General features: G+C 38.2%; 3 protein-coding genes across 5 annotated transcripts in view; 2 read left to right on the forward strand and 1 right to left on the reverse strand.

The window, feature by feature from the left end:
* Positions 1–762: 762 nt before the first annotated feature.
* pgghg (protein-glucosylgalactosylhydroxylysine glucosidase) lies at positions 763–12,776 on the forward strand. 3 transcript variants are annotated; one of them, XM_079808737.1, is made up of 14 exons: positions 763–809; positions 1,282–1,565; positions 1,792–2,002; positions 3,648–4,092; positions 5,049–5,168; positions 5,253–5,384; positions 5,463–5,574; positions 6,292–6,364; positions 6,614–6,750; positions 9,229–9,362; positions 10,110–10,205; positions 11,661–11,758; positions 11,854–12,062; positions 12,164–12,776. In XM_079808737.1, exons 2-14 carry the CDS (start codon positions 1,319–1,321, stop codon positions 12,265–12,267), a joined length of 2,118 nt encoding a protein of 705 aa, XP_079664863.1. In that variant the 5' UTR covers positions 763–809; positions 1,282–1,318; the 3' UTR covers positions 12,268–12,776. The 3 variants fall into 3 exon arrangements, with proteins under 3 accessions (XP_079664863.1, XP_079664864.1, XP_079664865.1); XM_079808738.1 differs by having other exon boundaries at positions 801–935; positions 12,164–12,726; XM_079808739.1 differs by having other exon boundaries at positions 801–883; positions 12,164–12,726.
* Positions 12,777–12,960: 184 nt separating this feature from the next.
* On the forward strand, positions 12,961–45,673 carry deaf1 (DEAF1 transcription factor). The gene is given in 14 exon segments (XM_079808740.1): positions 12,961–13,366; positions 14,134–14,231; positions 16,600–16,729; positions 16,818–16,964; positions 23,632–23,771; positions 23,907–23,972; positions 25,792–25,833; positions 25,912–26,035; positions 30,020–30,148; positions 39,294–39,337; positions 39,339–39,536; positions 41,010–41,075; positions 44,749–44,832; positions 44,909–45,673. Coding segments are annotated over 14 exon segments (1,563 nt in total). The 5' UTR covers positions 12,961–13,170; the 3' UTR covers positions 45,008–45,673.
* A 10,929-nt stretch (positions 45,674–56,602) lies between these two features.
* drd4a (dopamine receptor D4a) overlaps positions 56,603–72,089 on the reverse strand; it is a 26,285-nt gene continuing 10,798 nt past the window's right edge. The window contains exons 3-4 of the mRNA XM_079808741.1: positions 71,900–72,089; positions 56,603–59,623 (exon numbers count right to left, since the gene is read on the reverse strand). The exon at positions 71,900–72,089 is cut by the window's right edge and continues 400 nt beyond it. Coding sequence (XP_079664867.1) covers positions 59,412–59,623; positions 71,900–72,089 — 402 coding nt within the window. The 3' untranslated portion in view covers positions 56,603–59,411. The remainder of the gene's footprint in view (positions 59,624–71,899) is intronic.

Below are 72,089 nucleotides of genomic sequence, written 5' to 3' on the forward strand. Positions count from 1 at the left end.
GAAAAACGTCCGTTGCCAGGGTGATCCATCCCTCAAGCATTAACATTTACTTTACTTAATTTATTACTTACCTTATTTACATTTTAATTTACTCTGACAACTTGCCAAGCGTGAACGCATCCTTGAAGCAACTTTCACGTTTTGTTCTACAACATAAATAACGAAAATAACTTATGAATTTTGTCGGGGGTCCATGGAAAAGTCTAGAGAGAAGTGTAAGAGAGAAAAGTAATAAGAATAAAGTATGTAAATAAATAAATTAAATTGAAATAAATGAATAAAAGTGTTAGTTAAAAATATTAGTTCGTTATTAATCTATGAAATACATTAAATTATATTAAAATCAAGAAATTTACATTTGGAATAAAATATATAAATTAGATTAAAATAAAATATATACATGTAACAGTGCATTACTATAGTGAATACAAAATTATATAATAATGTAACGTAATAGAAACTAATATTCGATGTTTTTTTCTGCCATTATTCAGACAACAGCTCTGATTTTAGTACAAGGTGACTAACACTAAAATAACCTCAGCAAAAAATAAAGAAAACATTTATCACAAAACTATGATATGACCCATTTTAAAGCAAATCACATTAGAAATGTGGTCTTTATATTATAACGAAGGATTCTTTGGAGGCATTTGTTCACTTTTTTTTATTTTAAAAAGGGAGCCAAGTACTTGACCAATCAGAGACGCTGTTCGAGCGCAATCCCGCCCTTTCCAATCACGTGTCTGTTGCTCCGCCTCTTTTTTCACGTCCGACGAGGGGACGCACAACAGATGTTTGATACACCAGTAAGTACTGAAGTTTTATCACGAAGCTTGTTTCTGTTAAATGAGTAACTTCATTGTTTTGATCGTTAGTCAAAGTGAGTCATTTGAAAGGATATAGTGGGATCTCAGCTGTGTTTGTTTGCATTGGTAAAGCTTTTATTTTGGTTACGGTGATCAAAGTGCAGTTGTCACGGGTTTAAAAGGCACCTACAGTAAAAGTATAGGAGTAAAGCGCACAAAAACATGTAAATAATAATAATAATAATAATTTTGAAAGAATATTAATGCATTTTGCATAGTTTTTATGCATCATTTTCATAATTATGACTATATGTTAAGTAAAAATTAACATAATAATGAGATTTGCTGACCGTAGTTATGAGGTTTTACAGGGTTCTGTCTGTGGTTATGATTTTCAGTTTAACTGTTATATATATTTTTTGTCACATGATCTCAAATGGCTCAAAATCCCATCTCTCCTCATCTTTTCCAGATGTTTTTCTTTTGAAAAACGGCAGAACTGCCCAAAAATGACCTCTGACCCTGTCGACCCGTACATCTTCACCTCCGACACTCTGCCCTCTGACCCTCGCTTCATGCCACCGCTGGTCAACGGGCTGCTGGGATGGAGAGTGTTTGATTCAATTATGCATATGGGCGGGGTTTATAACGGTGAAGGCGGGACTTGTCACCGCGGCAACATTCCATGTCCATTAGCAGTTCAAGTGATGACGGCAGAAGTGGGACGACACGTGTACAAGTTAGACATGCACACGGGTTAGAACACACACACACACACACACCCACACACACACACACACACACACACACACACACACACACACACACACACACACACACACACACACACACACACACACACACACACACACACACACACACACACACACACACACACACACACACACACATGATACTGCATTCAAACACATACTACAAGACTCTCTCTCTCTCTCTCTCTCTCTCTCTCTCTGTGTATCAGGTATTTTCTCTCATACCGTGGTCACGCCTCGTTTCGAGGCCGCTCAGGTTTTGTACGCTCACCGGCATCAATCAAACCTTCTGGTCATGGAAGTTCTCCTCAAGCGCTCGGAAACCAGTGCCGAACCAATCACGGTTCAGCTAGAGAGCTCTTTCAAACCCCACAGTGATGACATTGATTTCCAGAATGCACCAGACTACAAGGGTGGGAGGTACATCCACTTTATAATATTTGCATACTGAATTGCAATTGGTGTGTTCGTCTTCAGCCATGGCTGGATTTAGCCGCTTGCAGTCTTGGAAAAGTTTGTGTAATTTACCTCAGATAAAGTGGAGTCAGTGTTTCAGCAACAGAAAAACGTTTCATTCAGTACTTTATGTGCTACTTAAAGGGGTGGTAAAACACGATTTCACTTTTCTAACTTTAGCTAGTGTGTAATGTTGCTGTTTGAGCATAAACAACATCTGCAAAGTTACAACGTTCAAAGTTTAAAGCAAAGGGAGATATTTGCTTTTAAAGAAATCCGTTTCTAAGGACTACAGCAAACGGCCGGTAGGGACTACAGACATTCCTCCAGGATCTCTGACATCACCAGCCCCAATATTTACATAAACCCCTCCTCCGAGAATATTAAATAAGGGGGGCGAGGCCATTTTGTATCGCTGTGGGGAAGAGTTGTTGTGGTAAAGTTAGTAGGCTTGAGTGTTGTTGCCGCAATGCCGACGAAACGCTGTTATTTTCATCCGGATTGCAGGTCAACTTTGTTCAGCCTTCCTAGGGACGGGGGAGTTAGGGATCAATGGTTAAAGTTTATTTTTAACTCGTTTCTTCATAATTATTACCCAGATCTCGCTCCCTGTGCTGCACATTTCACGGAGGAAAGCTTCCACAATCTTCGCAAGTTCAATGCAGGATTCGCACAACGGCTTGTCCTGAAAGATGGATTTAAAAACAGAAGCTTTTTACGGGCCACAACCTGTAAGTCGGATTTGTTTTTCGTCGATGTGTTTTCCTGTAATAGTTCGTATTATTAATTGTACGTTGTAGCAAAGAAGTAAACAAATGACAACGCTTGTTAAATGCTCATTCATACTTAACGTTATCCGACAAACACCTAAAGTTACAAACTTTTTTTAAAATCTCAACAGTGAACTTGGCATTAGTGTAAATGATTCTTTGATTAGAGCTTTTATGTATTGTTTATCTACAGGCATGCTAAACATGGTTCTGTGTGTGATTTGGCTACTAGTAAAGCCAATGTTTAGTGTTCGTTTTGGGTTAATAGTTCATGCGACAGATATTTGGCTATAATCGTTCTAAAAATACAAAAGTAACAGTGCCGATCACTATAGATCCGCAGTCTTTACTCTTGAGGAATGAACAGGTTCTGCTCGATCATCTTCACTAAAATGTTCTGGGTCCAATTCGGGCTCAAATTGGTATGGTTTTATTGACGCCATTGTTTCTAATACTACCAAAGCACAGTCTACAGTAAAGGGAAGGGGTGTGACGTTTCCGATAAACGTGCACTAGGCGGTTAGCGAATCACAACACACTGGGCCAGCTAACCAATCTGAGCCCATTGCGTACTTTTGAGGGACCGGCTTCATAGAACCCGGAAACCATCAGACCGTTTTTACAAGGAGGGACAGAGCAGTGTAGAATAAAGGTCAAATATATGAAAAATATGCAATTTTTTAAAAACGAAGCATGAACACATGTTACAGTGCACCCCACAAACACAATCAAGCCTTCGAAAGAATGTGTTTTACCACCCCTTTAATACAGGGCCTGTACAATAACAATCAAACACACATAAACACTTCATGTGTCAGCAGACCCTTTCTTCTCTTCAGGCATATTTTTGGACAGACCGTCTCTTCAGAGACTCCTGGAGGAATCCGTCCATTTGTGCACCTGCTCTGGACGCCCATCCCATCTACTCTTACCCTCCCGCCCGACCAGAGCCAGTCCAGCTGGGTTTTCCTGGTTGCCCTTGCTGAGAGTGACATGAGCGCCAAATCATGTTTTGATACTGGTTTGGGGCTTATTGATACTGGTGACTTACGCCCCTCCCACCTGAGGAGTTGGGCGGAGCTTTGGAAGGGGAGCAGCATTGAGGTGGTGGGAGCAGAGACCCTGAACCGTGCTCTGATTGGCTGCATGTTTTATCTTCTCAGTTCTTTCCCATCTTCAATTAAGGAGGCAAACGGAGCGTTTGTGTTTGGAGGGGTCAGTCCTGGGGGTTTGTCCAACGGGAGCAAAGATGAGGATTACCTTGGGCATGTGTTCTGGGACCAGGTGAGTTTAAAGTCAGCATGAAATCGAATTTTACAATTCGTATTTTTATATTTAATATTGTAGTGTTTACTATAACTGATTTATCTGTGCACTTCATTCATTTTTAAAAATTAATTTACCCATATAATCTTTAATCAAATACGTTAACTTTCCCTCCCCCATCGAAACGACTTCTCTTCTCTCCCGGTCATGTGCTATTTCTCGGTGTACACAATACCTTCTTCAGGAAGGACTTGAGGCAAAAAGAGAGAAATATATGAGAAATAAAAGCTTTTTTTTTGTAAAAAGTACTCAATATAGTCAGACAAACAGCTTGTTGTGACTGCTCGCACTGAGGAATGCAGTGTGTGTGAATGCGCTTACGGCGCGCCCCCTTATAAGGGAGAGCTGAGAAAAAACTTTGACAGAAATAAAGCCATAAAAGGCTTAAAATAAGTTAAATCTGTAGCATAAACCAGCGAAAAGTGAGGAAATATGCTCAGTAACATGTAGAAAAGATTTAGAGAGATAATACATTTATTTAAGAGATAGATCAAGTTTTTCTCCACAACTGAGTGCAAACTGGCATTCAAATATGCCTCCATTTTGTTAGCAACGCCCAACTTCCAACGATCCAATCAATTCCCAATGAACAAAATCAAGCCCCGCCCTACATTTGTTCTTGTTTGAGAAGCCGTTTCACTCGGATATACGTCACAATAAGGAGAAAAAGACGATCTCAACTTCCGTTTCACGCCAACTTTAAAGTAGAGATAGACTTTTCTTCCATATTGTGACGTATTTCCAAGTGAAACGGCTTCTCAAACAAGAACAAATGTAGGGCGGGGCTTGATTTTGTTCACCGGGAATTGATTGGATGGTTGGGGATTGCTATTGGTGGATGTCATTCAAGAGAAGAGATGAAGATGGAGGGGAAGTTATTTTAACATTAAACATCTCTCTGGCTCCCCCTGCAGGACACATGGATGTACCCCAGTGTTGCGCTCTTTTATCCCAGTCTGGCCAGGGCTGTACTGGAATACCGTGTGGGAACAGTAGAAGGTGCCCGAGCAAACGCCCAGCAGATGGGCTACAAGGTGCAGTGGGTAATCGGGTGTTGTTTTTGAATTATATGTATCTTTATATACTCTTATATTCCGTTTTCCTTCCCATTTAATCAGGGATTGAAGTTTGCGTGGGAGAGTGCGGTAACGGGCCGTGACGTTTGTCCAGAGGACATTTATTCCCAGCAGGAGATCCACATCAACGGAGACGTGGTTCTGGCTTTCCAGCAGTACTTCTATCTCACACAGGTACAGATGATACACTCGGAAACACTCCTACACCTGTACCAGAAATGCAGCTTCTGTGTCTCCTCCATCATCACACAGGACCTGGAGATGTTCAAAGAAGGGCGGGGGAGTGAGGTGGTGTGTGGGGTTGCTGACTACTGGGTTTCACGGGTCACATGGGACCCTACTGACCAGCAGTACCATATCAAAGGTAAACCATGTGTGTAAAAGATGAACACATATTTAATGAAAATTACAAATGTTGTCTTTACAACTGAAATAAGTTTAAGTAAAGTCATTAAAATGAAAAGTTTATTTCAAACTAAGACTGAAATAAAAATAAACAAATTAAACAAAATAAATTAATTAAATTAATTAATTAAAAACATTATAAACAATAAAACTGAAAAAATTGGCAAAAGCACATAACAAAATTACTCATTTAGAATGACTGAATTAAACAAAAAAAACCCCTGAAAATATCAAAATTAAAAATATTAATAACAAAAATATGATATAGTGTATAGTATATATTAGTACATAAATAATACTAAAACAACACTGGTCATGACATCATTGGTCATGCATGTATTCAGATGCTTGGATTAATGGCTGAAGTGGCACAGAATGCTTTGAATTGACACCATTTTGCATTTTTTTATGATTTACATTTTTTTATTGCACATTCAGGGTTTGAAAACTAATTAAATAATAAAATGTATAATGAAATTAATTAAAAATAAAGTAAATAATACAATGTATGTATATATATATATATGAATACTAATTAATTCATAAAATAATTAATAAATAAAGAAAAATGAACAAAGTGAAATGACACATTAGAACCAGTGTAAACTGGTCAAATGTCTTGTTTTGATATGGTGATGTACTCTTCTTTGTGGTTTTTGTGTTGCTTATCTGTTAGGTGTGATTCCTCCTGATGAGTACTACTTCACTGTTGACAACTCAGTGTTCACCAATGCTGTCGCCCAAAGCAGGTGTGTGTTTGTGTTTATAATCACTCATGATTTGAACAAATCCCTAACCCTCAGTGCACTTGTCCTTACCGTTAATGCTACAGACAGGAATGACGCCTCAAATTGTGTGATAGATGTGCTGTTACTTTTATAAGCAATCAAACTTACGATCCAGTGGACGATAAAACAACCAAAAAATACTGAGTATTGAAATATTACTCAGAATGAACATATTTGAGATGTTTTTCTTTCGTTCTGTCCAATGTTTAGTCTTCAATTTGCTGTGGAGTTGTGCGGCCTGTTAGCTCAGACGGCTCCTCCCACATGGCAGGACGTTGCTGATAAGATCAAAATTCCCTTTGACCCAGAACTGAAGTATCACCCAGAGTTTGATGGCTACAAGCAGGGTGAGATGCCCTCTTCAGCCTCATGTTCATGTTGTAGTAAATGTCATTATATCATAGGCCAGATTCACCTTTCTAAACAAGGACACCTCAGAAATTGAGCACCGCAGGAATGAGTCCTAAAACCCAGAAATTAGTTCATTGTTGAACTTCCAGTTCCCTTGTCCCAAGGTCAGTGTCAGTAGGTCAATTTCAGTAGGTCAATGTCAGTTGGTCAGTGTCAGTAGGGCAATGTCAGTTGGTCAATGTCAGTAGGGCAATGTCAGTTGGTCAATGTCAGTTGGTCAGTGTCAGTAGGTCAATGTCAGTTGGTCAATGTCAGTTGGTCAGTGTCAGTTGGTCAATGTCAGTAGGTCAATGTCAGTAGGTCAATGTCAGTTGGTCAATGTCAGTAGGTCAATGTCAGTTGGTCAATGTCAGTAGGTCAATGGCAGTAGGTCAATGTCAGTTGGTCAATGTCAGTAGGTCAATGTCAGTTGGTCAATATCAGTAGGGCAATGTCAGTTGGTCAATGTCAGTTGGTCATTGTCAGTTGGTCAATGACAGTTGGTCAATGTCAGTAGGGCAATGTCAGTTGGTCAATGTCAGTTGGTCAATGTCAGTAGGGCAATGTCAGTAGGTCAATGTCAGTAGGGCAATGTCAGTAGGGCAATGTCAGTAGGTCAATGTCAGTAGGTCAATGTCAGTAGGGCAATGTCAGTTGGTCAATGTCAGTTGGTCAATGTCAGTAGGGCAATGTCAGTAGGTCAATGTCAGTAGGGCAATGTCAGTAGGGCAATGTCAGTAGGTCAATGTCAGTAGGTCAATGTCAGTAGGGCAATGTCAGTAGGGCAATGTCAGTTGGTCAATATCAGTAGGGCAATGTCAGTTGGTCAATGTCAGTTGGTCATTGTCAGTTGGTCAATGTCAGTAGGTCAGTGTCAGTTGGGCAATGTCAGTAGGCCAATGTCAGTTGGGCAATGTCAGTAGGGCAATGTCAGTAGGTCAATGTCAGTAGGTCAGTGTCAGTTGGTCAATATCAGTAGGGCAATGTCAGTAGGGCAATGTCAGTTGGTCAATGTCAGTTGGTCAATGTCAGTAGGTCAATGTCAGTAGGGCAATGTCAGTTGGGCAATGTCAGTAGGGCAATGTCAGTAGGGCAATGTCAGTTGGGCAATGTCAGTAGGGCAATGTCAGTAGGTCAATGTCAGTAGGTCAGTGTCAGTTGGTCAATATCAGTAGGGCAATGTCAGTAGGGCAATGTCAGTTGGTCAATGTCAGTTGGTCAATGTCAGTAGGTCAATGTCAGTAGGGCAATGTCAGTTGGTCAATGTCAGTTGGTCATTGTCAGTTGGTCAATGTCAGTAGGTCAGTGTCAGTTGGGCAATGTCAGTTGGGCAATGTCAGTAGGGCAATGTCAGTAGGTCAATGTCAGTAGGGCAATGTCAGTAGGGCAATGTCAGTTGGGCAATGTCAGTAGGGCAATGTCAGTAGGTCAGTGTCAGTTGGTCAATATCAGTAGGGCAATGTCAGTAGGGCAATGTCAGTTGGTCAATGTCAGTTGGTCAATGTCAGTAGGTCAATGTCAGTAGGGCAATGTCAGTTGGGCAATGTCAGTAGGGCAATGTCAGTAGGTCAATATCAGTAGGGCAATGTCAGTAGGGCAATGTCAGTTGGTCAATGTCAGTTGGTCAATGTCAGTAGGTCAATGTCAGTAGGGCAATGTCAGTTGGTCAATGTCAGTAGGTCAATGTCAGTAGGTCAATATCAGTAGGGCAATGTCAGTTGGTCAATGTCAGTTGGTCAATGTCAGTAGGTCAATGTCAGTTGGTCAATGTCAGTAGGTCAATGTCAGTAGGTCAATGTCAGTTGGTCAATGTCAGTTGGTCAATGTCAGTAGGGCAATGTCAGTAGGTCAATGTCAGTTGTTCAATGTCAGTTGGTCAATGTCAGTTGGTCAATGTCAGTAGGGCAATGTCAGTAGGTCAATGTCAGTTGGTCAATGTCAGTTGGTCAAAGTCAGTAGGTCAATGTCAGTTGGTCAATGTCAGTAGGTCAATGTCAGTTGGTCAATGTCAGTAGGTCAATGTCAGTTGGTCAATGTCAGTAGGTCAATGTCAGTTGGTCAATATCAGTTGGCCTCATTTACATTTAAAGGTACACACAAAAACAGCGTTTTTTTGCTCACCCTCAAAAAGTGGCAATTTTAACATGCTATAAAAATGATCTGTGGGGTATTTTGAGCTAAAACTTCACATACACACTCTGGGGACATCAGAGACTTATTTTAGATCTTGTAAAAAGGTGCATTATAGGACCCCTTTAAAAAACTCTAATAATTAAATTGATTGTAAAACTGTTTTATGGTGTAATGTAAGAATTTCATGTAGAATATTTTGTTTATTGGCATTTTTCTTTTAAATGTTGTATTCTTTGTTGCAAATTAAAATATTGATATATTTCTGAAGGTACTGGTGTGTGCGACTGCTTCATATTCCACAGGAAGTCAAGTCAAGCAGGCAGACGCAGTGTTGCTGGGATACCCACTGGCCCTCCCCATGACCCCAGAGGTCAGACGCAATGATCTGGAAGCATATGAGGCGGTCACAGATCCACTCGGACCAGCCATGACATGGGTAAGTCACACACACTATGCCGTACCCATCATGCTCTGCGTGGGATGTGTGTATTATGGGGGTTATGCACATCAAACTTCCATATTCTGTAAAACAGGTCGCATCGCTTCCGGTTCAGGTCTTTTGTACATGTCGTTTTACTCAAGATGCCTTCAAAGGAGCGAGCAAAGATGAGCATAACCGGTGTCCATCGCATGTGCAGATTGATATCTTCTCTCTCACATTTAGATGTTTAAATCGAATAAAACAGCAACAATAAAATAACTCGCTAGCTTCGCTGATTAACTTAAAGGGATAGTTCACACAAAAAATGACAATTCTGACATTAATTACTCACCCTCGTATCTTTCCGAAATGTTGTTTCAAATGATGTCTTTATTACCTTTCTGAGGATTGAAAGTGGTAGTTGCGTAGACTGTCAATGGGGGGACAGTAATCTCTCAGATTTCATTAAAAATATCTTCATTTGTGTTTCAAAGATGAATGAAACGGATTTGGAACGACATGAGGGTGAGGAATTAAAGTTTTTATTTTTGGGTGAACTATCCCTTTAAGAGTCCATAGATCACTTTCTCAGACAAGCGGATGCTATGAGACTTGTTTTTGACGTTCAACATAAAGCCTATTATTATCTGTGAATCCAAATTTGTTTTTGTTTTTTTTTGCACAGTAAAAAATTGTAAATTGTGCAGGAAGTGTAAATATGTGTATATATATGTGTGTGTGTGTGTGTGTGTGTGTTTGTAGGGCATGTTTGCGTTAGGTTGGCTTGAACTTGGAGAGACTGAAAAAGCCAAAAACCTTCTGCAGAAATGCTTCAAAAATATCCAGAAACCCTTTCAGGTACGTCCCAGCCCTCTCTCAGCAGATGCCAGCGCGTCTCACACTATATTTGGGTAACACTTCATTTTTAGGGTTCAATTCTCACTATTAACTAATTAGCATGCATATTACAATTGATTAGTACTTATAAAGCACATATTAATGCGTTATTCTGCATGACCTTATCATCCCTTAATGCTACCCAATACCTAAACTCAAACGCTACAAAATCTACCTTACTAACTATTAATAAGGAGTTTATTGAGGCAAAAGTCATAGTAAATAGTGAATATGTGTTCACCATACTAAAGTGTTACCTATATTTGCATACTATTTACTTTATTTTTGCTGTATGCAATATGTATGCAATGCAATATTTCCGAATTAAGTATGCAAGCAGAGGACATTTTATGGAAACCATATCCCACAATGCAATGCAGAAGTTGTTTTCCTTTTTCAGTGTAATGAATAAAGTCGAAACCTTATCAAACACGATTTTTTTTTAAATTAAATTCATTACTAGTGTATCACGATTCCACAAAATATTAAATGGCACATCAGTTTTCAACACTGATAATAATCATAAATGTTTCTTGAGCATCTAATCATCATATTAGAATGATTTCTGAAGGATCATGTGACACTGAAGACTGGAGAAATGGCTGATAATTCAGCTTTGATCACAGGAATAAATTACATTTTAACATATATTTAAATAGAAAACTTATAAAATAGAAAAGTTATTTTAAATTGTAATATTTCACAATGCTTCAGCGAAAAAATCTTTAAATTTTGACTTTAAAAAACCCCAAATCATTTGGCGTTGCATAAGATGATAATAAAATATAAATTATAAAATCCCACACTATTTGATTAAATTAAAATAAAAACTGCATAATAAATGTATTTATTTTTTAGATGAAAACATCTTGCTTGAGTTTTTCATGAAATTGCGATAAAAAAGTCAGAATTGCGAGATAAAGTTGCAATTAACTTTTTTTATTCTGTGGCAGAAACAAGCTTTCATAGATGATCGCAGAAATAAATATGCAATATAATGGGGTCATGTGACAACAAATAAACATTTATTGTTACATACAGTACTATTTAAAAAAATAAACGGCAGTATTTATTTATTTGATTTGATTTATTTAACCAGGAGGTCCCATTGAGATATTAAATCTCTTCTTCCAGGGAGACCTGGTCAAGACGGCAGCACATAGAGTTTCATACATAACCACAAAAACAATCATACAAAGCAATTAATAAACATAAAATAAAGAAAAGCACTTTGCAAGAGACATTTAAAAGTACTCAGAGGTGGCAGTATGTCTAGTTTAACTATATTTTGCATATCATTCCAAGCCCAGGGAGCACAAAAAGAAACTATATGCTAAAGTATACTTTACATCGTACACTATATCTATAAAGCAGTACTCTCTCTCTCTCTCTCTCTCTCTCTCTCTCTTTGTGCAGGTGTGGAGTGAGTCGGCTGATGGCTCTGGGTGTGTGAACTTCCTCACCGGTATGGGCGGCTTTCTGCAGGCCGTGCTGTTTGGCTACACTGGCTTCAGGTGATAAAATCACTGCCAGCTTGAAAAGAGAGAACGTCTCTTTATCACATCTGGACTTCACTCTGTGTGTGTTGTACCTGTCCTGTGTTGCACAGAGTGCAGAAGGAGCATCTCGCCTTTGCTCCGCTGCTCCCACGGGACGTGGATGCCCTCAGTGTGAGAGGTGTGAGTTATCTTGGCAACAAGATGGATTGGTTGGTAAAGAGTGCGGAAGTGAGTGTTTCGGTGAGGAAGTCTGGGAGCAAGGAGCCGTTCGCTCTGGAAATTGTCCTGAATGCTGGAAATACAATCCCACTTATTCCAGGTAATAAACAAACGTAACGGACCAACAACAGATGATGAATAGAAATTAAGGGTGTTTGTTATGGCCATGTATTAATATTTTTAATTAAATATCTTCCACAGGACAGTCAGTGACGTTTCTCCGGCAGCCTGGTCAGATCCGTAAAGTGAATGCCGGTTTTACTGCTCACCGGTCTGATGATCCACGTCACAAACCAGCTGTCTGATGTTTGCTTGTGTATTGGGATTTCTTCCACATTTTTGGAAATGTTAATACTTTTTTATAAACACTTTATCAAGACTTTGACGTACACTAGTATGGTACAGTATATTCAAAAAATACCACATTTTACTGTAATAATGTACTATTATGCCAAATATTTGAATTATATTATTATTATTGTTACATGAATCACTCTGGGAATACTGAGAAATCTGTTAACAATACAATTATTGATAAGGTAGGCCTAATTGTATTTTTTTGTTGTTGAAAATTGACCTAAATCAATAAGTTGCCTTCCTTGCTTTATTAAATCTCATAGTTTGTAGTTTTATCTGAGTGATTTTCGGCAAACACTTTTATAATAAACAGCAAAAATGTTAAATCTATAAGGTATTCAGAAATATACTGATTAATGTAATGTTTTTATTCATATTAAAATGAATAAAAACACGTTTTTAATGATTATTTCTCTTGAAATATCACAAACACAATAAAACCAAGACATTTATTAGTATTGCAAGTAATTTAATTTGAAATAACATTTTCAAATCCACAAAACTTTAAAAACTACATTTGTGTCACTGCAAATCACGTTGTTGTCAAGAGTAGTTTCGTGCTATGTCGTGTTCTTTCGGTAATTTCCGTTTTGATTCGGTAATTTCCGCTTGCTCTCCTTCCTGTGTTGATCCCCGTCCCCAGTAAAGGCACTCGGAGGCCATTATCCTGCAACCATTTTCTTTTCTTTTACACCCTAAGAAAAACAATCGTTTTAATAAATCCGTAATCTATTCGTGGAAGTTGACTAAGCGCTTTTTGGATACCTGCGCGTTTACAAATCGCGAGGGACGTGCACCTCTCGACAATCCTTCGGATAATTTCGGCTGCTTTCGTGCGCCGCTGTTTTGAAATGGACGCGACTGAACCGGCGGCGAAAGCGCTCGAGCTGGGCGACGCGTCCGAGAGCGTGTCTGCGGGAGAGGCTGTGGGTTCGGATACCGAATCGGAGGCCGAAGTCGCCACGATGACTGTAATGAGTGAAGCGGGAAACATCGACATCGCCGAATCACTGCCGAACCCGGACGATGCCGAAGCGGCGTATGCGGGTGAGTGTGCGCATGCGCATCAGCTGATTTTGTGTTTATAACGAAGAGTTGATTATTGATTACAATGAAAGTCAATTTTCCTGAACATCATACGCATTTTCTTTGAACCATCATGCATTTAATTACCTTTATTCTCTGATATATAGCATAAGGTTTGTTTAAACAACGTTGATATTATTATTATTATCATTAATACTCGTTTGAGGAAACATTGTCATTACATTAAAAATCAAACTCTTAGCAGTATTCAGAAAGCAACTGCTAAAAAGTACCATGGTATTTGTTTTTAATACTTTGGAGTACCATGTAAATAACATAGTGCATGAATATGAATATTAATATTATGAATATGATATTAAGCAGAAAAGCTGTTTTCAACATTGATTATAATGAGGGCCATTATTAATAGTTTTTGTAATAAGTACTAATATTAATTCAGCTGCTAATCATCTTATCAGAATGTTTTCTGAAGGATTATGTGACACTGAAGACTGGCGTAACGATGCTGAAAATTCACAGGAATCAATTACATTTGACAATATATTCACATAGAAAACAGTTATTTTATATTATAATACTATTTCACAGTTTTTACTGTGAAAGTAAACAGTTTTTACTATTTTTTAACAAATAAGTGCAGCCTTGGTGAGCATAAGCATAATATTTAAAAATCATAATGCTGAACTTTTGTGTAGTGTATGTGGTTCAGTATTGCCGCCTACCCAAAGTCATATAAAGTTTGAAACAGCTTGTGTTTTTTCTTGCAGAGGTCACAGCCGTCACTGTTGGGGACGTTCAGAGTTCAGATGAAACTGTGTTCACGTCCACAGTCACCACAGCAGCGTCGCTCCCTGAACACATGCTCGTAAGACAGAAAACTCTTTCTCATTTCAGAGTACGTTCACATGACGTCTGGTCTGGTCCGCCTCAGCGGTCTAACGGCATTAATTCATTATTAAACAAGATCTCTGATTTTACCACCCAGAAAATGTCAGGTGGTGCAACCATATATTCATTTAAAATAATATACATATATATATATATGAATCACTGTAGTGTCTAAAATGCATATCACATGGTAAATTCCCTTTCCATTTCTTCCAATTCATATAAACGGACACTTTTCTATGTGTTCAAACACCCAATTTTCTATAAGGAGTTTTATGTTTAAAAATATATATATTTGTATACATTATGTAATGGTTTACCTTTAAATTTCTTACTTAATTTTGCAATTGCAGTGGGAATTGATACTTTTAAATGTAAATTTGCTGGTCGCACCACCTGACATTTTAGGTCTTTGAAACACCACAACTCAAAAAGTCAATTGAATAAAAAAAAAAAAAAGGGTTTCTTATAAAGGAAATATTTTAGATCAATTTGACATGTGACATGTATTTATAAAAAAAGAATTTTTAGGAAAATAATGAATTCGGACACAAAAAATACATGTCATGTCATTGACCCATAAACCCAAACTGTGGTACTGTGTAGTAACTATATTATTCATATAGCATTATAAAACTATCTTAGATGCCCAAAAATATTTAGTTTTAATAATAATCGCCAAACACTTGAATAATAAATAAGCTATTTAATAATGTCAATAACCTTATTGTAATGTTTTATTAATCTGAAAATATATGCATTACGCATTTTACTATATTTCTTTAGTTCTCTTATAGCTTGATTTTATTTAGGCAATTTTTTTTGTTTTATTAAGTTTTTTTTTACTTTTATTGAACCTCTTCAAATGAACCAAAACCACAGTACCATGTGATTACTATATTTGTATTCATATGTAATATATTTTATTTTGATAATTTCCACCAAATACTTTCATAATGAGTGTCAATAAATAAATAAGTTGTTCAATAATGTTTATTCATCTGAAAATATATAGTATACATTTTACTATATTTTTGTAGTTCTCTTCTGGCTATAATTGATTTTTTCATCATTTTATGTTTTTTTTCCCCCTCTATTGAACCTCTTCAATTTAGAAAAAAACTGTACTGTATGATTAGTATATTCATATACCATCATAATATCAGCTTAGATGTTCAAAAATGTTTGATTGTGATAATTTCCGCCAACAACAAAAAGGTATTCAGTAGGGCTGTCAAAAGATTAATCGCGATTAATCGCATCCGAAATAAAAGTTTGTGTTTACATAATATATGTGTGTGTACTCTGTTAATTATTATTTATATATAAATACACACACAAGCATGTATATATTTAAGAAAAATATATTATTTTTATATATAAAACATTTATATTTATATTATAGATTATATAAATGTATATACAGTATATACATGCAAATATTTCTTAAATATATACATGAATGTGTGTGTGTGTATTTATATATAAATAATAATTAACAGAGTACACACACATATATTATGTAAACACAAACTTTTATTTTGGATGCGATTAATCGCGATTAATCTTTTGACAGCCCTAGTATTCAGTAATAATAACCTTATTGTAATGTTTTATTAATCTGAAAATATATGCATATTAAAAATACGCGTTTTACTATATTTTTGTAGTTCTCTTGTAGCTTGATTTTATTTAGGCCATTTTTTTTGTTTTGTTATTTTGTTAGTTTTTTTTTACTTTTATTGAACCTCTTCAAATGAACCAAAACCAAAGTACCATGGGATTACTATATTCATATGTAATATATTTTGATAATTTCCACCAAAGACTTTCATAATGAGTAAATAAATAATTTGTTCAATAATGTTGATAATGTTTTATTCATCTGAAAATGTATACATATGCGTTTTACTATATTTTTGTAGTTCTCTTCTGGCTATAATTGATTTTTTTACCTCTATTGAACCTCTTCAATTTAGAAAAAATCTGTACTGTATGATTAGTATATTCATATACCATCATAATATCATCTTAGATGTCCAAAAATGTTTGATTTTGATCATATCTGCCAACAACAAAAAGGTATTCAGTAATATTGATAACCTTATTGTGATGTTTTATTCATCTGAAAATGTACGCATATCAAAATGATGCGTTTTTCTGTGTTTTTGCAGTTCTCTTCCAGCTAAATTTATTTAGCTTTTTCACTATTTTTTTATTAAACCGTGGTACTGTATGATTCCTATATTCATATACCATGATAAAACCATATTACATGTCCAAAAGCATGGTAATGGTTAATGTGTTTTGGATCAGATGTAATATTTCTCAACTGATTCCTGCAGACGGGCAGAACCACGCTTCAGATCGGAGACAGTCTGAGTACCCAGAAGGCCACGCTGATCGTGGTGCACACGGATGGGAGCATCGTGGATGCCACAGGCCTGAAAGGCACCGCGACACCAATGACACCCGGTGCGTTTGAGTTTTAGGGACTAAATTGTAAATCTTAAACTTAATGAAATGCAGTATTTCCTTAAGTGTTTCTGTTTTTCCCTCTCAGGTCCCCAAACCCCGAGCACCCCTCTGACATCTGGACACGATAAAGACGGCTCGAAGTACAACTGGGATCCATCGGTGTACGAGAACGAGCTTCCTGTGCGCTGCAGGAACACGAGTGGGATTCTGTATAAAAACAGACTGGGATCAGGTACACAGCGGCCACATGGGGGCGTCAGACGCCTGCTGAAACTCACACATACAGCTGTGTCTGAAATCAACCCCTATAGCCTCATTCACTATTCACTACATTACTCCACTAATATAGCTCACTTGAGACTTAGCAAACTAGCTGCTCCAATAGTAATGAAAAGATTTATCTTGAACTCTGCCATGGATGTGTAAGGCGTAATTAAACAATTTAATAATCAATTAAAAAGGAATTGAATGAGTGCACTCGATAACGTCCTCTATGGTTTCGGACACCACTACAAATGGCTGTCCCCTCAAATAGTGCCTTATTTTAGGGTATAGGGGACAATTTTGGACACAGCCAGGGTATTGCCATATTTAATTTGTGACAGGAAAAGAAACAAGACTGTGAGGTCAAGAATTACAGTGTTTGTTCAGTGGGTTGTACTATTGTTTCACAACGATCCAATTGTTCAGCTGATGAAACGTTCCTGAAAAAACTCATGAACCATAAAACAGTTTTAAAGGTGCAGTATGTAGCATTTATGAGGATCTATTGACAGAAATGCAATATAATATACATAACTATGTTTTCAGTGGTGTATAATGAGCCGTTATGTTTTTATTCCCTTAGAACAGGGGTGTCCAAACTTTTTTTAAAGGGGGCCGGATTTGATGTTGTGGACATACCTGGGGGCCGGTCCCTTTTCTATTATATATATATATATATATATATATATATATTTGACAAAAGCTTGAGCTGACAGTAGAGTAGCTTGAGATAGGACACAGGAAATGTATAGATATTTAACAATATCTGTAAAACTTTCATCAACCAAAAAGTTTTAATGGGTGAAATTTTAATATTATTACGGAGTTAGAACTCTATTCTTATTTAAATTTAATAAGTGCTCTATTTAGATCACCACAGGTAAAACCACTACAAAACATGCTTTTCTGACTTGGTATTTCTGTCTTTTTTCCAGTCCAAATATCAAAAAATTCTTAAATCAAGATGCTTTTATTAAGGAAAATTACATATTTTTTCTTGATTCCTGGGGAAAAAATCTAAATAAATTGAGTTTTTGCTTGAAACAAACTAAATTATCTGCCAATGGATTAGAAAAATAATCTTCCAAAATCTTCCTTAAAGATTCCAAACAGAAACATTATTTTTCTTACTCCATTGGCAGATATATTTCCTTATAAACAAAAACTCACTTCAATTAAATAGTGTTTTCCAGAAAACAAGAAAAAATATCTAATGTCATTTAACTTATCTCGTAACATCTTTTAGATATAATTTTTAGATATATTTAGACTAGAAACAGGACAAAAATACTAAATGACAGCATTTTTTACAGGGCGCACAAGGCAAAAAGTTATATATATATATATATATATATGTATTTAGTCTATAGACATATAAATACAAATGCACAAAACTGCAAGTTTATGACAAAAAATAGTCTGCAATTTGGCCTTTATTACTCATGTCTACATTACAAATGAAATAAAATTAGATATTAACCTACATTTCTGACAAATTACCACGGTTACAGGTGTTACCACAGTAAATCCATGATAAACTCGAAATGCGAATTGTTGTTTGAAAGTGATTTTGAATCGGCTCAGCTGATTTGCACGTTAGTGTTGTTTATTAAGTCAGCGCTGTTTAACTGGATTTAAATTAAATCAAATCACAGAGAGATTCAGTACCGGAGACCTCAGCGCTGAACTCGAACACTTCTCACGGGCTTCGGAAGGCTGTTTAGTGGGCGCGTGATCGAGACACTCAGCTGGTAAAAACACATTTGTTCAGAGTCAGAGCTCGCGAGTTGCGCAGAGCACAAGTAGCGCTGTTTCGTTCTGCTTTGGGCGCTGCTTCCCTGGCCTAAAGTCTAGTACTGCCACCTTGCGGTGACATCGTGAAACTGCATGATTTGTAAATGATTCGTGGCGGGCCACATATAATACATTTTAATAGACGCGCTGCGGGCCGTTTGAAATTCATCCCCGGGCCGCATTTGGCCCGCGGGCCGGACTTTGGACACCCCTGCCTTAGAATGAGCCATTTCAATCTACACACACTGCGGGTCCCCTTTGTGTTGAGATGGCGCCGAGGACGGCCGCAACGTCGCAAGCTCTGCTGAAGCATTGTAGTTTTTTGTTTGTTCTGTTTATAGTTTTTGTGTTTTTTGTCTTGGATGTTGTCTGCCTTACTACGTACGACAGACAGACACTTTTGGACATTGGTTCGGCAATCGCACACCGAAAACCGGACTTTAAATTCATCAACGACGACACGCCGCTTACAAACACAGCAGCGGAACCCTTTGTCTGGGTGGCCCGGCCGCGGAAACGCCGCCGGAGAAGGGGCTGTAGAGCTGGCGTACTCGTCAGAGTAAGACGCCGCGCAAACCGACCCCCGCTTCCCAGTATTTTACTGGCAAATGTTCAGTCTCTGGACAATAAACTCTGCGAGCTGAGAGCGCGGATCTCTTTCCAACGAGACACGAGGGACTGCTGCATTATCTGCCTTACAGAAACTTGGATGTCCGCTGAGATTCCAGACTCAGCCATCGAAACCACGGGGTTCTCCGTGCATCGGATGGACAGAGAAAAAGATCTCTCCGGGAAAAGCAAAGGCGGGGGTGTGTGTTTTATGATCAACCGATCCTGGTGTGACCAGAGGAACGTACACTCTATCAAGTCTTTCTGCTCTCCTGATCTGGAATTTCTCATGGTTCTGTGCCGACCATTCTGGCTACCGAGGGAATTCACCGCGGTCATCATCACAGCGGTGTATATTCCCCCACAAGCCGACACAGACCGGGCACTAAAGGAACTGTATAGGTCAGTGAGTGAGCAGGAAACCGCGCATCCTGAGGCTGCGTTTATTGTGACCGGGGACTTTAACAAAGCCAACTTCAAGCGCATCGCACCCAAATACCACCAACATGTTAGCATCAACACGCGAGGGAACCGTGTTTTAGACCACTGCTACTCCCCCTTCAAGGAGGGTTACAAGTCCCTCCCTCGCCCACCATTCGGCAAATCAGATCACGCGTCCATTCTACTTTTGCCCGCTTACAGGCAGAGACTGAAACAGGAAGCACCAGCCCTCAGAACCATCCAGTGCTGGTCGGACCAATCGGACTCTATGCTACAGGACTGTTTTGATCACGCGGACTGGGAGATGTTCCGGTCGGCCTCTGATGACGACATCGAGGTCTACGCTGATAGCGTAACGTGTTTCATCAGGAAGTGCGTAGATGACGTTGTTCCGACCAAAACAATTCGGCTGTACCCAAACCAGAAGCCGTGGATAAATGGGGATGTTCGCGCGGCACTCAATGCGCGGTCCCTCACCTTTAACTCCGGTAATGCGGAGGAGCATAAACAAGCAAGTTATGCCCTCCGGAAAACAATCAAAGCAGCAAAACGCCAGTACAGGGACAAGATTGAAGGACAGTTCAACACCACCGACTCCAGAAGCATGTGGAGGGGAATTAACATCATCACAGACTATAAAGGGAACTCAAACTCCACCGTGAACACCGCTGCCTCTCTCCCGGACGAGCTCAACACCTTTTATGCTCGCTTTGAGGGAACAAACACCGCCCTCGCGGAGAGAGAGCTCGCGGCTGAAGATACAGAGGTTAGTGCACTCTCCGTATCTGAAGCGGATGTAACCCGATCCTTCCGGCGGGTGAACGTCCGTAAAGCTGCGGGTCCAGACGGGATTCCCGGCCGCGTCATCAGAGCGTGCGCGCGCCAACTGGCTGGAGTTTTCACGGACATTTTTAACCTGTCCCTCTCCCTGTCTGTGGTCCCCACATGCTTCAAAACGTCCACCATTGTTCCTGTACCGAAGCAAGCAAAAACCACCTGCTTAAACGACTGGCGTCCTGTTGCTCTGACCCCCATCATCAGCAAATGCTTTGAGAGACTAGTCAGAAACCACATCTGCTATGTTCTCCCCCCCTCACTGGACCCACTGCAGTTTGCATACCGCAAAAACCGCTCCACTGATGATGCCATTTCATCCACTATTCACACTGCTCTCTCCCACCTGGAAAAGAGGAACACATATGTGAGAATGCTGTTTGTAGACTACAGCTCAGCATTCAACACCATTGTGCCCTCCATACTTGACATGAAACTCCGGGCTCTCGGCTTAAACAGCCTGTTATGCAGCTGGATCCTGGACTTCCTGTCAAACAGACGCCAGGTGGTCAGAATGGGCAGTAACATCTCCTCACCACTGACTCTCAACACTGGAGCCCCTCAGGGCTGTGTTCTCAGCCCACTCCTGTACTCTTTGTACACACATGACTGTGTGGCAACCCACAGCTCCAACACCATCATCAAGTTTGCTGACGATACGACGGTGGTAGGTCTCATCACTGACAATGATGAAACGGCCTACAGAGAGGAGGTGCACACTCTGACACGGTGGTGTCAGGAGCACAACCTCTCCCTCAACGTCAGCAAGACCAAGGAGCTGGTGGTCGACTTCAGGAGGAATGAGAGAGAACACCGCCCCATCACCATCGATGGAGCACCGGTGGAGAGAGTCAGCAGCTTCAAGTTCCTCGGTGTCCACATCACAGAGGAACTCTCATGGTCCGTCCACTCCGAGGCCGTTGTGAAGAAGGCTCATCAGCGCCTTTTCTTCCTGCGACGGCTGAGGAGGTTTGGAATGAGCCGCCACATCCTCACACGGTTCTACAGCAGCACCATAGAGAGCCTGCTGACTGGCTGCATCACCACCTGGTACGGCAACAGTACCGCCCGCAGCCGCAAAGCCCTGCAGAGGGTAGTGCGCACGGCCAGCTGCATCATCGGAGGTGAGCTTCCCTCCCTCCAGGACATTTACGCCAGGCGGTGTGTGAAGAGAGCTCAGAGGATCATCAGAGACTCTAGCCACCCGAGCCATGGGCTGCTCTCACTGCTACCATCAGGCAGACGGTACCGCAGCATCAGAACACGCACCAGCCGACTCCAGAACAGCTTCTTCCCACAAACAATCAGACTCCTTAACTCCTGACCCATCGGGATCATAACACACACTGGACAGAATATCACTCAGCACAACCCACTGTAGATACACACACATTATATACACATTTATTATAATTTATTATTTATCATTTATCATATAGCACCTATTGTACATTGGATCTCTACTGTGAATAATAATGGATACTGTACATTGTATATTATTATTACTATTATAGCTTAATGTATACTGTTTAATGTATGTTTAGTGTATATTGTTTAAAGTATATGTATATTGTAAGTATGTGTATATTGGTTAAAGCTGTGAGAACTACACTCACATTGTGTAAATTATTTATTGTAGTGTTTACTGTGCTGTGAGTAATTGTGGGCGCATCAGATGTGTAATCTGATGCTGCTTTAAATGTTGTACATGTCATGACTGCTATGTTGCTCGGAACTGCACCAAGAATTTCACCTGCTGTTGCACTTGTGTACATGGCTGTGTGACAATAAAGTGATTTGATTTGATTTGATTTTTTTACAGGGAAGTCGCCATTTTGTGCCACCATGTTTCTACAGTGGCCCTAAACGGACAAACTTCTCTACAGAGCGCTAGCTACTCTCTCTGTCTCAGACGGCGACATTTTTGTCCTGTGTCATCCACCGTAGCTTCTCTATGTGCTCCGAAAGGGGGGGGGGGGGTACAATTCACAACCTCACCACTAGATACCGCTAAAATTTACACACTGCACCTTTAAAAGTTGTGAGTAGGCTAAGAGGCTGTCGGGACAGTATTGACAGTAACAAAGCGAAATCGTAATTTTCATATATTATATTAGAATTATATTACTCTTTTTATTATTTTAAAAAACTTTTAGGTTTGCTGTGCTTGTTTGTAGGGCTGCACAATTTGGTCAGACATTTTGTGACTTGTGTATACAATCTAAATGTGACTAAATTATTATATTTTTTTTAATTATGATTATTACTACTAAGTAAAAATATAAAAAGTACTAAGTATAAACAAAACAAGAAATATTACTATTATTAATATTTCACTGCAAAATAAAAAAATCTAGTATTTAAGAAAAATTATGTTTTTTTCAGTGCACCTGTAAAATTACAATACTAATATTTGTGGCTTAATTTGTTGTTATTCAAATGTTTGACTTCTGAACTTTTTTATTTTGACGAAAAGCCGCAGGGAACCCCTAAAGCTTCTTGTATCGACGACAGCCAGTTTATAAGAGCTTCTCATTTACAAGTTTGGTTTTATTTCACTTAATCATGCAGCCGTAGTATGTTCTTTGTCTGAGTATGCAGGATCTCATCTTAAAAGTGTGTCTTGTTACCATAAAGCCATTTTTTGTGTATTCTTTTGCATTTGCATGAAAGCAAATTCACTACCTTAAAATGCATTATTTCAGGTTTTTGCTTCAGAGCTTTCCTCACTGTTTTTCTACAGCTCAAAAAGTCAAGAGAGAAACATCACAAACTTTTTTTCGGTAGGGGTTATGGGTGATATAAGCCCAAAGATCATGCACGGATGCCCACTTTAGGATATCATACCATGTACCATTGATTTAATACACACTAATGACTATTTAGGATGCATGATATAAGAACTGGAATGCAGCCAAAGTGTTTTAACATGACTGATCTTTAACCTTTGATGGCAGGGGGCAAAGGGCGCTGTATCAAACACAACAATAACTGGTACACCCCAACGGAGTTTGAGAGTATGTCAGGGCGAGCGAGCAGCAAAGACTGGAAGAGAAGCATCCGCTACGCTGGCCGACCTCTACAGTGCCTCATTCAGGTCAGACCGGCCTTTGGAGACACACACACATAATCCAATACACAGCTCACAGTATGTACCCTTTCCAAAAAATACCCCTGTGTCTCATTCACAGAACAGCCTGACTGGAGTGTGTGTGTGTGTGTGTGTTGACAGGAGCGTATCCTGAACCCTCATGCAGCGTCCTGTACGTGTGCGGCCTGCTGTGATGATCTGTCTACAGTGAGTGACATGGTGACTCAATCTCATTAAACACTTTCACACTTGCTGACCTGAGTTATAATACACTGAGACTAATGATACTTCTTTTTTTTTAAACAAAATGACAACTGAAGTAAAATAATGAATGCAAAGGAAACAAAAATATAAATAAAAATACATTATGAAATGAAAGAAAAATTATATACTATTATTATAACATCCAATAATGTTAATAATAATAATAATGATAATAATAATATTATAATAATTGATAAAGATTAAAAAAAATATATTTAAACAAGAAATATTTATATTTCTTGATTATTTTTTATCTTTATAAAATTATTATTTGGTATTTTATATTTATTTATATATATATATATATATATATATATATATATATATATATATATATATATATATATATATATATATATATATATATATATATATATATATATATATATATATATATATAGTATAATTTTTTTATAATAAATTATCTGTCTACAGTGAGTGACTCAATCTCATAATCTTAATAAAAAAATGATATCATTATTATTATATTAATATTATTTGATATTATTATTATTTATATAATAGCAATAGTTTTTATATGTATATTTATTTGTATTTTTTATATGTAAATTATTTGTATACAGTACACACACACACACACACATATATAATATGTAAATATTGTGTGTGTGTGTGTGTGTGTGTGTGTGTGTGTGTGTGTGTGTGTGTGTGTGTGTGTGTGTGTGTGTTTATATATAAATAATTAATATTATTTACATATATATATATATATATATATATATATATATATATATATATATATATATATATATATATATATATATATATATATATTTATGCGTGTGTATATATAATATAAATATTATAATGATAATAATAATGTACAATTTTATCTATCTATCTATCTATCTATCTATCTATCTATCTATCTATCTATCTATCTATCTATCTATCTATCTATCTATCTATCTATCTATCTATCTATCTATCTATCTATCTATCTATCTATCTATCTATCTATCTATCTATCTATCATCTATCTCTCTCTCTCTCTATATATATATATATATGTAAATAATATTAATTATTTATACACGCACACACACACATACAGTGTATATATATATATAATATGTAAATAATATTCATAATTTATACACTGTGTGTGTGTGTGTATATAATATTAATAATGATAATAATGTACAATTTTATTATCTATATCTATATATATATTATAATATTATTTATATTATTTATATATATATATGTAAATAATATAAATTATTTTTACTCACACACACACATATATAATAATAATATAAATTATACTGTGTGTGTGTGTGTGTGTGTATATATATATATATATATAATTTATATTATTTACATATTATGTGTGTGTGTGTGTGTAATATGTATAATAATGTATAATGATATAATGAAAATAATAATGTACAATTTTATAAAGATTAAGAAATATTATAATATTATTTTAAATTAATAATGTTATATAATAAAAACAAAATATATATATATAATTATATATATAATAATGTATATATTAAAATATGAATAATATAATAATGATAATAATAATATACAATTTTATAAAGATAAAATACATTAATTTAAGCATGAAATATATATTTATATATATTTTTTTGTATATTTATTGTATATTTTTCAATGCAATTACATTTTTTGAGCAATATATGTTTTTGACAATCTTAAATTCAAAAGTGCAGCTCATTTCTTTTATCCTATATAACTCCAATCTCTCCTTCATTTGCCTGTTTTCCTCCAGTGTGCCAAAGACGGGCCTTACGGAGGGGAAAACATCACTATGGTAATTTGTAACTTCTGAAGCCTCAGTCGTGACGTCATGTCGCTCTAGAGACTAATTCTGTGTTCTGGTGCCCTACAGACGGGCCCCGTCAGACTGTTCGTCCCTTATAAACGAAGGAAGAAGGACAATGAGCGGTCGGCTTCTCCTGAGAAGAAGGAAGTTCCGTCTCCAAAGAACATCACCCTGGCTCCAGGAGCAACATGTAAGAGCCTCGTTCCCGTTCCTCTTCACTTACACCCAACATTAACATCCGTCTCGGGGGAACTGATCACAGAGTGTCAGGCGTGACAGATTTCCACCTACACCTCAACATCAACATCACATCTCCTGTGACCACATTCTGATTGAGTGGAGGGGAGGAATTCATTGGGCAGCTAAAATGAAACTGTATTTTAAATATTGACTAAGCCTAAGTTGCTTTGTGACTAGGGGTGGGAGAAAAGGTCGATGCATCGCGATCGTTATCCAACGATTCAGAATCGATTCTCAAAAATTCAGAATTGATTCTGTGTTCAATTCAAATGGCCACTTCACCACTGTGTGGCCAAACAGAAAAACCTGTTGATAGGCGAACGTTCGTATGCTGGTGAATTGGCTTCGTTTAAGATAAAATGGACAAACTCTGACCTGCTCAGGGGCGTCGCACCCGTGGGGACACTTTTCCCGGTGAGAGGGTTCAACACCTGCATGTTTTATGCAGTTTTTCCGCAGTTTTGCTCAAACGTCTTACAGCAGTCGCTCCTCTGCTGTGTCTGCGCTCGCTGCGGCTGCCTCCCCATTTCAAAAGTGTATTTTGCCTATTAAATGCAAAGTTTTTAATTTCGGCCTGCTGTGATTATCTGTCTACAGTGAGTGACATGGTGACTCAATCTCATTAAACACTTTCACACTTGCTGACCTGAGTCAGCATTCAGCAGTTTGGATCGGCAAATTTCAGCAGTTTGGCGGTTTGACACGCGATCCGAATCATGATTCGACTCACTGATTCATAACGCTTCGAAGCTTCATGATACCTTGTTTTGAAATCGTCATCACTATATAAGTCGTTATTCAGGGTTTTTTGCCCACAAAAACTATTCTCGTCACTCCATAAAGTTATTGTAGAACCACTGTAGTGAGATGGACTTTGTAACGACGTCTTTAGTACCTTTTAAGGGTCTTGAGAGTGAACCGTGCCATTGAGCCAATGGAGGCCTTTCAGAGCCATCAGATTTCAACTAAAATATCTTCATTTGTGTTCTGAAGATGAACGGAGGTCTTACGGGTGTCGAACGACATGAGGGGAATTAATTAATGACAGAATTTTCATTTTTGGGTGAACTAACCCTTTAATGCTTAATAACACTCCCATGTCTCTGATGCGGTGGCCGGGACATAAACCAACCAACATCCGTGGCATAATTTTTGGAATGACTTATTGAATATTGCTGAACTACTGCACAATGTTTCAAACGAATGGAAAATTCTGAACAAAGAGTTAGTGTTGGCGAGGGATTCGTTGCAGCTCGGCAAGTTTTCTCATGTGAGATGTTATGCGCACACACTGAATTTGGCTTCTCAGCGAGGGCTAAAGTTGTTTTTCTTCTGCATTAGCCTATGTTTTAAAGATTTTTTTGTGGCTCTAACCAAAGTAAACTTTTTTTTGGCTTTTAAAAACATTTTTTGTTAAAATGTTATAAAGAAACTGAAAAATTGTCACACTTAGTTGTAAATTGAGAACTGTTTATTCTTAATGATTGTTCTTTGGCTTACCATGTTTCATTAGAGCTTGTTAATCTTGAATATAACTTTGTTAATAAAATAAAAGTATTGAAAGAAATCTTCATAATCATTTTTAATATGGCAATACTGTCAAACAGATATTCTAACTAAAAACAAAACACATATTAGCTCCAATTTTGGTTAAAATGTGAAGTTCATGTATTTGCACAGCAGGACAATTAGTTACCAAAAATGTATGTCAAGAATCGTTTTGGGAATCGTTACTCCCAGAATCAGAATCGGATCGAATCGTTAAGTGCCTTAAGATTTCCACCCCGATTTGTGACCTAAGTAACCTGAGTTACGTAATAATATTACTTTTTCCAAGTAACTAGTAAAGTAACGCATTACTTTACAAATTTACAACAAAATTTCTGACAGCTCTCCTGTCCCCATGTTGAGAAAAATAAGTGCAGAGGCGTGTGTGTGTGTAAACATGAGGGTTATTGTAGTTCTAGACTAAATGTGAGCATTTATTTATCTCACTTGCACAATCAGTGTTAATTTTGACAGCATATTTTGATTTAGTTTTAGTCATAGTCTTTTGACTAAAATGCCATTTAGTTTTAGTCATATTTTAGTCACCTGAATTGTTTTTAGTTTTAGTCTAGTTTTAGTCGACTAAATATCATAAGATTTTAGTCGACTAAATCTACAGTAGAGTTAGTCTCCTAAAATCTAATGAGTTTAGTTAAATTGTAATACATTAAGCATTTATTACAGTATTACATAACCAACTGTCACTTGAACTGACATTTTGACATAATTTTGTTTTTAACATTAAAAATTCACAAAAGAGAGCTCAATTCACTTTTTTGTTTGTTTTTAAAAACATCTATATAGTTTGTATCTAAAACAGAAAAATTTTGTATTTCTGTTTTAGTTAGTAGCCTATATCATGTTAAGCTAAAGATTCAAATAACTTTTTTTATTTATTTTTTTTAATTTCAGTTAACATTTATTTAATTTTAAGTAACAAAGATTTTTTTTATGGTTTTAGTGAACTATTATAACCCTGATACTTTATTGAATATGTGTTAAATACTGGTCTTTCCTCCTGACTATGAATTAAATGGGAATGAAACTAAATACAGTTTATTGTGTAAGCAAAAACGAATATATAATGCGTTTTAATTATAAACCAGCTGGAAATACACCGGGACTCTTATTTTGAAATGTCTGAGCCTCTATTGTAGTTGTAGGAGCTAATTCAAGTTCAGATGAGGGCGATAAAATATGCTACAACCGTCTAAAACACATTACTATATAAACATCGTAAAGTAAACATTGTCCTTATTCATCAGCATTAGTTCATAAACAATTGCCTGGCATAAATGTGTGTTATTCATTGATTGTGAGCCGCTCTGGAGCGCTGGATTGGGGATGCGTGAGCCTGTAGAACGCGCAACAGCGCCGTGTTCTCCAGCGGTTAGATCAGCACGTCCAAATCAAATGTGCGCGGACATCAGTTCTGACTGGATCTCTTCCCTAATCGTCCCTCCCTAACATTTTCGTCTCGTTTTTATTTGTTGACAAAAATGACAGTTGATTTTCGTTATAGTTTTAGTCATCTAACACTATTTTTTATTTAGTTATCGTCTCGTTTTCGTCAGGGAAAAAAGGTCGTTGACGAAAATTATGACGAAAATTATTCGTCAACGAAATTAACACAATATTAATTTTTATTGTGCACTTTATTGTGCACAATAAAGATTCTGTATTCCTCAAAATGAATAAAATCAGTCAACTGCAAAATCAGAGTACAATGCAAACCTCCAATAATTAAATGTTAAATAAAACAACAATTTTTATGCGTAATCTACCTTTATATTTAATTTACCAATGTCTTGCTGCTGACCTTTGATGATGAAAATTACTACATTTTTTGTTTTTATTGGTAAAACTTTTTTCTCCTGCATCGTATTCTACCATTATCCAGAGCTGCGCCCTCTACTGTTCATGCGGGAATTTGCATTTTTACCTCAGCCTGGGGCTTATTATATCAATTTTGGTATGAAGAGGTCTTTACCGTCCGTTGCATAAAATTTTAACTTTTATAAAAAAATTAAAAAAAAGCCCAGCCCAGGTGAGAAAAAGTAACGCAAAAGTAACTCAATTACTTTTCTTAAAAAGTAACTAAGTAACTCAATTAGTTACTTTTTAAGGGAGTAACGCAATATTGTAATGCATTACTTTTCAAACTAACTTTCCCCAACACTGTTTGTGACCATATCAGACTTGCATAGAATTGCTCAAATCTATCTTTTAATTATCACTTGATTTCTTATGATCAATTCCAGTACCCAAAGATAGAATATTGGCGGTTATGACTCTCTCATATGAGAGTCTCTCCTAAAGATCAGGAAAGTGAGTAATTCTCCCAGGAGACACCGGCCTTGGCTCACGACTGTCTGCCTGCTCTCAGTTACAGTGACTCCGTCTGGGCAGATCACCACTTCAGGCACGCTGACCTTTGACCGAACGGCGACAGGAGAGACGGCGGCCATCATCTCCGACAGCCCTGCGCCCGCTGACGTCTTCACCAACACAACCGGTGGGTGGTGCAGACACAGATGCTACAGCCAAAGTGTGTTATATAGAAAGTATGGGTTCTGTGCCCAGTAGTGTTGTAGTCAAGACCACCTAATCCGAGACCAAGACCAATGTGTGTTGAGACCAAAGCCGCGTTTCCACCGCAGGAACTTTCCCCAGGAACTAGGAACTTTGGGCTGGTACTCGATGTGTTTCGACCGCAGGAACCAGGGGCCGGATTCACAAAACATTCTTACAACAACTGCCAATTTCTTCTTATTTTCTAACTTAAAGGTCCTGTTCTTCGTGATCCCATTTTTCAAACTTTAGTTAGTGTGTAATGTTGCTGTTAGAGCATAAATAATACCTGTGAAATTATAAAGCTCAAAGTTCAATGCCAAGCGAGATATTTTATTTAACAGAAGTTCCCTTTCAAAGCCTACAGCGAACGGCCGGTTTGGACTACATCCCTTACTTCCTGCTTTAATGACGTCAGTAGAACAGTTTGTCGACTATCCTTCGCCCACAAGAATACGCAAAAAAGGGGGTGTGGTCTTGTTGCTCCCGCGTGGAGAAGAGGAAGTGTTGCGTTCGGTTGCGTTTGTAGTGAGTTTGTCGCCATGTCGTCGAGACGCTGTTATTTTCATCCCGGAGTCAAATCACCTTTGTTTGGCCTTCAGGGACGCTGTACTTTGAGCGCGTTCATCTCCCCGTTATGGTAAGAGGCGTGACCTTTCCGGGAAACGTGCGCTAAGCTGCTGTCGAATCACATCACGGGAACCGCTGGCACAATCAGAACTCGTTACGTGTTTCTGAAGGAGGGATTTCATAGAATAAGGAAATCCTCAAGCCGTTTTGAGGACAGTGAAAACAGCGGTATACAGATCAGTAAATTGTGTGAAAAATACTGTTTTTTTACATGCGAAACATGAACACATGTTATATTGCACACTGTAAACACAATCAAAGCTTCAAAAAAACAGGAAAAACGGGACCTTTAAGAAAAAAATATAAGAATATTTTGTATTCCCAAAAACTTTTCTTAAGAATGTTCTTATCTTTTTTCTTATGTTTGTTCTTAAGATAAAATTTAAGAAGTATTCATATTCACGAAAATAATGTTCTTAAAAATCATTGTAAATAACTTCTTAAAGTTAGGATAACCTCCAACCTATCTTAAATACCAATTCTACTGTTAATGTGTCACAAATTGTAGTTTTAAGACTTTTTCAGGCGAGAATGTACTTATTTAAAGATTAAATCTGTGGTTTATTTATAAAGAGAGCTCCTATTTTACAATTTTATCTGCCGTTTTCGGAGTTGTGAGATCCAGGCGATCAGCGGGTGTTCAGCGCTTGTTAACCCCGGCGAGAGAAGCCTTACCTCGGCTAGTCCTTCTGCCGTCTGCCGCGGCCTCTGACGTCTCTGAGATATGATTCATCTTGTGTCGATCTAACGGCCAATTTTTGGTACCCGAGCAGGGTTCTTGACAAACGGCTAGGCTCTTATAAAATAACGATTTTACCGACACGGCACATTAAAAACACGACTTTGAGTGATTTACTCCCGTCAAGCCAGTCACGACGAAAATAGTCTGCACACTTATTATGATATTTACGGTAATCTGCAGGAAGCGCAAAAAGACAGGCTTTGAGGTGTTTTTCAGTCTTCAGTAATACCTTTCAATAAAATAACACCATATAACACCTTTTATTTTCTTCTTAAGTAAAAAATGAAAATGTTCTTAAGAAAATATTTGAGAACTTCTTAAGAATTTTTCAAGAATTGCACTTAGGAACATTCTTACGAACTTAGAATTTATCTTAAGAATTTTCTTAACTTCTTTCTTAAGAAGATTTTCGTGAATCCGGCCCGGGGTCTAAATTAAGTTCCGGGTAAATATTTCCCCCTCCGAACGGCCCTGCTCGCGAGGTAGTACTTTTTCAAAGTTCAGGAACTTTCGGGGGTGGGACTTGGGCGCTGAACATGCTTATTGGTTGAGCTTGCACAGCATTTTATTTTTAACCGGCAATTTTAAAAGTCTTGCAAGGTTCATTCTGCGTTCAGTAAATATTAGTCTTGCTCTTTCTGTTCAATGGCGCGCGTTCGTCTCAGCCATCTCACCGTCAATGTCCGTAATAGCTGATCATAACATACGTTGTCTTATTTTAAATCTAGCTTTCAGAATACGCTTTAGTATCAGTGCTCGTCTCTTTTTATTGAATTATTGATTATAAATTATTTAATTACTTAATTTTTATTTTTGTATTAAAATAAAAAATATACAGAAAATAATTATTTATTTAAGTAATACAATTATTAATAATCAATCATTACATATTTAACATAATTAAATCATTATGTTTTGTATATTTTTTTAGTAAAACAATACAAATTAAGTAATTAAATTATTAATAATTAAATAATTACATAGGTGCAGAAAATAATATTTAATTATGTTAAATATGTAATTATTTAATTATTAATAATTGAATTACTTAATTTTTATTGTTTTACTAAAAAAATACAGAAAATAATGATTTAATTGTTAAATATGTAATTATTGATTATTAATAATTTTATTACTTAATTAAATAATTATTTTCTGTATATTTTTTATTTTAATACAAAAATAACAATTAAGTAATACAATTTTTTGTTTTTAGTAAAACAATAAAAATTAATTAAATTATTAATAATTAAATCATTACATATTTAACATAATTAAATATTATTTTCTGCACCTGACTTTATTTTAATATCTTTATTTAAATATTAATATTTATTTTAAATATCATTAATTGCATATTTGAAAATAATTGGCAGGGTTTGTGATAAAATAAATTTACCAAATAAGTGTTTTTAGTTCATGAAATGATAACTGGATTCCACTTGGCTGATTAAAGACAGCCAATCGGATTGAAGCTTTTCTTTTGTGTGTGTAATGTGCATCAGAGGATCAGTGACGGGTCTTTCGGCGGTCTGTGATCGTGACATCCCCCTCTGAAGCCCAGGATTGGCCTCTTTCTGGTCCTTTTTTAGCTGGAAACAAAAGGGCTGTTATTTTTAGGCCTTTGTGCTCGCGCGATGGAGGCCGTTTTGACCCCAGCGTGAGTCTCGGATAATGAGTTATGTGTTTTTGTAACTTTTGTAACTTCTGACTTCTGTTAAATGGCACATTTGTAGGACAGAGGGTACATCGGGGTCTGTCCTGAAATGGGTCATGCTTGAACAGTACCATCTGTACCAAGATCTGTGTATTATTTCATCAAAATGTTTTTAAAATGACGTTATCTGCTGAATTAAGTTAATGCACTAACATTGGAATTAAATGGTTATTGCTCTTAAATTCACTTAATGCTGTGGCACATGCAGCTAATTTGACATTAAGTCCATTTCATTTCAAGTTTTATAAAACATTTTTTTTAAAGGTGCAGTAAGCAATTTCTGAGGAACAATGTTGATATTTGAAATCGGCACCCATACAAACACACCCCTCCATTCATTGCTCCGCCCCCAAAATATTGTATACGCTATAACACGGGCTATTTTACTTTTTAAATTTTATGTAAATCCTTATTTAAATAAAAATAAGGATCATTTTTTCCTTATTTAATCCTAGGCTATTCAAATCCTTATTTTACTTTTATCACTTTAACAGAAAAAATGCTTTCTTAAAAAAAAAATCCTAAAACATGGTCTTATTTTGAAATGTATATCAGTACATGTTATTCTAAAGGAAAAAAAAAAAAACGTTTGTTTTTTGATTGTTCAATGAAATATTCCACCTCTGAAACAATTTTCCTTTCCTGCTGATGTCATCAAGGCCACTTAAGTTTCAACCAATTAGATGCTGTCCGTATTTGACTGCAAACTGTGTGGAAACTTTTCACAATCTAATCCATCTAATCTAATCCTCTTCTTCGGCCCTGTCCCAAATGGCACACCTCATATGAACCTGCGGCCATAGATATGTATACATAGATAGCCCTCCCTATATGCGAACTACCCTGGTGTCATGTGTTCCTCAGGGAAGCGATGCACACACAATGTCAAACTCACTCAAATCCTTACGCTTGCCCATTTTTCCTGCTTCTACACATCAACTTTGAGGACAAAATGTTCACTTGCTGCCTAATATATCCCACCCATTACTTTAAAAAGGAACCAAATGCATGTAAACCAGTTTGAAAGAAAATACAATATCAACAGCTATAGTTTCAGTATATGGCTTTACATCCATCTGTCAACGTCTTTGCAATTTTCGTTCTCTCTTTTCAAGTGAAAGGATCATGGTCTGAATTCTGTCTGAGGGTTTATTTTTGAAGTCGAGGCCAGTCGTCCAGCGTAGATGTTTCGCTTCGGGGAGCGTGACCTCCAATTCAAGTCACTGATGGACCCCTGTGCTCTGTGTCTCAGGAAATGATCGTTCGCTCCTTCTTTTTATCTCCGTCAGCTTCTGTGAGCCGGAATAGACTTGAAATGCTTCAGCACCTCTCTTTTAAAGCATCCTGACCTCGACTCGCTCAGACAGATTCAAGAAAATAACCTTAAAATAAGTGTGTCCACAGCAGCCCTGGACCGTAATATTACAGCAAAATGTGTTTCTTCCACAGGAGGACGTGTTATATACATATTCCCACATATAGAGGCAGTGGGCTAGTGGTTAGTAAACAACCTCAGAAACATTGAGCTGTGGTGCTCATGTGAACACCGGAAGATCCAATTTGACCGTTCGCAAAGACCCGCCCCCTTTAGTTACTGTTGCTATGTCCGACAAGCCATGGCGTTCTCACGTAGAGAAAATATATCGCGGAGCAGAGGACACTGACAACACGGCGACAGACAGGACAGAGCTAGTTACTTTTGATATTAAACAAAGTCTAAACTTTGAAGTTGTCATTTTTAAAAAGAAATTTAAACAATAAATACCGTTGTGTGGCTCTTTAATGTGTCGTGATCGCTGTAGCGCCTCAGTTAAAGAGCACCTATTATGGCATTTAAAATGTTCCAAATATTGTTTTAGAAGTCCCCAACAACAGTTTTGCATCAATGCAATGACAAAAAAGACTTTAGTTTTCGTATAATATGCATTTATTTTGACCTGTTTTGACAGCGATTCTCAAATGATTCCTTTAGTGATTCACTTTTCAAAACCCCGCCTTTACGTGACGCTAATCTGCGGTGATTGGTCCGATGACCCAGTCAGTTGTGATTGGTATAGTCTGTGCAGATATTTTCGGAAACGGAACGCACATCACCATAAATGGTTTTCGGTTTAACCTCTAACTGGATTGGATTGACATTCATCCTCAAGCTTTATTTGTTTAAATTAGCTCAAATGACTGTCAGATGTAAGTAATTACCAGAGGTGGTAAGTAATGAAGTAAAAATACTTTGTTACATTACTTAAGTATTTTTTTCGGGGATCTGTACTTTACTTGAGTATGTTTTATTTGCATCTACTTTCACTCTTACTCCACTACAATATTAAAGCCAAAGTTTACTTTTTACTCCAATACATTTCCCCATGCCCGCTCCAAGTATTTATTACACTTGCTTTCCAAACCAACAAAAAAACGTGGGTGCAGGAGAGAATCAAGCTAGTAAGCTGGTTCTCCCCGCATGCTGTCAATCGGTCATGGATGATCCAGTCGGGGCTAGACTTGGAAAAGCTGACTAGGTTTGCCACTCTAACGTTAGCTCAGTGTTTCCCAAACTTTTTTCTTTCGCGGCACACTATGAAAGCATCTGTAACACTTTACAATACGTGTGCACTACTATGCATTAATTCATGCATAACTAATGCACAGATGATCATGAGTTAATGTGTTACTCATGAAGAACCAAATCATTTATTAATGATCACTGCATCAGCAACTAATGAACATTATATATGATTAATATGTTAAGTAATACATGCATTTCTATTAATTAAATATGACAATGTATTAATTCCCATATAACATATTATATTAACTAATAAATGTAAATTAATCTGTTAATTATCACAATGGGTCAAAGCCATTTATTTCAACATCCAGTTGTCTGCTTTAATTAATCATTAGATAACGATTTTGCAAAGGTTTCATTATGTCATGACTTCACTTTTTGAGGCACATCACTATTAACTAATTGTTAAGTAATATGTCATTGTGGTCATGGCTTTTGAATTAATTTTAAATTAGTTAATAGTATCTTGCACATCTTCTTTTTGATGCAGCTAATGTTATGGAGCATAACTTTTTTAAGTTCAACCCCTATACTGTGTTAAGGTGCATCATTGTCTCTTATGATTGCAAATCTAACAAATTCTTAATTGCAGTATCTAATCTTATAATTTGTTCAATTAAAGCATTGCATATCACTATGCAAGATCTTTAGCAGATCAAAACAATTGATCTGCTAAATTATTGATATTTACAGTTAATTTGAATATTTACTTTTTACTTTCGGTACTTGAGTATGTTTTCAATTTGATACTTTTGTACTTTTACTAAAGTGATGTTTAAATGGAGGACTTTCTACTTTTACTGGAGTAATTTTTTTTTTAGGTATATATACTTTTACTCGAGTATAACTTTTGAGTACTTTTACCACCCCTGGTAATTACCATGCCAATCTATACATCATTTAAAAGATCTAAGAGTCAAGCTTCCATTTTTTACCTCTGTTTTATTCTCAAAGTCTTATAGTGACAGTAATTTGTTAATATGTGTCAGGAGTTATGAATATGAAAACCGCGTCGGAACCGTTTGATTGTAATATGAGCTTCAGCTGATCTCATTCATAAAAAACTCCTCTATTCTCCTCACGAAGACTCGCGACAAATCAACATCCCTCAGGGCTTTTAGTTCAAAAGTGTGCAGATGAGGAGACATATTGATAGATTCTCATATGTCTGTGTCAAATTTCTAAACAGAGGAGTATTTTTTATTCAATACTTCCTCAAAATGCGCAGATGAAGCCTAATCATGAGCGATTGAGTCTCTTATGTGTTGTTTTCAATTCATACTGGCAGCCGGAGGGCGCTCTGTGCACATGTAGTCCATGTACAGACAGACGAAGAAGAACCATGTGCCATAATAGAAGTCCATAATAAAAGCTTCCTGAGATCGCCAAACATGCAAATAGCGACATTTGAAGACTAATAAACACACAATCGCGACGATGTGTGGTTTGTCTTCAAGCCACTTAGTCTTCAAATGCTCATCCTTGGGCAGATGAAAAAAGTTTGCTTTTGAGTCGCACTTCAGAACACAGCGTCTCGTCGCCATGATGTTTTCTAGTTTTCACTGGCGTCTTGGAGAGCAATAAGTGGGCGTATCGTATTCAAATAACTTGACAAGTTGACGTCATCTAGTCAGAGAAAAAGCTTCGGTCTTCTAACGATTCTTAAAAATGACTCAGAGTCGACTCTTACTTTTGAAAGAAAATAACTATATATACGGTGCACTGTCATATTTCAAACTTTGCAGGATGTTTTTGTTCACTTAGATCTATGTTACACACTACATGAAAGGTACATTTCAATGATATTCCATGATAGGTGCTCTTTAAAGCTGCTCGTGAACCGATCTCTTCCTTGTAGTTCAATGATAAGCACGAAATAAACAGGAATGAACACTAAAAGAAATGTTGTTTAAACCGTGGAAAGACGTCAGTACACCGTTTTTCCAAGTTCAAGTCCACCAACGTTAGTTTACTACTAACTATCTACTACTAACTCTCCTGACTGCTTTGTCGTACACAACGGCAGATTCTGCGATGTGATTGGTCAGATCGCCTGTCAATCAAACTTGCGGTGAAGAGTGAAATTCACCCAAGGAAGGACAAGGGCAAGGAAAATCAAACAATATATGATTATATTCCACTTCTTTCATATATATTTTTTTATTTTGTACATTTTAAATAAAAAAAAGTCAAGTTATTGATTGAATTTTAGTTAACTTTATTTTTGGTCATTTTTTCTGTATTTTATTGATTAAAAAAAAAAAAAAAATATTGTTTTTTTTATGTTTCAGTTAACATTTATGCTATTTCAAGTACAAAAAAAATGGTTTTAGCTTTAATGAACTATAATAACCCTGGATAGAAGACTCTATAAAGTGATTTTTTAAAACCATAATTCTTATCACAAATGACAGGTAAAATCATGGAAATTTATGGATAAAATATGGGAAACGTTGGGCTTTGTGGCATTTCACGATTCAGTTTCACCCTCTTCTACTCATTATCTCACTGTCCCTTTTCATAAAAGTGACAAAAAGGCCAAAAATAAAAAGCATAATTTATATTCTCTCTCATAACCTCTTCACACTGTTTGAGTCCATGAGTATGAATAAGTAAAGTATTTTTTTTTTTCAGATATAAGCCATGTTTGAGTTAGCTTTAACACAGAATTAAGAATGAAAAATACTTCTACCGCATTAGCTAATGCACCGTGAACTAACATCAACAAACAATGAACGACTGGATTTATAATAACTAACATTAACAAATGTTGCAGAGTTAGCAGATGCGTTTTTATCTCAGGTGTTAAAGTTCAGGATGTCACATCTGTTGAATTATGGGACAAATTTCGGGAGGAACACGTCAAGTGATCTATGTGATCTAGTGACCAATATGTGGCTCCAAATAGTGTTTCATAAAAGTCCAAATGAGTTTTCCTGGTCTCTTTGTTCCTCCAAGACCGCATTGAGATTCAATGGAGAGCAAGTGTAGTCAACATTAAATGTGTTTGTGTGGGTCAAGTCCGGGACATTGCAAAAACATTTACCCGCCCATAGACCCTCCCCTCAGAAATCAGGACAGAAGTGATTGAAAGTGGACAAAAGAGACACCAGATGTAAACGGGAATGTGTCTCCCTCGTCTACTTATGATCCTAACCCTAACCAGGTGTAAACAGGGCCTTAGCATGTCCTCTCTTGTCTGTCCGGCCCACTTTTCCAAACCCTTTTTTAGAACAACAAGCTTATAAAATTAAATGTGGGTCAGGGTTAAAGGGAGAACAGATGAGGACGGCCTCTAAATGCACTCGTCAAGGTCGTAGCTGTCAGAACGATGGTTCACCTCTACAAAACCAGCCGTCCCAGAGGAACGCTTTAATCGCTCATAGGTTAGGCTTCTAGCATCAGCTTCATCTCAAATGTGTGTTTCTCCTCAGTGCTGACCACCCTCCCTGCGCTGGCGGTGGTCCCTCAGCAGGCCGGTGGTGCAGTCTAAACCCCTTCCGACCGGGACGCTGATGAATGGGCTGGAGACGGGCGAGCAGCGCACGTGGCTTTACCTGGAAGAGATGGCCAATACATTGCTCAGCAACGTCCAGCAGCTCAAAGTCCTCATTGCACAGGCCAAACAAGCCAGTCAGAGCATCAGCCCAGAGAAAAACACCAGCATCAGAAAAGAGGTTAGAACCACAAAACTGCTCTCAGATCAGTGTTCATGAGGTCATATATCATGAAACAAAAGACAAACTCGAAATATTTTCCCTAGACTAAAAAGAGACAGACAGACAGATATACAGACAGACAGACAGGCAGACACAGACAGATAGATGATAAATAGACAGACAATGATAGATAGGTAGATAGATAGATAGATAGATAGATAGATAGATAGATAGATAGATAGATAGATAGATAGATAGATAGATAGATAGATAGATAGATAGATAGATAGATAGATAGATAGATAGATAGATAGATAGATAGATAGATAGATAGATAGATGATGGATGGATGGATGGATGGATGGATGGATGGATGGATGGATGGATGGATGGATGGATGGATGGATGGATGGATGGATGGATGGATGGATGGATGGATGGATGGATGGATGAGATAGATGGATGGATGGATGGATGGATGGATGGATGGATGGATGGATGGATGGATAGACAGGAAGACACAGATAGATAGATAGATAGATAGATAGATAGATAGATAGATAGATAGATAGATAGATAGATAGATAGATAGATAGATAGATAGATAGATAGATAGATAGATAGATAGATAGATAGATAGATAGATAGATAGATAGATAGATAGATAGATAGATAGATAGATAGATAGATAGATAGATGGATGGATGGATGGATGGATGGATAGACAGACATGAAGACACAGATAGATAGATAGATAGATAGATAGATAGATAGATAGATAGATAGATAGATAGATAGATAGATAGATAGATAGATAGATAGATAGATGGATGGATGGATGGATGGATGGATGGATGGATGGATGGATGGATGGATGGATGGATGGATGGATGGATGGATGGATGGATGGATGGATGGACAGACAGACAGGAAGACATAGATAGATAGATAGATAGATGATAGATAGATAGATAGATAGATAGATAGATAGATAGATAGATAGATAGATAGATAGATAGATAGATAGATAGATAGATAGATAGATGGATGGATGGATGGATGGATGGATGGATGGATGGACAGACAGACAGGAAGACACAGATAGATAGATAGATGGATGGATGGATGGATGGATGGATGGATGGATGGATGGATGGATGGATGGATGGATGGAATTGCGTACAGAGTCATTTGAATTATGCTCGCTGATCATGCCTCTTGTGCAGTAGAAAATACAGAGCAGACTCCCCAGACCAATGTTCAATGTTAAATTGAGCTCGGTCTGGTGATAACCAGACAAGTGCAGTAGCAAAATGGCCACAAAAGTGTGAAAAATGATCCTGAAAAAAAACGCAATGATGGCTGTCTGATTTAGATAAAGGTCGAAGAAACCTGTAAATGTCTAAGAAACCTTTTACAGAACTGAGGGGGAGAGTTTGTCTTATTAAATCTTCTGAAGAAGGATTATATATTTGTGTTTTTCTCTCTCAGTCCTTTCAGAGTCAGTTGTCACTCAGTGAAGAACCTGAGGGGAAAATCACTGAAATGATCATTAAAGTAAGTCTCTCTCTCTCTCTCTCTCTCTCTCTCTCTCTCTCTCTCTCTCTCTCTCTCTCTCTCTCTCTCTCTCTCTCTCTCTCTCTCTCTCTCTCTCTCTCTCTCTCTCTCTCTCTCTCTCTCTCTCTCTCTCTCTCTCTCTCTCTCTCTCTCTCTCTCTCTCTCTCTCTCTCTCTCTCTCTCTCTGTGTTATCATATCAAGTTTTAGTACTTATTTTAGATCTCAAACTAGTCAAAAATCAATTTCTGTCTGCATTTTTTTGTGAGCGTGCAAATACATGCCGACTGACCAATCATTCCATCACAACAAACATTTACGGTTTGGCAGTCGGGACTGGATTCACTGTGCCACCAAACACTGAGTCCAGGTCTGTTCTCATTCAGACAGTAGCGGTGGGTGGGGTCACGAGGGTTAATATTTTGCCATGGAATTGAATGACCAAAGCTTTGAGTTTTATAATGTGGCTCATGTCATGCTCTGCAGATGTGTGTATTGATGAACACTCAGGACGGTCACACACGCTCGCCTGCTGTGTTGGGTTCAGATGTGATAGAGAGAGAGTGAAGCAGGACTATCAGAATCTGCAGCCGCTGGAAACACAGAGGCTCTGCTGGAAAAGGCCAATCGATTCCAGAGAATGAAGAACTGTTTAAAACGCCCGTCTGTGTTGAGGCTGCCACTATTTACTCATCCTTGTTTCGTTCCAAACCTCATATTGTTCAAATGTTTTTTTCATGGCTAACAAAAGAGGATATTTTGCAGAATAATGTCCAGGCTGTTCTTCATTCGCTTTGATGGAGATATGTTTTAACATTCCTAATGTTTTGATTGATGATAATAATGATTCATACAATATATAATAATATAATAATTTTGATAGATAGATAGATAGATAGATAGATAGATAGACAGACAGACAGACAGACAGACAGACAGACAGACAGACAGACAGACAGACAGACAGACAGACAGACAGACAGACAGACAGATGATAGATGATAGACAGATGATAGACAGACAGACAGATGAAAGATGATAGACAGATGATAGACAGACAGACAGACAGATGATAGATGATAGACAGATGATAGACAGACAGACAGACAGACAGACAGATGATAGACAGATGATAGACAGACAGACAGATGATAGATGATAGACAGATGATAGACAGACAGACAGATGATAGATGATAGACAGATGATAGACAGACAGACAGACAGATGATAGATGATAGACAGACAGACAGACAGATGATAGACAGATGATAGACAGACAGACAGATGATAGATGATAGACAGATGATAGACAGACAGATGATAGATAGATAGATAGATAGATAGATAGATAGATAGATAGATAGATAGATAGATAGATAGATAGATAGATAGATAGATAGATAGATAGATAGATAGATAGATAGATAGATAGATAGATAGACAGACAGACGATAGATGATAGACAGACAGATGATAGATAGATAGACAGACAGACAGATGATAGACAGATGATAGACAGACAGACAGATGATAGATGATAGACAGATGATAGACAGACAGACAGACAGATGATAGATGATAGACAGATGATAGATAGATATATAGATAGATAGATAGATAGATAGATAGATAGATAGATAGATAGATAGATAGATAGATAGATAGATAGATAGATAGATAGATAGATAGATAGATAGATAGATAGATAGATAGATAGATAGATAGATAGACAGACAGACAGACAGACAGACAGACGATAGATGATAGACAGACAGACAGATGATGGATAGATAGACAGACAGACAAACGATAGATAATAGACAGACGATAGATAGATAGATAGATAAATAGATAGATAGATAAATAGATAGATAGATAGATAGATAGATAGATAGATAGATAGATAGATAGATAGATAGATAGATAGATAGATAGATAGATAGATAGATAGATAGATAGATAGACAGACAGTTGATAGATAGACAGACAGATAGACAGACAGATAGATGATAGATAGATAGCCAGACAGATTGACAGACAGATGATGGATAGATAGACAAACAGATGATAGACAGACAGATGATAGACAGACAGACAGATGATAGACAGACAGACAGATGATAGACAGACAGACAGATGATAGACAGGTGATAGACAGACAGACAGATGATAGATAGCTAGATAGACAGACAGACGATAGATGATAGACAGACAGATGATAGATAGATAGATAGATAGATAGATAGATAGATAGATAGATAGATAGATAGATAGATAGATAGATAGATAGATAGATAGATAGATAGATAGATAGATAGATAGATAGATAGATAGATAGATAGACAGACAGACGATAGATGATAGACAGACAGATGATAGATAGATAGACAGACAGACAGATGATAGACAGATGATAGACAGACAGACAGATGATAGATGATAGACAGATGATAGACAGACAGACAGACAGATGATAGATGATAGACAGATGATAGATAGATATATAGATAGATAGATGATAGATAGATAGATAGATAGATAGATAGATAGATAGATAGATAGATAGATAGATAGATAGATAGATAGATAGATAGATAGATAGATAGATAGATAGATAGATAGATAGATAGATAGATAGATAGATAGATAGATAGATAGATAGATAGATAGATAGACAAACGATAGATAATAGACAGACAGACGATAGATAGATAGATAGATAGATAGATAGATAGATAGATAGATAGATAGATAGATAGATAGATAGATAGATAGATAGATAGATAGATAGATAGATAGATAGATAGATAGATAGACAGACAGACAGTTGATAGATAGACAGACAGACAGACAGACAGACAGACAGACCGACAGAAAGACAGTTGATAGACAGACACAGTTAGATAGACAGAGAGACAGACAGACAATGATAATAATGATTCATGCAATATATTAATTATATAATAATTTTGATTATACAAGGCATCTTATATATTTACACCGATCAGGCATAACATTATGACCTAATATTGTGTTGGTCCCCCTTTTGCTGACCCGTCGAGGCATGTACTCCAATAGACTCCTGAAGGTGTGCTGTGGTATCTGGCACCAAGATGTTAGCAGCAGATCCTTTAAGTCCTGTATGTTGCGAGGTGGGGCCTCCATGGATCGGACTTGTTTGTTCAGCACATCCCACAGATGCTCGATTGGATTGAGATTTGGGGAATTTGGAGGCCAAGTCAACACCTCAAACTCATTGTTGTTATCTACCACATTATCTGCTGAAAGAGCCACAGCCACCAGGGAATACCGTTTCCATGAAAGGCTGTACCTGGTCTCAGCAATGCTTAGGGAGGTGGGACGTGTCAAAGTAACATCCACATGGATGGAGGACCCAAGGTTTCCCAGCAGAACATTGCCCAAAGCATCACTGCCTCCGCCGGCTTGCCTTCTTCCCATAGTGCACCTGGGCCGCCCATGACCCTGTCGCCGGTTCTCCACTGTTCCTTCCTTGGAGCACTTTTGATAGAGACTGACCACTGCAGACCGGGAACACCCCAGTCGTCTAGCCATCGCAATTAGGAATTAGGAACAAGGAATAGACAGACAGACAGACAGACAGGTGAACTGTTGTATTAATAGTAACACTAGTATGTTTTCGTCTGTGTTTCAGTGTGTGAACTGCGGGCGAGAGGCGTCCAGTGAGTGCGCCGGCTGTCATAAAGTCCATTATTGTTCTGGCTTCTGTCAGCGGAAGGTAAGCCCAACCTGAGCGCTCACCGCTGTATCACACCGGCTAGAGACACTTTATTTTTGGATCCGTCTTTTGGCAGGACTGGAAAGAACATCAACTGAGCTGCTTTCAGCCGAGCACGACCGTCGGCCTTCAGGAAGAGACTCAGATGGTGGAGGTGGAGAAAGGGAAGGCCTAACGCTCCACACCGCTGGACCGTATGACGTTTAGATGGGGGATCACTTCCGTTCGGGTTTTAGTTTAGCTATAAAGCCTTGTAGTAGCAGCTCCCTTACACACTGTGAAATATGAAGCATACGCGGATGGCGTCGGTACTTTCTGTACCATGTGAACGGTTTCGCCCTCTCACTTTGGATTTTGTATGTGAAAATAATCCTTAAAGGGATAGTTAATTAAACATGATTTTCTCACCCTCATGTCATTCCAAACCTGTATGAAATTATTTTCATGTAGTTGGAGGTCCAGAGACTTTCAAGCTCAACTCTGTTTAACTTGTTTTGTGCGTATATTGTATATGGAAAGCAAAATGACTCATTTTTACTTTTATGATATTCACTTTTATGATATTTTTATTGTACCATTTTAGGTGGACAACCCTTGTCCTCATCCAATTTCATTGTATGAAAAAGAGCAGCTCGGACATTCTTCAAAACGTATTATTTTCTGAAGAAAGACAGGGTTTGGAACAACATGAGGGTGAGTCAATGATGACAGAACTGTTATTTTAGGTGAATTATTAATTTAATGAAGACAATAATATAATTTCAGAATCCAATTCTAATGAAGGATTACATTTTTACAGTGTTTTCAAAACAAAACAGAAATAAATGGGAAAATCTGAGATTATTTTTCTGTGTCTTTATTCACTGGATTTTGTATTCGAGGGTACACACACGTAAAGTGCGTTATCATGATGACCTTTTTAATGGATATGGCACATTGCAGAGATTAGCTGAGCTTTTCTCTGTGAACGCTGTGAACTGACCTGTCCGAAATAATCCAGACCTAAAGCTTAACATACAGGAGAGAAAGGAAAGCAACCTCACCGGCCTTCACATGCATCACTTCCCCTGTTTTTCTCAACATTTTTCACCTAAAGAAGTCATACCATACACTTGTCGCATCATTTTGAACATCATAATTTAGCTTTTTATGACAAATTTTCCACCCTATTTCTGGCTGTTAGAATTAATTATGCCGTTTTTGCTAGTGTAGCTGTACAACTGCTATATATAAATAACCTTAGCTGTGAATGGTCTCTTTGCCTGTGAAATTAGTATTTATAGGCAAACAACAGCCTAAATCAAACCAGATTCATAAAACATTTGGCACAAATGTTTAAATCAAAATGAAAAAAAAAAAATTCAGCCACTCTATCCAGTGTTAGTATGTACACTCACCTAAAGGATTATTAGGAACACCTGTTCAATTTCTCATTAATGCAATTATCTAATCAACCAATCACATGGCAGTTGCTTCAATGCATTTAGGGGTGTGGTCCTGGTCAAGACAATCTCCTGAACTCCAAACTGAATGTCAGAATGGGAAAGAAAGAGGATTTAAGCAATTTTGAGCGTGGCATGGTTGTTGGTGCCAGACGGGCCGGTCTGAGTATTTCACAATCTGCTCAGTTACTGGGATTTTCATGCACAACCATTTCTAGGGTTTACAAAGAATGGTGTGAAAAGGGAAAAACATCCAGTATGCGGCAGTCCTGTGGGCGAAAATGCCTTGTTGATGCTAGAGGTCAGAGGAGAATGGGCCGACTGATTCAAGCTGATAGAAGAGCAACTTTGACTGAAATAACCACTCGTTACAACCGAGGTTTGCAGCAAAACATTTGTGAAGCCACAACACGCACAACCTTGAGGCGGATGGGCTACAACAGCAGAAGACCCCACCGGGTACCACTCATCTCCACTACAAATAGGAAAAAGAGGCTACAATTTGCACAAGCTCACCAAAATTGGACAGTTGAAGACTGGAAAAAGGTTGCCTGGTCTGATGAGTCTCGATTTCTGTTGAGACATTCAGATGGTAGAGTCAGAATTTGGCGTAAACAGAATGAGAACATGGATCCATCATGCCTTGTTACCACTGTGCAGGCTGGTGGTGGTGGTGTAATGGTGTGGGGGATGTTTTCTTGGCACACTTTAGGCCCCTTAGTGCCAATGGGGCATCGTTTAAATGCCACGGCCTACCTGAGCATTGTTTCTGACCATGTCCATCCCTTTATGACCACCATGTCCCCATCCTCTGATGGCTACTTCCAGCAGGATAATGCACCGTCACAAAGCTTGAATCATTTCAAATTGGTTTCTTGAACATGACAATGAGTTCACTGAACTAAAATGGCCCCCACAGTCACCAGATCTCAACCCAATAGAGCATCTTTGGGATGTGGTGGAACGGGAGCTTCGTGCCCTGGATGTGCATCCCACAAATCTCCATCAACTGCAAGACGCTATCCTATCAATATGGGCCAACATTTCTAAAGAATGCTTTCAGCACCTTGTTGAATCAATGCCACGTAGAATTAAGGCAGTTCTGAAGGCGAAAGGGGGTCAAACACAGTATTAGTATGGTGTTCCTAATAATCCTATATATATATATATATATATATATATATATATATATATATACCCTATGTTTACTTTCTTCACTGACACAGACGGAAATGAAAAGACTATCAGTCAGAGCTCAGCTTTAGGAGGGGAGGAGACAGAGCAAGATAAGGAGACTGAGAGAAAAAGAACGAGTGATGGAGATGAAGAGAGAGAGAGAGAGAGCAGGTATTGACGAATAATCTACTGCTCTCACTGACATGACATGTTTCTTATGTTTTCAGCCTTCAAATGTTATAAATCAGAGAAATCAAACATTTTTAGTGGAGGATGTCCCCAAACCACTCTAATTACCTCAAATTTGGGACGTCGGTGATTATAAAACCGTGTGTGTGTGTGAATAATATTATTTTAATACTCGAAAGAACGTTTTTCTAATTTAACCTCCTAAGACCCAGGATTTTTTTTTTTTTAATTTAGTATTTTTTTCTTGTCATGACATTGTTTAGAGCATAAGAAACAAATTTATTTTTTGTATTACTTTTTATTATTATATTTTATTAACATGTTATGCTTTGTCCTTGTGAGTGGATACTTGGACTAGAATTAAATTAATTAAATTACATGTATAGGCAAAAACAGTGGGATATAATTTTTTATTCACCAATAAAAATGTTTTAACCAAACTTTGTTTAAAGATGATTCTCAACTATGTTATGAAAGATGAATTGATATACCATTTTACTTTATGCAATATGTGTGTAAAATGGCCACTTGGAGCAACAAAGAAGTGTAATAATGGGAGTAATATTTGGCAACATTTTCATAATAATATCTAGCCTGGCGTCGTCATACTCAATTCTAGTCAGAATATGAGTCTGATACTGCTCCATTGGGCTGTGATTATGAGGCGTCTTTCAATCATAGACTGTAAAAAAATATGGACGTAGTATCCGTGACGTCACCCATTGGATTCTGTAAGGTCGAGCTGGCCGTCGCCATCTTGGCAGCGCGTCATCGCGCATCACTCCCGGATAACAGAAAATGGGCGAAGAGGCGGGATGTGGGCGGAGCTGAGGTGACGACTAACAGACAGCAGACAAACGGCAATCCACCTGTCACTCAAAGTGGCCACGCCCTTAATTTTGCAGAACTTTAAGGCTTTATATAATGTAAATGAATGAGTTATAAAAAAATTCACCCCCTCACAGTCGTCATGAAGGGCAAAATTAGCCGTGTAGACCAAAACCACAATTTGTACCAGACTGGAAACATGTTTATTTCTGCTGTAAAGTTGGGCATTTTAACATGGAGCTCAATGAGATTCTGCTCCTTCTGGAGATTGTCTCTAGTGGCCAGTCGATGAATTGCAGTTTAAGTCACTTCCGTATTGGCTTCAAGAGAAACTGCATGTATGAATGTATGAAATCAATGCCCTGTTTTGTAACAGAAAATTAGAAACCCCATAACATTTTCCTATGATGATTATTAATTTATTTGATAATTAGTCAGATTTAAGTAATAAAATATTTATATTTCCATAAGAGTGCTAAATTTGATCTTTCAGTCATTTTTAAAGACCAAGGAGAAGTTGTTGCCCTGGTGAAACCTCAAAATGGTATCTCTGAAAAGCCCTGAATGTGCTCTTTACAGGACATCCAGACTTAAAACTGTGACATGTTATGAAATTCCCTCAAACATCATGTCCTCGTATGTGGACCAGGAGGATAAAGAACCTTTTGTGCAATGGAAAGTTTCCATGGATGTTGCAAGCCCTTCATGGAATCATTGAGCCAATAAAGAGCCTTTATTTTTAAGAGTACATGGAGGATGTGTTAAGTTCTGAAAGTTACAGCAAGTTTTCCTACTAGCTGAACTTTTACTTCCTTCGATTGGCATCTTCTGATGGCCCGTTTACAGTGCCTGATTCTAATCTGTGGCCCTAAAAGTGTTCAGACACTTTATTGCTGGTGCTTTTTGTATTGAGTGAGTTTCTTTAGAGGTTTCTAGCTCAATTTAGGAGTACATCTAAATACAATACACTTCAGATTTCCCATGAGCACCCTTGGCTGATAGTTTACTGCAGGACTGTGTTTTTATTACCTCCAGTTTGTACCTCAGTGTCCAAATGTGAATCAATACACGGGGATAGAAAATTGTTGGGGGAGTTGTGGGAAGGGCGCTCAGCGGCTTCAGCCAAAGTATTGCCAGTCAGTGACGCCAGAATCATCTAAAGAGCCACATCCAAACCGAACGCCAGTAGTTTTCCATTACGCAGATCAGTGGAGCAATGGATGCTACACAGAACAAATACGACAGTAGGTTTTATGACACATGTTATGCTGTTTTAAAGCTGATACTGTCTAGGGACTCCCTACAATTTGACCTAGACAGTTGGTAAAAAAGGTTGTGTTTTAGAAAATAATTGCTCTGTCATTTTTTGTGAGTTTGTGTTGGAGCTTAGATCGGGAGCCTGAGCCTGATTTAAACCCGACCATTTTTTAATACATGGGCGTTCTGACAAGAACGAGCCTTTAATGAGCGAAGCGGACCGGTGTGACGCTCAGCTCAATGATCCGCTCTATACCAGCGCTCCACTCATGAACCCTCACCGGTCAAACAACGCTCACTCAAATCCCGCTCAGACATGACATTTATCTGTACTGTAGCCTACTATACTTGTTGTAGCCATTAAACAATGTATTTTCTTTCATATTTATGTTTAAATATTATAATGACATTTTTACATTTCTTCTGATTATGAAAAAGAGTGGGTCAGAAATGATTTTGACCACTTCATTAAGTTTTGTAGAAAGCCTTTCTTTAAAGTGAATTTCGTTTAGTATAAATTGTATCTTGATTTTAATCAATGTTTTATCAGCCAATTGTCTGGATTTAATAAATAAGAAGTAAATAGTCTATAGCAGACAATAATCGTTTGACAAGTTCGGGCTCGGGCAGAGAATCTAAACTCCAGTTTGTGTCAGGAAAAACAGGTTTTTGGACATTTGGATGACTTTTTACCTCAGAATAGGGTAATGTTTCTGACCTTCTCACCTCAATTTACTGTGAGTTCGAGCCCTGTTTGAAAACCAAAAAACGCCCTCCTATGGCTTAAAAGTTTGCTTTTGTAATAGAGCCAAATAATCGTTATGCTAATAATTCCGCTTCTGTGGTAATGGACAAATGCTGTCAGTAGAGCTTAGCCATATTAAAGCCGGAACAGCTGTCTTCAGCAGAAGTCCTGGATGAAGGGAGATTCTCCAGGGTTGTCTTGTCAAATCTTCCTCTTCTCCCTCACTCTCTCTCTCTCTCTCTCTCTCTCTCAGTCTTTCTTTCCATCTGGCTCTCATCATTTCTTTATATGTGTTCTCATATCAAGGTCAGATCTGTTATATTGCTCTCTTAGAAACCTGGTACCCAAAATGCCCTCGTGAGAATTTATGACCGTCTAGGGCAAAGTGAACAAAATTAGAAGTTACTTCTTCTTTTGGAGGTCTTTAGAGTCGCGTATTCCGGAGCAGAAGCGAAAATATGTCCTCATTTACTCACCCTCGTACAGTTTTAATGATCGTTTTTTAGTCTTTTGATGAAAATATAGTTTAAATGTAGTCAATATTTTGTCCCGTCTCGTTCGTTAATTCTAAATAATATGGCATCTAATTTCAATTTGCTTCATTTTTAGGTTGTAATATTACGTTTATGTTGTGTATCAGATTTATCTCACAATCGTTTGTGGCTGAAGTGAATGATTTTTGTGTAAAATGTATCACCCATTCTCTTTTAACACCTACAGTAAGATGCGTCCCCTCCTGTGTGTGTGTGTATCTTTATTTTCCACTGGATCTATTATCTTACACCTCAGCAGGAGAACCAGCCGTGACAGTGGTTCCTGTCTGGAACCTGTTGAGATGTGACATTTACTCTAAAAGCTTCTCTTTTTTTCCCCAGGCATTTTCTTTAAAAGCCTATTCACGTATGTTAATAATGAGGGCTGTATTATGGGCTTTGCTGAAGAGACGCTGCTCAAATGTTTTTTTTCGATAGTAGATTCCAGTGTGCTGAGTTTATTTTTGGAAAGGTGATCCTAAATGGAACTTAATATGAGGAAGGGCCATTCATTCTTCAGTGAAACAGGTATTATTTTAATTTTAATTTAATTTAATATTATTTTTGAAAGCGCTCAGACTTGCGGTGGGGTTCTTTTGACCTGAGCCAGTAAGCAATCGCATAGATTAGAACACGCAACAATCAGAACAACTACACAGTAACCACATAGCAATGTCATAGCAACATAAATAACCAATCAGAACACCTCAGTGACTGCATAGCAATGCCCTGGCAACCACCCATAACACCCCATCATCACAGCGACATAAATAACCAGTCAGAACACCTCAGTAACCGCATAGCAATGCCCTGGCAACCACCCACAACACCCCAGTATCGTCACCGCAACATAAATAACCAATCAGAACACCCCAGTAACAACATAGCAATGGCCTGGCAACCACCCACACCCCAGTAACACCATAGCAACATAAACAACCAATCAGAACACCCTAGTAATGTCATAACAACACCCTGGCAACCACCAGAACACCCCTGTAACATCATAGCAACATAAACAACCAATCAAAACATCTCAGTAACCGCATAGCAATGGCTTGGCAACCACCCAGAACTCCCCAGTAACGTCATAGCAACATAAACAACCAATCAAAACACCTCAGTAACCGCATAGCAATGGCTTGGCAACCACCCAGAACACCCCAGTAACGTCATAGCAACATAAACAACCAATCAGAACACCTTAGTAATGTCATAACAACACCCTGCCAACCACCCAGAACACCCCAGTAACATCATAGCAACATAAACAACCAATCAAAATATCTCAGTAACCGCATAGCAATGACCTGGCAACCACCCAGAACACCCCAGTAACGTCATAGCAACATAAACAACCAATCAGAACACCTTAGTAATGTCATAACAACACCCTGCCAACCACCCAGAAAACCCCAGTAACATCATAGCAACATAAACAACCAATCAAAATATCTCAGTAACCGCATAGCAATGACCTGGCAACCACCCAGAACATCCCAGTAACGTCATAGCAACATAAACAACCAATCAAAACACCCCAGTAACCACATAGCAATGGCTTGGCAACCACCCAGAACACCCCAGTAACGTCATAGCAACATAAACAACCAATCAGAACACCTTAGTAATGTCATAACAACACCCTGCCAACCACCCAGAACACCCCAGTAACATCATAGCAACATAAAAAACCAATCAAAACATCTCAGTAACCGCATAGCAATGACCTGGCAACCACCCAGAACATCCCTGTAACGTCATAGCAACATATAAACAACCAATCAGAACACCTCAATAACCACATAGCAATGCCCTGGAAACCACCCAGAACACCCCAATAACATCATAGTAACAACCTGGCAACCACCCAGAACACCCCAGTAACATCATAGCAACATAAATAACTAATCAGAACACCTCAGTAACCACATAGAAATGGCCTGGCAACCACCCAGAACACCCCAGTTACATCATAGCAACATAAACAACCAATCAAAACACCTCAGTAACCGCATAGCAATGGCCTGGCAACCACCCAGAACACCCCAGTAACGTCATAGCAACATATAAACAACCAATCAGAACACCTCAATAACCACATAGCAATGCCCTGGCAACCACCCAGAACACCCTAGTAATGTCATAACACCCTGGCAACCACCCAGAACACCCCAATAACATCATAGTAACAACCTGGCAACCACCCAGAACACCCCAGTAACATCATAGCAACATAAATAACTAATCAGAACACCTCAGTAACCACATAGAAATGGCCTGGCAACCACCCAGAACACCCCAGTTACATCATAGCAACATAAACAACCAATCAAAACACCTCAGTAACCGCATAGCAATGCCCTGGCAACCACCCAGAACACTCCAGAAACTGCCTAGCAATACAAACAACCAGTAAGAACACCTCAGTAACTGCATAGCAACGCCCTGGTATGGTGGCAGAGTTTGAAAACCAAAACACTTACATTTTCCTTAAAAAAATTAAAAAATCAAGTTTCTTTTTATATTGTATCTGAACCTTGAAACCAAATCTAGATAGGCTTTATCATTGCTTCTGAGAATCTGGTACTGATTTTCAATATTGTTTTTTTTTTTCAATTTTTTTCCCCCCTAGATTCAGTCCAATTTAGATTGATCTCTTTAATGTCTCAGTTGTGTATGCAAGACAGCAATTATTTGAGAGAAAAACGGAAGCCTGAAGTCTCCTGCTTCTCAGATATTTCTCCTCAGGGGTTAAGTTTTTTATTTTAGAGAAACATCTGAGAAAAAAAAAAAGCTCAATTGAGACTTTGAAAGGGTATCAAGACGGCTCCATATGCTGCATATGCTTCTATGTTTTGGTCATTCTTGAACTGCGGGATGTCTTCCAGCCGTCTCAGGTGTTGTTTGACAGGTCTCCGTCTTTTTTGCATGAGAAGAGAGTGGGTGGAATGAATCCGGACAGGCTGCCGCTGTAGTTTGCTGAGCGTAATAAGTTTCGACGTATCTCATTTTAAAAGCATCAGGAAATACTTCCACCCCCCCTGCGCCACAGAAGGACATGCGTCACCATCTCTGTTTGACCTTGATATCACTCTTGGCTTTACTTTTAAGGGAATTACATTTTAATGTTTTTAGAATTAAAAAAAAACTTCCTTGCATAAAGAATGAAGTAGGAAACATGAGACGGATGACAGAAGAGGTTGATGACATCTTATCGAAACGAATACCTACCTAGTCATCAGAAATGTGGTAAAAGCCCTTGTTATGCGAATCTGAAAGAGTGTAAATAATTAATAGTGATGGAATATTCTGCTTTAATAATAGACGTCCTAATCGCTTGCTGTCTTGTTTTTCTCTAGGTCAGGTTGTTTCGCCATAAAAGGAAAATTCAGTCTTACTCACCCTCATGTCGTTCCAAACCCGTAAGACTTTTGTTCATCTTCGGAACGCATATGAAGATATTTTTGATGAAATCTGAGAGATTTCTGTCCCTCCATTGACAGCTACTCAACCACCACATTGACGATTAAAAAAGTTAATAAAGAGATCGTAAAGCGAATCCATATGAACTTAACCGTTAGTCCAAATTATCTTGATTTCTCACAACTTGTGTCCTTTTTCTGAGGGAGACGGTCTACGCCGTTAATAGAGTCACACGAACGTGCACATAAGACCAACGGCCAAGGCCAGGATTTTAGTTTTATATAATAAATACAATTTTATATCGTATACCCCACAGAACACTTGAAATGTGCGACACGTGTCGCATGGTATGTGACACTTTTGCGTCTTTTTTTAAAAGGTTGATGCTGGTCTCTATTCATTATATGGACAAGTGCGAGCGGTACATTTAAAAAAAAAAAAATACTCCCTTTGTGGTCCATAAAAGAAAGAAGGGCATACGGCAATAGAACACACTTGTAGTTCGGTTCGCTTGGTTCGTTTTTCAGGCCTAATTCTGGTCCGCTTAGCGGTTAGACTGCCATTTTTATCACCGAACCTAAAGATACCAAACCTGAAGGCAAAGGGATAATCACGTAAAAAAATACCATAGTATTGTACAATTATGATAGAATATAATGTTCACAACCTTGTATGACATATTGCCTATTTCATGACGGATCTTATCGAACATCCGTAACAATGCTGTGTGCGGCTAAATGTGCTCGTTGTATGTGCGTAGCTGCATATGATGGTATTTTGAGCAGCTGAGAACTCGTGAAGAGCTTATAAAGTGTGTAAAGGAGTCAAAACCATGGCAGGAATCCCTCCGTCACACACACAAACCCAAGATCTGCTGTGAGGAGATGCGGTTCTGACGCCTGTACCGAACTGTGATGAGCAACATCGCGACTATGGTGAGGAAAAACAGGCGTGCTTGAGCTGTCTGCCCTTTTTAGGGTCGCATCTTCTGACATCATGTCCTGTTTTTGGATCGTTTAGATTTCTTTGGTCCGTGTTGTGTTCATAATACATTTGAACCGCACCAGAGTTCGTTTGGAAGCAGATCGAGACCCATCTTTTCAGTGGTCTTGGTCCGCTTGTTTGGTTCAGATGGCAGCGTTCACACTTATTCTAGGGTGCTTTCACATCTCTAGTTCGGTTCATTTGGTCCGAACCAAGGGCAAACAATTATACATTGTAGCATTTTTCAGCTTTTTTGGTTCCTTTTCACACCACACTGATTGCTTTGGTCCGAACTGGTTGAAACAAATTAAAATGCAGTCACATGACAACATCCACATCACTCATTGGCCATGGCGTGTTTCCGTGCGACTGCGCGGGCTGGTTTTGTCCCTGGCCATAATCTATTACATTGTTTGTATACACCACAATATGCAAACAATACATTTCTATAAGGAAGCGCGGATGCGGCTTGAAAACAACGTTCTAATGCTCTGCAAACGGCGAGCGTGCATCGCTCGTCACTTCAAGCGAAGATCGCGCTGTTCTTGTGAGATTTTTCGAAAGTTGGGACCGAATATGGTCATCAGATCAAATTTCTATGAGGCTCTGCACCTCCTCACTACTCCAAGTTTGTCCGCGAGCTGCCATGCTAAAGTGCAAACTGTCAATAAACACTTCCTCATCCCATAATGCACTACGGCAGCTGGTTTAGTCCAAAAATGATCAGTGCTTTTTGCAGTTGGGTCTGTTCGAGGTCAGCTCACGTTCTCACCACAAACGAACCGCTCCAGAGTTCGTTTGAAAGCGTAGCGAGATCACCTCTTCAAGGAGGTGTCGGTCCGCTTGTTTGGTCCGCTTTTGGTGCGCACCCGAGTGCGATTGCTGCTTTCACACCTGACCAAACGAACCGCACCAAAGGGGAAAACCAACTCTAGTACGATTCAACCGAACTAAATGAGGCAGGTGTGAAAGCACCCTCACGGTCCCGAATCGTACCGCACAGTACTGAACCGTACCGCACCGCTCGGTGGAAACGGGCCATAAAGCAGCAAGCATACCATTTATAACGTGGGTTTGGCAGTGAAATGAAGAACTCGAAACTATAGAAAACACAAGAACAGAAATTCAAAAAAATATTGCTTTAAGATTCCAGCAATGTATGCACTAGAAACAAAGCGCACACTTGGTGTAACCGGGTTCACTCAGCTTTTAATGAACACTGCGTGACCTGAAGAGCACAAATAACATGAAAGGCATGGAAATAATCAACGAACATCTAACTCACAGTACATCTGCCTCCGCATTCAAACAGGATACGACAGCGTATTCCATTCAGAAACATACAATCCCAAATCAGAAAAAGTTGGGACAGTATGGAAAACGCAAATAAATAAAAAAATAAGTGATTTCTAAATTTACTTTGACTTGTATTTCATTGCAGACAATATGAACACAACATATTTCATGTTTTGTCTGGTCAACTTCATGGCATTTGTAAATATGCATCCTTTCCTGTCATTCAGACCTGCAACACATTTCAAAAAAAGTTGGGACAGTAAAGCATTTACCACTTTGTAATGTTGCCATTCCTTTTCACAACACTTAAAAGACGTTTAGGGACTGAAGAGACCAAGTGATGAAGTGTTTCAGGTGTAATTTTGTCCCATTCTTCCTGCAAACAAGTCTTAAGGTGGGCAACAGTACGGGGTCTTCGTTGTCGCATTTTGCGCTTCAAAATGCGCCACACATTCTCTATTGGAGACAGGTCGGGACTGCAGGCAGGCCAGTCAAGTACCCGTACCCTCTTCCTCCGCAGCCGGGACTTTGTAATGTGTGCAGAATGTGGTTTTGCATTGTCTTGTTGAAATATGCATGGACGTCCCTGGAAAAGATGTCTTCTTGAAGGCAGCATATTATGCTCCAAAATCTCTATGTACTTTCAGCATTAATGGTGCCTTCACAGAAGTGCAAGTTACCTTTGCCAAGGGCACTGACACAACCCCATACCATGACAGACCCTGGCTTTTGGACTTGTTGCTGGTAACAGTCTGGATGATCCTTTTCTTCTTTGGTCCGGAGCACACGGCGTCCATTCCTCCCAAAAATACTGATTCATCTGACCACAGTACACGTTTCCACTGTGTGATGGTCCATCCCAGATGCCTCCGAGCCCAGGAGAAGTCGACGGCGCTTCTGGACACTGTTAACAGTAACTGTAGGGCTTCCTTTTGGCACAGTACAGTTTTAACTGGCATTTGTGGATGTAACTACGTATTGTGGATACTTGACAAAGGTTTGCCAAAGTAGTCCTGAGCCCATGTGGTGATATCGCTTATAGATGAATGACGATTCTTGATGCAGTGCCGCCTGAGGGATCGCTTAGGCTTGCGCCCTTGTCCTTTACGCACTGAAATTCCCTCTAGATTCCTTGAATCTTTTAATTATGTTATGCACTGTTGAATGTGAAATATCCAAATCTCTTCCTATCTTTCTTTGAGGAACATTGTTTTTAAACATTTCAATAATTTTCTCACGTATTTGTTGGCAAACTGGCGATCCTCGGCCCATCTTTGCTCCTAAAGGATTAGACTTTTCTTGGATGCTGCTTTTGTACCAAATCATAATTACAATCACCTGTTGACATCACCTGTTTCAAATCACATCATTATTTAACCATTTTACCTCATTACTAGCCCTACATTTTTTTAAATGTGTTGCAGGTCTGAATGACAGGAAAGGATGCATATTTACAAATTACATGAAGTTGACCAGACAAAACATGAAATATTTTGTGTTCATATTGTCTGCAATGAAATACAAGTCAAAGTAAATTTAGAAATCAATTCTTTTTTTTTTTTTTTGCGTTTTCCATACTGTCCCAACTTTTTCTGATTTGGGGTTGTACAAAAATGTCCTCAGTATAGGTCCAAAACTGTTTTTGTTCACAGATCCACCTTGCAAGGATTCGGTTTTGGTCTCCCCACTAGAGACAATGCCTGACATTCGATTATTCATTTGTTGCATTCTTAAAATGTCAACCCCATCTGTTAACTGTTATTTTTATAACATCACATCAATGTCGCCATAGTAAAAATTCTTCTTAGTTCTTTGCATTTTGTCCAATAAAAGTTTTTGCTTGGTGAATACATGAAATGAACAGAAATTTGGATTCGAGGCTCACAAAAAAAAGGCGTCTACTGTACAACTTCGATGTCTTTAACTCCTCCTCTGGACATCAGCACATAGTAGTTTTTGTCTGTGAAAAACATTTATTTCTCAGATGAAAGTCAGTGCAATCAGATACAAAATGAATGCCTTTGACTCGTGGGCTTACGGGCCGCTGGATGAGCTCTTTTGCATATCACATGAGAACTGTAATGGCAAAGAGAGGTCATCAGAGATGGCAGACCGTTCCACAGACATTCCTGTCACAGAAGCTTCAAAGCATAAACTGGGCATCGTCCATGAAACACAAGCAGAACGAAATGTTTCATTTGTTCGGAAAGCCATTTTTGCATAATTTGTTTTATTAGCTTCAATAACAACATCCCAAAATTTGTTCTTCCTGATTTGTCCCACTCTGTAAGTATGTTTTCATGACTCGGTTTTACGAACATTTCACATGCATGTATTTTGTGATTGCAACAATTTATGTAACTCAAGTGCTATTTACATGGAAGTCATGTATTATGACCACCATAATTTACATAAGATAATTTCGTTTTACGAAATAAATTAAATGCGAGTTTACACAAAATGATTTTATGAACATTCATTCTGCTTGAATTTCATGAACGAGGCCCTTTGATGTCAGCTTTCAAAATGTAAACATACAAAGTAAAAATGTAAAGTAAAAATGTAATGGCAGCAAACATTGTAGTGCATTATAATCATACTTTCGTATTTGTGTCATACAACATGCTGTATTTACATGTAAGCATTATTTGTCTGGTTTATTTATACTTTTTGGGTATGTTTTGTTCGTAAACCGTTAGCAGGCTAGCAGCAGTTGGGCAGAGTCGGCAGGAACTTCCGGAAGAACTTCCTGAACTCTGTGTTGAAGACGGTGTAGATGACGGGGTTGAGGGCGCTGTTGACGTAGCCCAACCAGGTCACGATGCTAATGACAAAGCCCGGGATTTTGCACTCCTCGCAAAGAGCCCTCATCGTGTGCACTACGAAGAATGGCGTCCAGCAGAACAGGAAGGTACCTGTAGATTGACGAATGTCAGGTGAAAAATTATTCTATGGACATTCTATGGATAAACATATTGTTGTCCTACAAAATGCAATTTATTTCCTTTCATAACTCATTCTGTTGCAGTCAATCAATTCACAAAGAAATTGGTTTCAAGAGATTGGTTTCAAGATTACATTTTTCCACTGTAAAGTGAAGTTTTTCAGTATTGTGATATAAACTAAAATATCAACTTCCTGTTGTAGTAGGAAAATCAATGCTTCAACAGCAGGAAACCATCATAGGATCTTTAAAGGGCCAGTCACACCAAGGATGATAAATACAACTATACATTTTAATAATCATTCGTTCTAAAGGCCCGATAAGGACGATAACTATAACGATATAGTTCTAAAATTCGTTCTAAATGTAAAAAGAATATCAAAGGTCACACCACAAATATAACGATAATGGCACAGAGAAACAATATAGTTGGAATCAGGGTTGCCAGGTCTGTGCAACAAAAGTAGCCCAATGTCCGGTCAAAAGTAGCCCAATGTCCGGTCAAAAGTAGCCTGATGTCTGGTCAAAAGTAGCCCAATGTCTGGTCAAAAGTAGCCCGATGTCTGGTCAAAAGAAGCCCGATGTCCGGTCAAAAGTAGCCTGATGTCCGGTCAAAAGTAGCCCGATGTCTGATCAAAAGAAGCCTGATGTCTGGTCAAAAGTAGCCCAATGTCCGGTCAAAGGTAGCCTGATGTCTGGTCAAAAGCAGCCCAATGTCCGGTCAAAAGGAGCCTGATGTCCTGTCAAAAGTAGCCTGATGTCTGGTCAAAAGTAGCCTGATGTCTGGTCAAAAGTTGCCCAATGTCCGGTCAAAAGTAGCCTAATGTCTGGTCAAAAGAAGCCTGATGTCCGGTCAAAAGTAGCCTGATGTCCGGTCAAAAGTAGCCCAATGTCCGGTCAAAAGTAGCCCGATGTCCGGTCAAAAGTAGCCTGATGTCTGGTCAAAAGTAGCCTGATGTCTGGTCAAAAGTAGCCTGATGTCTGGTCAAAAGTAGCCTGATGTCTGATCAAAAGAAGCCCGATGTCCGGTCAAAAGTAGCCTGATGTCCGGTCAAAAGTTGCCCAATGGCCAGTCAAAAGTAGCCCGATGTCCGATCAAAATTAGCCCAATGGCCAGTCAAAAGTAGCCCAATTTGCAGTCAAAAGTAGCCCAATTTGCAGTCAAAAGTAGCCCAATGGCCAGTCAAAAGTAGCCCAAAGGCCAGTCAGAAGTAGCCCGATGTCCGATCAAAATTAGCCCAATGGCCAGTCAAAAGTAGCCCAATTTGCAGTCAAAAGTAGCCCAATGGCCAGTCAAAAGTAGCCCAAAGGCCAGTCAGAAGTAGCCCGATGTCCGATCAAAATTAGCCCAATGGCCGGTCAAAAGTAGCCCAGTGGCCGGTCAAAAGTAACACAGTGGCTGGTCAAAAGTAGCCCAATTGCCAGTTAAAAGTAGTCCAGAAATTTCCCAATGCAATTTTTCCCTCGGGCGGCCGTATTCTTCACTGAATTTGTACGTCTGGGGTATGTTTTGGGGTTGTTGGAGCACCGAAATTGTACTAACGGGGGAGGAAATCAACCCGCAGAAATTTTTTAAGCTTAAAGGGTTAGTTCACCCAAAAATGAAAATTCTGTCATTAATTACTTACCCTCATGTTGTTCGACACCCGTAAGACCTCCGTTCATCTTCAGAACAGAAATGAAGATATTTTAGTGTAAATCTGATGGGTCTGAAAGGCCTCCATTGGCACAATGCACGGTTCACTCTCAAGACCCTTAAAAGGCACTAAAGACGTCGTTACAAAGTCCATCTCACTACAGTGGTTCTACAATAACTTTATGGATTGACGAGAATAGTTTTTGTGCGCAAAAAAAACTAAATAACGACTTATATAGTGATGACGATTTCAAAACACGGCATCATGAAGCTTCGAAGCGTTATGAATCAGTGAGTCGAATCATGATTCGGATCGCGTGTCAAACCGCCAAACTGCTGAAATCGCGTGACTTTGGCGATTCAAACTGCTCAATCGACTCACTGATTCATAACGCTTCGAAGCTTCATGATGCCGTGTTTTGAAATCGTCATCACTATCCTTTTTTTACGTCGTTAAACTAGCAAAAGGGGATTCAGACCCTAAGTGCACCTGCGCCATGAGCTTCAGACCATGTGCTCAGATCGCTAAAATAGGGCCCAAATATGTTATTATTGCATACTGTTTCATAATGTACTAAAATACTGAGGTGTATCTAACTACTATTTACACTTATTGCAAAGAAAATACTGCTATTTTCACTTGTGTAAACTATTTTTCACCCGCTCTCTATAGTTATAGTTATCGTTCTTACTGTGAGCAGGCCCTTAGATTAATTCACTTATTAGACATGAAAATAAAAATAATCAAACGGCACAGCATAAACAAAAAGGTCCATAATATTGGACTGGATAACAAAATGTGAATCTGCAGTATCACATTTATGATTCAGCACGTTGAACATCTAACCCTGTTTTGCAGGCTTTTTGGAGGCAGTGAATCGCTGCGAGACTCCATTTCTCAAATGAGTAAGCATCATCTCAGATCAGAGATATAAGTTATTTTATTCACTTCAACTCTGAGAGTTTCCAGACAGGAACAGAGGACTAACGGAGGGTCGCTCTCAGAGGGATATGAAATATGACCTGCCGATCTATCTTTCCACAGATCTATCATCTGTCAGAAGTGAGAGTGAGGAGAGAACAGGATGGCTGAAAGTCACTGTAAAGTATGTTACTTTTGTCCCCGGAGTACCTTGGATTTTATGCCTTATTTTATAAACAATTGTAGGTTTTATGAAAAAAAAAAAAACATTTTATATGATATATTTTGAACGTGACTAGCCATGTGCACTGTGGGAATCATGGGGTCATTTGAATCAGCCGTGCATAAATTACAATTTAGCCTAGTTTTAAAGTATTTAAATTAAAGTATACGATAATGTTGACATTTACACTCCTTTACATTTTAAGAGAGAACATTTATGTGAATAAATTATTTTGTTAATGCCTTTTGAACACGCTTTTTCAAACCTAACCTAAACCGAAAATCAATTATAGTAAATAAATGCAATTTAAAAGTCCCTATTTAAAGGGGTGGTAAACCACGATTTCACTATTCTAACTTTAGCTAACGTGTAATGTTGCTGCTTGAGCATAAACAACATCTGCAAAGTTACAACGTTCAAAGTTTAAAGCAAAGGGAGATATTTGCTTTTAAAGAAATCAGTTTCTAAGGACTACAGCAAACGGCCGCTAGGGACTACTACACATTCACCCAGGTTTTGCTGACATCACCAGGCCCAATATTTACATAAACCCCTCCTCCGGGGAATATGAAATAAGGGGGGGCGAGGCAATTTTGTATCGCCGCGGGGAAGCGTTAGTAGGCTGTGTTTTTGCCGCAATGCCGAAGAAACGCTGTTATTTTCATCCGGATTGCAGGTCTGGGGTACTTGCTCTGTTCAGCCTTCATAGGGACGGGGGTGCGTTGCAGAGCGTTTAACATACAGCATGTTATATGCACGTGTGTTTGAGTCAGCGGGGAATCAGGCGCGCGCAGGGCTCCCTGCATCCACCGTCTTCGCGATTTCAATGCCAGATTTGCACAACGTCAGCTGCGTGAAAAAAACACTGCCGGTGCGTGGATGCACGACGCGCGCGCTGCACATTTCACGGAGGACAACACAAACTTCCACAAACTTCGCGAGTTCAATACAGGATATGCACCACGGCTTGTCCTGAAAGCTGGATTTACAAACAGAAGCTGTTCACGGGCCACAACCTGTAAGTCTGATTTATTTTTCATCGATGTGTTTTCCTGTAATAGGTTGTAGCAAGGAAGTAAACAGATGACAGCTGTTCTGCAAACCAGTCTGTTAAATGCTCATTCATACTTAACGTTATCCGACGAACACCTAACGTTACAAACACTAACGTTAAAATCTCAACAGCGAACCTGACATTAGTGTAAATGATTCTTTGATTAGAGCTTTTATGTATTGTTTATCTACAGGCTTGCTAAACATGCTTCTGTGTGTGATTTGGCTAACTTACTAGTTAAAGCCAGTGCTTAGTGTTTGTTTTGGGTTAGTTCTTGCGACAGATATTTGGCTATAATCGTTCTAAAAATACAAAAGTAACAGTGCCATTCAGTAGCGATCATTATAGATCCGCAGTCTTTACTCTCGAGGACTGAACAGCTTCTGCTCGATCATCTTCACTAAAATGTTCTGGGTCTGATTCGGGCGGGAAGGGGCGTGACGTTTCCGACGTGCACTGCGGTTAGCGAATCACAACACACTGGGCCAGCTAACCAATCTGAGCCCACTGCGTATTTTTGAGGGACTGGCTTCATACAACCCGGAAAGCATCAGACCGTTTTACAAGGAGGGACAGAGCAGTGTAGAATAAAGGTCAAATATATGAAAAATAAGGCAATTTTTTTTAAAACGAAGCATGAACACATGTTACAGTGCACCCCACAAACACAATCAAGCCTTCAAAAGAATGTGTTTTACCACCCCTTTAAAGTCCCCCATTTTTATCATTAATTAGGTGAGGCAAGTGTTAGAATAAAGGATGAACTAAAATGCATTTGTACTAACACGTATTTCAAAACAGCTGTTGGATCATAGAGGGTAATGTCTTTGTCTTTACATAGAGCTTACAAGCTACTACATTCTGCCTTGAAGGGATAGTTCACCCAAAAAATGAAAACGTTGTCATCATTTACTCCCTTCCATGGAAGTCAATGGCTACCGTCAACTTTTTGATTAGCAACATTCTTCAGTATATCTTCTTTTGTGTTCAACAGAAGTTTTGGGTGAACTATCCCTTTAAGAACAAATGGTGCATATAAAGGACAGTTACACTGATAAAAATGATTCTGTGGTGAAGTAAAAACTAAATTAAACAAAATTTAATTTCTACATTAAAAAGTTAGTTCAGGCAAAACTGTAAAACACTAAAATTAAACCACTTTAAAACACTAAAAGTAAATTCTATATTAGTACTCAATTCAAGCTTGTAGAAATTAAATGGAATATAAATTTTATCAATTATAAAATTAAGTAAAACCTTAATATGGTTGATTTTTTTTATCATTGCTTTTATTGGTAGGTTTAGTAGCTTGCCATTTTGTGACATTTGGAGTTAGGGTTATTTTATATTTTACTTTAGTTAAAGGTGGGGTAAGTGCTTTCTGGTAACCGATGTTGATTTCAAATCACCAAAACAAACACGCCCCTATTTTGATAGCTCCGCCCCACAGCCGGCTGAGGGTATGATGTCATCAATGTGTTACTATGGTAATCCAAGTCGAATGTTCAGTGAAAAGTCATCCCTTAAATCCCAAAAACACAAACACAAACACAGTTCTCATGAACAACTCGATAGCACGAGCACGGCAGTCCAACTAACCAACATATTACAATTATGACAAGATTAGATGGATATATCGTACGGTGACGCATTGCTGCCACATACATATAATTTTTTTCACCCAATTATGTCATAATAACGAGATCTTATGTCGTTAAAACGACATCTTTTCTCGTAATAACGAGATCTTATGTCGTTAAAACGACATCTTTTCTCGTAATGAGATCTTATGTCGTTAAAAAGACATCTTTTCTCGTAATAACGAGATCTTATGTCGTTAAAACAACATATTTTTCTCGTTAAAAAAACATATATTTTCTCCTAATAAGGACATGTTGTATAGTGATGTGTGTATATATATGTCTCTATCCACATTAGAGAATTTATTAAGCCCATCCCTTTGTCACACTTGTTTGAAAAGCAGAAAAATAGGCTCATCCGCTGCCTGTATCAGTGGCAGTGCCCATAGCACGAAATTGTTGTAATTTTTAAAATGAGTATAGGCTATAAAACGCGCAGTATGTCTGGAGACATGGAGTGGGGTCAGACATGATTTTTTTTAGTGTTGTTTTGCAGAAATCATTTCTTTAAAGTGAATTTCGTTTTCTATAAATTGTATTTTAATTTTGACCAAGGTTTCATAAACTAATGGCCTGTATATTTAATACATATGAAGCAAAATAAGAACGCCGGGAATGGATTGACGTGCGTAACGAACCCACTGGCCTTTCCACGGCCTTTGAGTAAGGCTGAGAGTGTCTTTCTTTTTAATACATTTCTAGAATATATGTATTACAGTATAACATACAATATATTACAGTAGAAAAATATGTCGTTTTAACAACATAAGATCTCGTTATTACGAGAAAATATGTAGTTTTAACGCATAAGATCTCATTATTACGAGAAAATTATGTCGTTTTAACGACATAAGATCTCATTATTACGAGAAAATATGCCGTTTTAACGACATAAGATCTACGAGAAAAGAGAAAAGATGTCGTTTAAACGACAAAACATCTCGTTATTACGACATAATTGAGTACATACATACATGAATACATATTAAAAAATAATATGTATGTGGCAGCAATGCGTCACTGTAATATCGCTCACGAAAAGAGGAAACAAACATATATTAGGAGTTTATTATCTGACTTTCGGACACACTTTGGGAGCTGACGCTTGAAACAGACAGTGAGGAGGTTTAGACGCTCCAGGCTTATCCGGTGTGGAAATGAAAGGGTCTTTATCATCGCTGAAGTGAACGACAATACCATCGCAAATGGACAAGCAAGCAAACATGAGCATATTCAAGCAAAAGCCAGCTTATATTAGTTCTGTGAAACAAAACAAAATCAGTGTTACTCGCCTACCGAGAAGAAATAAAACAACGCTCGCTCCTTGAGTTCTCTTCAAGCTGATCGTAAGTCTTCTTTTGTTCCACACACATCTTCCACATGTGTTTTTATCTGCCATCTCTCTCTTTCTGTCGTCGCTCGGCTAATGTCCGTCCTGTGTCGTGTTTTTTGAATAATGATGTGCACTGAGCGCTCTCTTCCCCCCGTCATTAGTAGACACGCCCCTTACTGCTGATAGGCTAAACGTTTGTTTTGATACTCGGCCCGAGACACTTTTCTAAAGCAGTTTTTATATGCCACTTACCCACCTTTAAGTAAAATAGTAACTAATAGTTAGCCTGGAGCGTCTAAACCCAAAGTGTGTCCGAAAGTAATATAATAAACTCCTAATATATGTTTGTATCCTCTTTCGTGAGTGATATATCCCTCTAATCTTGTCATAATTGTACTATGTTGGTTAGTTGGACTGTCGTGCTCGTGCTATCGAGTTGTGTTTGTGTTTTTGCGATTTAAGGGACGACTTTTTCACTGAACATTCGACCTGGATTACCATAGTAACACATTGCTTTCACTTATTGATGACGTCATTCCCTCGGCCGGCTGGCACAGCAGATTCCGTCATAGTCGTTGCCTGGGTTACGCATGTGTGGGGCGGAGCTATCAAAATAGGAGCGTGTTTGTTTTGGTGATTTAAAATCAACATCGGTTACCAGAAAGCACTTACCCCACCTTTAAGTAGAGTTTACTTAATTCCATATGTGAAATTTACTTAAAAAATATGCATGCAAAAACTTGACAAAGAAAAATTAAGTCCATTTTACTTGTTTATTTTCAGTGTAGTTCCAAACTAGCTAGCAGTTTTTACGCTTCTAGTGTGGACTTCTGAAGAGCTTGACCCTACCCTGACCTTTAACTGTCCCTCCCTCACTCTTCTACCTCCTCTTTCTCGTCTGTACTCAGGTTGACGAGGAGCCAAAGGGATTGCCAAGTACGGTCAGTACTGTACAGAGCACAGGTACATCAGTGGCACGTCCCAGGAACCCGTGAAGAGGATAAGTGCATGTCTTAATGTGACGACGGCTGCCCCCACTCTGCCTGCTGGACTAAAGTGAGGCTTACATCATAATCGGATTGGAGGATTGGTGAGGAATGATTAGCCAATGAGGGCCAAAGGAGTTCCTCGTTTCAGCAAATGTGGACAGTGTTTTTAATCACTCCTCTAAGCCCTTTTTTTTCTCTCTTTATTTTTGTGAACTCACAACACCTCCAAACTGAGATTAGGCTGGTTGGTTATGGTGCTTTTTTAAGGTTCAATCAAAGCTATTATAAAATAATTTCTAGACATTCTTCATTACTTATTAAGAAAACAGATTTTTTTTAATTCCCTAAATAAATGTTGCCTTTAGGCAGAAACGTTGTTTCTTTGCTGACTGCCAGGCAACAACTCAGTCCACCTAATTTATTAATTATAACTGTGAAGTGCACAAAATTGCTGAAATTAAAAAGTAAGTTTTTAAAACAAATAGCTAATTTACAAATAAATGATCCACCCTATTTTCCCTATAAATTATTCAACATGTCAAGTTAATGGTCAAACAATCTGCCAATTTAACTAATTAAAAAGCAAGAAATTTGAATTTCGAAGTACAATATTTTCAAAGTAGCTTTTAACATTTTAAAATAAAATGTCTTTATAGGGGTAGAATGCAATGATCAGTCAATTAATTTTTGGAATAATTTGATTTAAAAAAAAAAATGTAATGTCATGTTAATTTCTCCTTCAAACTACACAAAAAAACAGTGCTATATGACACTAAAAGTGGTTATTTGGCTTGTAATCATAGGGGAACCACTTTAAGTGCTGTATAGCACCAAATCTTGGTGCTTCACTGGTTCTTCAGCAACTCTTTGGGATGACTGAGGTGCTATATAGCACCGCTACCATAACGACCCTGTTAAGATATGGTGCTATATGGCACCAAAAGTGGTTCCCCTATGATTACGAGCAAGAACCACTTTTAGTGCCATATAGCACCATTTTTTTAGAGTGTATCTGCAAATTGTAGGCTATAAAAACAACTAAATTCAAAGAGATTTCACATTGTGTAACTTTTTTTAGTTCATTCTTAGCTAAAAACACTTAGTTCTTTCAAAAATGTATGTGCTCATTAATGTATATTTACTTCTTTCAAGTAAGCTAATAAAGTATTCTCGTAAGTTTATAATATGCCATTGAAAATACATACGGGTGAGGGGTTCGAATGCGGGTCGCCATGTTGCCCCTCCATCTTGAAAGTACATTAGCCAAAGAGGGACATACCCGAAAATTCAATCTTCGCCGTCGAATGTGGACGAGGTCGAACTGGAAGCCATGTTAATCTTGGACTAAATCGGCCACCGTAGGAGTTAAAACGAAATTGAGAATTGAGAGGAACAGAAACTAATATTCCCTGGATGGTCATATACCTTTTCACCACTAGATGGAGGAAAATATCACACAGTGAAGCTTTAAAGGCGTCTTTCAAGGCACTCAAGGACACCGTACAAACCAGATATAAAATGTGAATCAAACAAAACACAAACTCACACGTCAATCAATCAATCATATCATTAAAAGCTATTCTAAACAAATTTGTTTTTATCTGTGCTTTAAATTGGGAAATTTAATCCATCTGTCGGATGTGTATTGGTAAAGAATTCCATAACTTAGGAGCTACGCAACTAAAAGCCCTACCACCAAAGGAAATCATCGTGAAATTTGGAACAGACAATAGTTCTGCCTTAGATAATCTCCGAGAGCGAACAGGAGTATACAGATGAAGAAGGTCCGAAAGGTAATAAGGTGCCACATTATGTAGAGCTTTGTAAGTAAGGAGTACAATTTTGTAATGTACACGGTAACGGACAGGAAGCCAGTGTAGTTGGAAAAGAATAGGAGTAATATGATCAAAGATACGTGAGTGGGTAACTATCCTGGCTGTCTTTATCGTGTCTTCACCTTCAAATGTCTTCATCGTGCTGGTTGTGCTGTTTAGTTGACCTGCATACGCTCGTTTATGCAACATTTGTAGTTTAATATCCACTCTCTCACTGTTAGCACAATACTATTAATACTCAAAAACTTAGAAGTTAGATACTTAATACTTAGATAAAATAATTCAAATGTAATTTTTTTCAACTGCACGTTGGTTAGAGACATCAGCCTTTTTTGCTTTTTAAATTTAAATAAAAAGTTAATTCAATACAGAATGTTTCAAAGCAGCTTCACAGAAATAAACCGGAAAATAAGTGTTAATGTTGTAAAAATTCATCAGCTAAAAAAACAATTCAATTTCAGCCGTAAAGCAGCTCTATAAAACACAATAGTGTCGTTATTCAGTTCAGTTCAGTTTAATACATTTTTCCCTTCAGTAGCTCAGTAAATGGCCCTGCGGTGTGACAGAATATTGGTATTTTAAAGGGATTATTCATCCCGAAATGAAAATAAAGCCATCTTTTACTCACCCTGCTGTTGTTCTAATGCTCTATGTCCTTCTATCTTTTTCGGACCTCAAAAGCAGAAATTTAAAAAATAGTCCTGCATGCGCTCCTTCCTATAATCGCAGTGAATAGCGACCAGGCTAAAACATTACAAAAATGATACAAAATTATCACGTAATGATACAGTGAGACGCGCGCCATATATGGAAAGTGTTCAGGAGGCATACTATAAGGTTTTGCAAGAAAGAAACGTATTATTCAGCCAAAACACTGAGCTCGGCCGCTACTCTGTGCGCGTTCCTGTGATGAGTGCAAGCCGTCAGCACTGACTCCGCAGCCCCAACAACCGGTGCACAGGAGGTTTTATTAATAGTATTATTGTATTATTTCTTTTCATATACCTTATAGAAAAGACGAGAGTTGCGTTTGTTTCTATTGAGCCTGATTTCTCAAAATGGTGTGTGTGTGTGTGTGTGTGTGTGTGTGTGTGTGCGTGTGTGTGTGAGCTTATCACGGGTACCATAACAACAGTGCGAGTTATAGTTAGCATGAGCACCGGTGCCTGCTGACGGCTTGCACTCATCACAGGAACGCGCTTTGTCGTGTTTTGACTGAATAATATGGTTTCTGTCTCGCAAAACCTTATAGTATGCCTCCTAAACACTTTCCATATATGGCACGCGTCTCACTGTATGATTACGTGATACATTTGTATCTTTTTTGTAATGTTTTAGCCTGGTCGCTATTCACTGCCATTATAGGAAGGAATGCGTGCAGGACTATTTTTTTTAAATTTCAGCTTTTGAGGTCCGAAAAAGAAGGACATAAGGCACTGGAACAACAGCAGGGTGAGTAAAAGATGCACTCTAAAAAAAAAGGTTCTATATTGCACCAAAAATGGTTCTTGGCTCGTAATCATAGGGGTACCTTTTTTAGTGCTATATAGCACCTTAGTCAAAGAACCGGTGAAGAACCTCTGAAGAACCGCTGAAGAACCACTGAAGAACCAAAATTGGTGCTATATAGCACTGCAATTACAATTATGCATTTTATCCAAATTATTTTTTCTTTTATCCAAAGCGACTTACATTGCATTCAAGGTACACATTTTACATTTTGTCAGTTCTTGCTTTCCCTGGGAATCGAACCCATGACCTTGGCGTTGCTAGCACCATCCATGCTCTACTGTTTGAGCTACAGGAAAGCACTAAAAAAGGTTCCCCTATGATTACGAGCCAAGAACCATTTTTTGTGCCATATAGAACCTTTTTTTTTTTTAGAGTGTGGCTTTATATTAATTTCAAGGTGAACTATCCCTTTAACCCTAAAATGCATGAATGTTTCTCCAATCATTATTACATATTCGGGTCTTTAGCAACCCATATCTATATCTAACACAGATGTAGCCCTAGCTGCCTCATTAGTATAAAACTGATGTTTTAATTACAATTACAAAAGTATATATTTTGTTACCTTTTGGAACTTGGAAGGGTTCAATTTGAGCAGCTTCTTCACTAAATTCACCATCAAGCATCAGTAATATTTGATTGCGTTGCGCTGTAAATCTCTGAGCCAATTCAAGTTTTGTTTTATGCCTGCTGTAATTATGAGTGAAACATCACGTCATCATTGTGCATCAGATATTGCCACCTTGAGGAACAAACGTGAATTGCACTTATTGAGTCGTAAGAGATTCAATTATTGTTGCGCAGAAAAAATATACTAACACTATTACATACCCCGGGTCGCTAGCGACCCTATGCACTTTTTACAAAATAAAATAATTCTTGTTATATATTGTTTAGAATGAATAGATTGAGGAATACTAAGAAGATCGATGTCTAACTTTAAAAAATGAATGAGGGGGAGGGTAGTGACGTCCCGGGTCGATAAAGATCCGAGGTTTCCATTTTAAGGTTATGAATTCATGTAGTCTCTGAAATAATACAGGGTCATAAAAACTAGAGTATAGCAAGACATGTCAACCTCAGTATAACATCAACTAGCTTACCTACTACAACAGGAAGCACCTTCATTGCTTTCCTCTCCCTCCTGTTTATTTTCGTCCCCTTCCTTTGCCGGTTCTGGTTTTTATCTTGCTTGTAGCTCCCAACGGGGTAGGCGAGCATGGACACAGGATCTGGGCTGTCAGGATCGGGATCCTGGTCCAGATCCTCTGTGTCAGTGAGGTCTTTCTCGAT

Source organism: Gobio gobio, assembly GCF_949357685.1.
Source record: "Gobio gobio genome assembly, chromosome: 25".
NCBI lineage: Eukaryota > Metazoa > Chordata > Actinopteri > Cypriniformes > Gobionidae > Gobio > Gobio gobio.

Excerpts from the sequence above, each read along its gene's own strand:
- pgghg (XM_079808737.1), top strand. The coding sequence starts at position 1,319 with ATGACCTCTGACCCTGTCGACCCGTACATCTTCACCTCCGACACTCTG. Across the intron at positions 5,385-5,462 it reads AGTACTTCTATCTCACACAG|GACCTGGAGATGTTCAAAGA; the intron begins GTACAGATGATA and ends ATCATCACACAG. Across the intron at positions 11,759-11,853 it reads TTTGGCTACACTGGCTTCAG|AGTGCAGAAGGAGCATCTCG; the intron begins GTGATAAAATCA and ends TGTGTTGCACAG.